At 37.7% G+C, this 72,089-nt stretch overlaps 1 protein-coding gene across 1 annotated transcript; it reads right to left on the reverse strand.

Moving 5' to 3' along the window:
• Positions 1-8,474: 8,474 nt before the first annotated feature.
• On the reverse strand, positions 8,475-36,699 carry LOC139463452 (homeobox protein MOX-2-like). The gene is made up of 3 exons (XM_071244718.1): positions 35,983-36,699; positions 14,220-14,389; positions 8,475-9,540 (listed from the first exon to the last, which is right to left on the reverse strand). Exons 1-3 carry the CDS (start codon positions 36,428-36,430, stop codon positions 9,361-9,363), a joined length of 798 nt encoding a protein of 265 aa, XP_071100819.1. The 5' UTR covers positions 36,431-36,699; the 3' UTR covers positions 8,475-9,360.
• Between the last annotated feature and the right edge of the window lie 35,390 nt (positions 36,700-72,089).

Consider the following 72,089-nt stretch of genomic DNA (forward strand, 5'->3'; position numbering starts at 1 on the left):
AAGTGAGGGTTAGATTAATTCATAACAAACGGTTTCAAAACAATATTCGTACATATTTAATAAAACTGTGATGACTGACGTGAATATTATATATGCGTACCCTAAAAAATGTTTGTTGGGAAGCCATTGATATTTTAATGTAACCTGATTTCTAAACACAGAAGTTGAATAAACATCAAACAAATCGTGGGATAGTGGGGTAGCCTTGTGGTTAAAACGTTCGCTCGTCACGCCGAAGACCCGGGTTCGAATCCCCACATGGACACTTTGTGTGAAGCCTATTTCTGGTGTCCCCCTCGTAATATTGCTGGAATATTGCAAAAAGCGGCGTAAAACCATACTCACTCACTCAAACGAATCGTATTTCTTCATTCCTCTTGCCAAAACGTATTTCTACAAGATTCTCCTTCGCAATGTCTCCTTAATGAAAAGTCCAAACTTTTGAGGAACGTAACTTGTCGTGTATCTTGTATTTGGATTTATTTAAATACCATTTCGATAAGGAAATTACTTCCAGGACATATTACAGGTATATATATATATATATATATATATATATATATATATATATATATATATATATATATATATATATATATATATATATATATATATATATACTTACTTAAGCACCTTGAAATACTATAGCATTGAGCCTGGTTAAGTTAGAATTACAATGCTAACAGGAATCATCTACATCAGACAGAAAAACTGAAAATCGATTATACGCTTGATTTCTGTTTACAATGAAACCACGTTAATCCGGACGGTGCCTAATATCGCCCAGATAATGACATTTTCAGATAAACGAAAGTCGAATTGTCGTGTGACTGTATGTGGACGTTTTAACCGTATTTGCTCTTTATAACAGATTTCACTGTATGTTTAGGTGACTTGAGGTGTAATTGGGTTTAACGTCGCGTACAAGATTATTGCACTTATATAGCGACGTGCATGCATGTGTGTGTGGATGCTTGTACAGAATGATGCCGATTTGTAGTCCTAGCTCACTGAGATAACATGCCGCAGATTAACATGAATACCCCACTCAGAGACAGTAAACTGACTCCAAGCCGACCAGTCCTTGTTTTATCCCCTTAATGCCGAGCGCAAGTTAGGGTAACAAGTACCATCTTTTGACATGACGCAGCCGGGGGTCGAACCCCGTGCCTTCCGCTCTCCGGGCGGACGCTCTACCACAAGACCTCGGAGGCGGACCACTATGTGATGAAGCGACTTGAGTGTCTACGCACATCAACATATAAACATCAACTAAGTCTTATATAATAACATAATGTAAATTTCTTTACGTTTCTTTACAAAGTGTTATATGAATCAACCATAGTCTTTTTCCCAGGCCTTAGAGAATAATGAACCCAACTCAAGTCAAGAATGTTTCTTCAGAACTTAAGCATTGTTTTAGGCTCATTTTGGATTTTATTCTGTTTTGTAGATATATATTTATAAATAAGATAACTATATATCTTACACTAAATGTTGTCACTGTGTATATATACATTTGGCCAAAGGTGATGCAACCCTCACGGTGTAATCTTTTCATGAAATTAAATATGAGTTATAATGACCTTATCATCAAATATAAGTGCACGCGAGGAGAGGAAAAGGGTTCATGCAATTTTGTCTTTTGACGTTTTTGAGTTAAATATATTAAAATAAGGAAACGGAAATTATTGCATGTTTCAAATAATTGTTGTTTCTTTTTTAATAAGATGAACACATGCATTGATGATAAACACTGGAATTCAACAAACAGCATACGCATTAATTGTCGTCTTTGTATCAGGTTAGTTGATACTACTATGTCATCTGAAAGTGATTAATTGTCTTTTTGATTTATTTATTTAACAATATTGTATTTTATGTTATCATTTATTGACATCTTCATTTTTCATTATAACAGTCAAACATGAGATATATATATATAGTACATGAAAACACAAGTGAAGTTTTACTTCACAATACACTACTTATCTTCTAATTCTTATCGTAAAATGATCTAAAAGAGAAAAAAGACAGCTTTAATCTAAACGTTATTAATATCCGTCATGAAATTGCTTATGGCGTAATATACTTACTGTGTCACAGCAAGAGGCAAATATATAACAGGGTATGAAAAAATATTAGATATTAACATTTTTTAAAACTATGTCTGGGAATTATTCTGACGTAAGGCGTCAACAAATGTGTAATAAATGACGCTTTAAAAAGGTATATTACCATGAGTATATTTCATGTGTTTGTTTTTTTAGACTTTGAGATTATTTACTATTGAGAGCCCTTCTCTGATTTTAACGGTTACAAACAAAATCGTTGGAGGTTCACGTTCTCGGAAGAGCGAATTTTGATAACGCTGCCGGCGAGTTACGCGAGTGCACGTGCTGCACGTTGAAACGTACATCCCAATCACTGCTATGACAATGATTCACGAGCTTTCTGTGAACGTATCGGTTCTGTGTGGTCCTCGTTTCTCGGTTTCATTCCGATTCTTCCCGATCTGCGGCTGTGATACCTCGACAGTGACGTATTTAGCCGCCACGGTGAGCGTACCCGCTGACACGGGTATAAGAATTTTACCAATGTAATACACATGGTAATTTGTACATTGCAAGAGAACCTAAATTGTTTTTCGATTGACAGCTGTGAAGTGGAAATCGACAAGTACTCACACAATGTCCCATGTTCATCTAATCACGGTTCTGACATGGCGCATCTGTCACAGTGCGAAATATATCTCAATTAACAAAACATACACACCTTGCTGTAAACGATTATCAGTCACGGTCCTTTCAGCTGCCATCATCATCATCATCATCATCATCATCATCATCATCATCAAGGCTATATCACAAGACAAGCAGTTGGAGGTCAGGCTAGTTATTATGATACTGTCCATCAGATGACTAGTGTAAGTCCTATGATAGCTTTCCGGTTTCATATTCTTGAAAGATACATTAGCCCTCCTGAAATTACTTTTTATAAATATGAGACAATGTTCCAGACTAAGTAAGTAACACTGGATTGTTTTGAGTTATGTATATGTCAAAACTCCTTTACCTATGTGGATAAAGGAGTTTTGGCAAACACGAACATCTTGTAATTTGTACATTTAATACTTAAACACCTGATGAAATCACTTGTTTATGTTTATATATATATATATATATATATGTATGTTTGTTTTACATTTGTTTGACATTCAACGTATGACAAACTTCTTATGGACAAATATTAACAACCTTAAATAATATTAATATTAATTAAATTCCCCGGTTTTCACAAGCTCCGTGTCGCTCCTAATTATATTCTTTTCTACAAGCTGCATATACGATCTACATTTCTGCGGATGAACACAATGTCTCTCTCTTTAATAAAGTCAGCCTGAACGTAAACCATGTTTATCAATAACACCATTCCCTAATACATATGTGGAGAAACATCTTGGGCCATCCATGTAAAACTTTCATGTAGGTACGCTTTAGTTTATTCCTCCATATTGAATTCATATTCTTTGTCTCCTGTCTCTCTAACGTATCATGAGTTGTGTTCAACAGTCTGTGAGATAAATCTAACAACAGGGTGGTTGTATTATCTTCAAGCGCGGAATAAACTATTTAGTAAATAACCAGTACCCATTTAAATTACTTATCCAGGCTGATAAAGGTCTAAATTATGCTTGAAATCCAAACAAACGCGTATTAAAGTAGGGCTTGTTAAATGGTGATTTACTCGGAGAACAGTCATCATCATCATCATCATCATCATCATCATCATCATCATCATCATCGTCATCATCATCACCTTGTTTGGATGTGTTCAAACGAGCGATGATTTAGTTATCAAATGGCTACTTTGTGTTGTATATTGTGGGAAATGCATTACATTGAATCACTGCGGGTATTTAGTGTTGGGGTATATTTTGAAGGGGAAAAAAATGCTGTTTCTTCATGAGCTGCCTCTTTATGGTGAAACCAACTCAGATAAGTAAACGTACATCAAGTTGTTGAAACTAAGTACGAAAACCCTGACTCCAAGAACATGACCCTTAATATATGGTGTTAACTGAATGGTAGTGAGAAACATACGAAAGATCGATATGTCGTTGTCTTTTAATCAAGGGGAGACAACTGTAGGGAGGACGTTACATATTGCCATAAATGGCACAAGTCGCCCTATCAATACTTCTTTTATCAATATTTACATATCTAAATCTATTAGCGACCAATTTTTATTCCTAAAGGTAGTATTGCATGGTTTCGTTAAAAAACCCATTCCGATAGTAGTGTAAACATTATATTTTAATCACAAAAATCAAAGGTAATATACCTTCGATCGCACAAATATATGAGTGAGTGAGTGAATATTGCTTAACGCCGCATCAGCAGTTTTGCAGCTTTTCGTGGCGAGCACAAGTATATTAGAGGCAGAAGCAGATTGTAAATGTAGAGCACTTATAAATATATATATATATTTTTTTATTTATTTTATTTTTTTCACCACACATACATATGTTTATGTGGTGAAAATACGTATTGTCACATTACCAAGTTCATTTGTTTTGTTTCGGGAATGTCGCAAATGTTTTATTTTTATGAAACGATTTCATCTATCAGTTTAAAAATGTTTTTAGACAAGAAAACAAAGAAACTAGAAAGGTTTCCGTTATTTTCAATACGGTTATAATAATATCCACACCAATATGGCGTTGGGGACAATTCGTAACTGTTTGTTTGGCTAAGTTGAAACAGAAAAATTCAAATACAACATCTGTCTGTTGCTCCACTAATTTCAATATTATTCCAAATATTTTCAGAGCAAAGCGATGCATAGGAAACAGTGTCTTTAGCGTGGAGTCTTTGAAAATCCGCTTTATGCACGTTAGACGAGGTAGTTATGGATGGGAGGTAATATCCAAAGAGTGTATAGATGCCATACCGCCAATGTCAGATCCTGGTGTTGCCTGCCTCAGTCTCCGTCAACATGAGTAGGCAAATATACTCATCCGTTCTCGTGAAGCTTTCTCTACACACCAGATGGTAAAAGTATGAAAGCGGGAGAAATATGGTGTTTTGAAGGGAAAATTTGATTTATTACCGGTATTGTGGAGTTTTGTGTATAGCTTTGCACAGTGAAGCGAGCAGGCCCACAAGTTTGGTGAGATCACCAAAGCAACTCCAAGCCATATCTGGAACTACCATTATCTTCAGTGAGACGATAGTCGTTCCCTAATGGCCAAAACATCTGTCCTTTTTTTGTCCGCCTCCAATTTTTACGGACCCGTTTTTCCAGCTGGGCCCCGTATGTAGACTTTTCTTTCCTTCATTACACGAGAGTTCTCTCCGAGAACTCTTCAGCTGGCGGAGGAATGTTTGTGATATCAAGTTGTTGTAGGGACGGTAGCATGCTACCTCGGTGTAAAAATAAACAGCGATTTCCCCTGGCGATGGATCGTGTACGGTTCCATCTCCCAGTCGATAGTTTTAGTGATATATTCACTTCTCACTTGCGAAATCTCAGTTTTAAACTAAGGTCATGGGGTTATTTTCATCTGAAAAACTTTCTCAACCATGGTTATTTTTTTCGATTATAAACGTGTTTACGCTGGATTTAACACCACTGAAACAAAACGTTTTTTGAGAAACTAATAAATGTGTCAATATATTCAGTTTTTGATACGCGTAACGTCATAGTTTTATGTGTTATAACAAATCTCCTGTAACATTTTGTGTATAAAGTCGTTCATTCAATGAATTTTCGTACACAAATAAACTGATTACCGCTTATTGTGCTTACCGTATTTCCTATAAAAGGAACGACTGGCTTGGAGCCGTGTTTCGGTAGGGCTAATAATCTCCCTCCACACTAAAAAAGATATTTGCTCTCCGTGTGCTTTCTCAAAATGTAAACTTTAATGCAATTAATGCATGGTGTATTTATTTTATGTTGCATTCTGCACCATACAGTCTATGGTAGACATCCAGCGATGTACATCGTATGCCTACACCCTGCATCGTGTACGCAACATCCTATGCCTACACCCTGCATCGTGTACGCAACATCCTATGCCTACACCCTGCATCGTGTACGCAACATCCTATGCCTACACCCTGCATCGTGTACGCAACATCCTATGCCTACACCCTGCATCGTGTACGCAACATTCTATGCCTACACCCTGCATCGTGTACGCAACATCCTATGCCAACATCCTTCATCACATACTCAACTTTCTATGCTTACACCTGCACCCAGCGATATACGTCCTGTGCCTACACGTAACATCGTATGCCTACACCCTAAATCCTGCACTTAACTTCGTTTACCAACACCTGTTTCCTGCACTTAACTTCGTTTACCTAAACCCTGCATCCTGCATTTAACTTCGTATGCCTACACCCTGCATCCTGCACTTAACTTCATATACCTGCACCCTGCGTCCAGCAATGTAAATTAGATACCTACATCCTACGCTGTATTATGTTAAGCGTCTTAGTAAGTCGGTGAAATCTGATACAGCCTTGGATGCAGTTAGGTTTCAGGCGTTGGAGTAGCCGATATGGTGCAGGTCGTCACGTCGGTGACCCGGGTTTGAATCCCAACCTAAGCAAAATGTGGTAAATCCATTCATGGTGTCCACCGCCGTGTTGTGTCGGGAATAAAGATAGAAGCGACCGCAAGCAACACTCACTCACCCAATCATAAGGTAGATCACCCCGTTGAACACCAGCTATGCATCCACTGAACGCCAAGTCTGGTATGGAATGAACATCTCTCAGATGTTCAACACACGTTCTAGCATATCGGGAAGTATTACATACTTTTTTAGGGACGGTTCCATTCTGACGAGCATGTAGGAACGTCCTACAACCTTTCCTCACATCCGTGTGTTACAGTTTGCACTTCTTTCCAATTGTTCGACAGATAGTATGCATGTGCAATCAAAGGCGCGTCCTTGCAGCAAAGCATCTGTTACCAAGTTTATTTGTGGAAGAAAGGATCTTCATGTCAGACAATTGCGTCCTTGATTGAAGACTTCTGAAGCTCCATTGCTTGAATTCGACCAGCACGTCACTGGTACCATCTTGGCCAATTAGACAATAACATAAGCGTTGTTAGCCGTATGTCGCCCAATACGCTGTCTTCAGATGTACTTCTTGATTAACTTATGATGAGATCCCAGGGATTAGGGATTGAAATCAATACGTTGCAACATCACACACGGCGTTCCGAAATATATATATATAGGATGTATGGAGTAGTTTTAAAGACAGTGATACACTTGATGGTAGCCATATTGACCACGAGTAAGAGGTGTGAAATAAATAATTTAGTGTGACAGACTTCAGATATGAAAATATCCTTGCTACTCGTATTCTTGGATGCCGTGTGTTTCAATAAATTCAATCAGTACTTGTTCAAAATATCAAAACCAAAATGACAAGCAGTCTGTGCATGTTAGAACTCATAGACGTAAACCAATTTCATATTTCTTATAAAATGGCCAGTTTCAATGAAAAGATGTACATGTCCTAAAGTTGTTTACATCAATTAAGTGCTATTCTCTGCAAACAAACGTGGCCTGTTTTAATAACCCGTTTAGCAGTTTAATATAAAGCTTCATCGTGAAAGAAAAAACAGTTTCGATTATACGGCCAAACGGATTACATTGGGGGTAAAACGGCACAATAACGATGGAAATGGACATAAATGGATCACTGAACATCAGTGATGACATAAGGCGTTTGGAATAAGGTCCAGCATGTGCTGCCCCCGCGGTAGCACCCACCACCCAATCACTCTCATACAGAACCGTGAACGAAAATATCCGAAAATCCCCCAAATAAGTCTACAATACTTTGGGGGATCTAAATTTCATCTGTTTCAGGTCTGAACATAAAAAAGATAATAGGCGCATTTTATTATATATCTAATGACAATTTCACAACATAATCTTAAATTATTCTCATTTCAGAGACTAAATGTAAGTCTACAAAGCCATCGTCTATTGCGTTCATGTATGGAATAGGAAAACAACTTACAATTTACGGTAATTGTTAGGCGTGATATCTAGACCACTTGTACGACGTATAGATACTTGTGTTACAAAAAGGCATTTCACATAATGAGCTTTGCAGTCACCTAACACTAGACGCTTGTGTAGGGCTGGTTACATCCTTTGATTTCCACAATTTTCATGGGAAAACGAAACTGACCCTCACGGTAAGTGGAAATACCAGGTTAGATGTCGAGATGATATGTTGGCACAAGTGTGGAGCTCTCATTAGGGGCAGGTCCCTACAATGAGGGTTGGGTACACCACTCGGTCTGATTTCCTGCACTCGCCAAATTCCTGGCATCAACTCAAACCTTTCCTCCCCTCGCCAGGTGTTGACACCTCTGTAAGTTTAATCGTGCAACAAAAAACAAAACATTTCGTCTTCTAAATATTTGTTTATTTACAGAGCATGTTTGTAAAATAAAACTTGGATTTACTTATCCTGATAAGTTTTCTCTGTCCACAAAACTTGAACGTCACTTGAGCAAATCGAAAGAAGAAGGCAGTGTCACCTGCCGACTTTTTTTCGCCACCAGATGGCGCATGTTTCTATGGAGGCACGTGCAAAACATTACTTTTCTCAAATGAACATCCAATCGGAGGTAATTGTGTTTACTTTCTTTCCCTCAGCAGTGAAATACCCAATCTTTCGAGGAATTCGGTAACACATTTTTTTGTTGCTACATGACCGGTGTAGTTTAAGCTGCTCGCTAATTATGTACCATGCACTTGTACCTGTGCACGATTACGGTCACAAATGGCAACCTATGAGTATTAAGACAGGTGTATAGTAAATCTGTTCTTTATCGTGGGGGATTGTCGTGGTCTTCGTTGGTCATCCAACACCCACATGCATTGAGAATCCTAAGGAAAGGTAAACATGAGATTTCTCCTTCTTACCGTACGTGCATTACAGGGAGGCTTATATATGATACAACATTTTGCCATCATAAGAGAACTTGTATATTAAAATTCTGTACAATTCAACAATGGTACATGTCATCCATTGTGTACACATAATGTTATACGTAATGGCACATCACCGTTCTGCACATTCTTCACCACATATTCATGAAGTTTGCAGCTGCATGGCAGTAATGTCAAGGCCATATGAAACCGGAAGTTCATGGAGGGCCGTCAACTGTTCTGACTTCCTGTGATTGTCGTAACAGGCGTGACTTGAGTCAAGCTCTGCTTCCATTGCGTCATGGGTAAAGAAAACAGACACGACCTATTCAGGATCATATTCCTCATGGTTATCACAGAAACTTCAATACAATCTTGTATCAGTGAGCAGGCGGCTCTTGTTCAGTCAAGCTTTCGTCCATATCTGCGTCAGTGACACTCGTAGAAGTCACATTAGGCGCCATAACTGGCTTGAGTTGCCCATCTACTTTGTCCTTTACGAGCTTAGTCCCCTTCACGCGTTTCCATTTCATTCTTCTGTTTTGGAACCAGACCTTCACCTAGAACAGAACATAACATAGGTCATTTTACATAGCAATGTCAGTATTCCAATAACACGACATTATTACAGCTTCAAAATCACATATTGTTCCGTCCTTTATCGTAAACCGTTGCAAACCGTTCGTACGAACTGTTACGCGAACAGCCTCTGGATAATGATTGTGTGAAAAGTCAAAAGAAAGATTAGGGGCATTGCTCCACACCGACATATTCGTTAATCCGGAAAATTGATCGAGACGCTTAAGTATGAAAGTAGATTAACATATAGTCTATGAAATCCTTTATTGAAAATGCATTTCCCAAATCTTTCTTTCTTGTGGGAAAGAACTAGTTAGACTGGCTTATGAATAAATCTAGACTGGTTTGGGTTTAATGAAATACATATGTACCCCAGTCATGGTGACTACTGGAAACGGTACTCAGGGGTTTTAATGTACAACATTGTCCAAGGTACCTCAGTTATTGGGAGAACGATATTTCGATATAGCCGACAACGTCACAACAAGAATATTCCCTCGTCGTCTATGTTCATGATAAAATGCATCCTTGCATGAAAACACATTTTGAGAAAGGCAATATATGGGCTCTCTGTATTACCATGTTGTATTCATCGAACTATTATTTTTCATTATCAGGAATGATGAAAAGTATTTAATTATCCTTAGGTATTTACTTATACTACCAATGTAAGTACAGTAAACTACGGTTGTAAGGAACTCAAAGGGACTACTCATTTTAGTTCGTTATAACCGTAGTTTGTTATAAGCATATATACAGCAAAGAGTCGGGACTAAAAAGTAACTTCGTTATATCCGTCAGTTCGTTATAAGCGTGTTCGTTATAACCGTAGTTCAGTGTATAGAGTATCGACAATTGAACACGACTAATAAACTTCGTTATTTGTCCTTGTAGTCAGTCAACAATGGTAAACAATATGTCATTTTAAATAATAAGAATAATAGTATGATAATAATGTTTGTTCAGTTGTGTTAGCTATTGCAGTTGGTTTTGCGTTTCCATAGTTATATCTCGTACAGTACAGCACGAATGATCACATATGTGTGTCACCTTGTAATTATGCTAAGCACATTCAGTATAAACACGTCAACTGATTTTGTCACTAGAGGGGGATAGAGGAAAAATATCATCATTTCGGAACATTTAGTCAATCTTAAAATACGTTTAAGAATTAAGTCTTATCTTGGTAGTATTTGCTGTATGTATGTGCCCTATTTCAATATGCAAGTCTTGGTATTTATTAAAATTTCAGCGGAAGAGACGGTCATTTAATAATGTATTATATTGCAAAGACATGCAAATAAGTCTCACTTAGAGGTATCCATCGAGTGCTCATTGAAAGCGCTGCTTATTATCACAACCAGCGACAAAAATGATGTCCGATGCAATTCCCAATTTTGACTTCAACCTTATGTTCCTGTTTTCTGTTTTAATAAACACGTGACTTGCCTTTGCATGTGTTTGTGGCCATTTCGCGAGCACCTGTTATCATCACTAATTGATAGATATTCATAAACACATGTTTGCAACATAGCTGAAATCGTACAATGGAGATTTCTCATGATTATGGAAATGGTTATATTGCTGTTATTTACCGAAACGATATTTTTGTACATGTTACTCACTGACGGGGTGATAATAAACAATACAAACGACTGGTGCTATGTGCAAAATGGGGATTATATTTAACTTATCTCGGTCACGTGTAACTTCGTGTCTTCGTGCCTTTGGGTATCGCTCGATGGCGTTCTCTGAAAAACCTTATGTAACTACCGGAGTTCATTTGGCCAGATGTAATGTGCGATCTGTCGTCAAATGGTAGTTATTTTTTAGCTGTTTGATAAGAAACGAAGTTTTTAGTTTTTTTCCGGTAGTTTGTTATTCTCGTCTACATATTGTCGGCCATATGTTGACTTTACCTGGGGTGTCAGATCGCAGCGATATATGACAATTACCTTTGCGCACAGAACAAACACAAAAAGTCACCCTCAATAGAAACAACAAAGTAGACGGTGGCTGGAAATTTACAAAACTCCGGGCAAAATCACGTGGGGTCTTGAAACTCAGTTTATCTGATACGCGTGAATAGATAATTACATGATTATTAATTACGTAAATGTTAAGGATTTGTAGTAACATATGTGATGTAACAAATTACAACCAAAAAAGAACAGATGAAACGAACGTTTGGAAAGAAGGAAATGTGATTAACTGAAGCATCGTATTATGGATTTTTTAACAAGATTTTTTGATAAAAAGGCAGGTAACGGAATACAACACATTGAGGCTATTTGCTATCAGTTATGAATCATAAAAGCTGCCATTGTGCAGTTCATATGTCTCAAACGCGAACACAAATAAATACCAAAGCTCAACGCAGGAACTTCCTCCTTCGCCGAATCAGATGAATCAACCGTGGTCCAAGTTCAGAATTATAGATCAGAAATTTATGCATCATATTTATCAATTGTCACTCAAAATAAATATAACTAATTTGATTATTTATTTTATCTGATTAATACTGACGGGTTTAATAAAACGCATAATTTTCATCAAATGCAATTTATATTTATATATGGCAAAAACGAGATGCTTAGTTTAATGAAGTTTCAGATCATCTGGAATTATTGACCAAAATAATCATCTCAATTTTGAATCTTTGATAGAATTCACAATTCACATAGAAAATATATCATAGTCCAAAATAACGAAGCTTTTAAGTCAGCATTCATAAAAAAAATAGGCATAAATACGTATTCTATTATTTGTTTGAACTAAGAAGCACAAGAACCTGCTTAACCCTTGAGATATGTACGGAAACGAGCTTGTCATTCCCACGTAGAAGCTTTCTTGGAATAAATAGACCATGCTATGCTATTTCACAAATCTTAATCAACAACAACGTCTGCAGACAGGAATGGCATATACATAATGTCTGCTGTTTTGAGTTTTAGTTCAAATCTATTTGTTACAATGGTAATGCTGTCAGGGCAATTGGGTTCTCAGTAAATCTATCATGCATGTAAATATGATATCTTCCACGTACTGATCCACCTGCAAAATATGGGGTATAAATCTTTGGATAAGAAATAACCTTAATGCAGTCACGAGACATCTGGGTTATTTCTTTGCTTTTGGAAAATGTACACCAGGAAAACCTTTAAAAATCCTCCTCCTAAAGGACGAACTCTGCATCTCGTGTGTGGCACAAGTACAAAGAAATATGGTGTAATCAGCCAATCTAACACTCGTTCTTTTGATACTATCAGTTCCGGAATGCAAAGACTTGGAGGTACGTTTATTTGTGTTGCCTGTTCGTTTTTACAGATCTTTTGATAACATGGGCTTCTCTCGGCAAAGCTCGGTACTTTCCGGTCTTCCCCGAAATAGTTTCATCCAGGCCTTCAAGTGATATTGTGAGCCTATCATCGTTTTAAATTAATTTCATCCTTGTTCCCATTTCGTTATCAATTGCAATGTCTTTTCAGTAGATACCACTATACCATTTTCGTAAGGTCATTACATGAAGGGTATTTAATGAATGAGTAAATATGGTATTATAACTTTCAGTTGAACATTAGACCTTCCTTTGCATGTGTTTATGACGGGTGCCACCTGTGAGGCAGGATGCGCTTACCTAGTAAGTGTCATCACTATTTGATAGTGATTCATAAACATATGTTTTTCATATAGTTGGAATCGTACAGTGGACTCTTCTGAGATGCCTTACACTTATGGAAAAGGTTTGTTGCTTTGATTATGTTTCAGATTCGCCTCCATGTGCCCCTTTGTATTTCTTATGATTATTTCTGTCTAATATATATCATATCGCGACAGGGGACACCAAGAATGGTTCTACACTTTGTACGTATGTGTAGAAAAAAAATCCGGATCTTTGGCAATAATGCACTCCATTGAGAATTCAGTAAAACACATATAAGAAATAAATAAGTTCATGTGGTATAAGCAGCAGCGCGTCTAATAATGTTCGACATGGTCGAACACCACGAAACAACTTGTCCTTCCTATACATATGTCCTTCCTATACAAAGATTCTCTTTATGTAATAAATATCAGGCATGCCCACAGGGAGTTTCCCCTTTAAATGTGTTATTGCAATCACATGGACGTCATAGGTATCTGTTAAACAACATTGTTGTCTGCAGGCAACTCACATTTAACCTTACGTTTTTTTCTCAGCTGTTGCATAAAGGTTTACAGGAATATTGAAACACACATGGTATTGAATGGAAAGGTGTTTAGATTGCCTAGACTAACATCTAGTCTCTGAAATGAACATATCGTACATAAAAAAAACAGTTGTTCATTTTTCTTAATAAAAATAAAATAAAAGGGAGCCCAGTGACTCTCTTCATTTTCAGATACTGCCTGATACTGCAGTGATCTAGACTTGCCAAACATTATAGACTTGCATGGGCTGTATTTGATATATATTTGTATCAGGGTCTGTAAGACAGACTATAGATTGCCCACCTCAGCCTTTTACCTTTCCATTTTCATGAATACATGACAAATTTTATGGATAATAACTTCTATTCTTTGTTGATATCCATAAAAAGTGTCATGTGTTCTAAATGCCTATGAAATACTTCATTCTATTTTCACGATCATCTGAATAGCACTAAAGAAGATGTGTTACCTGTCTTTCAGAAAGTTCCAGGGACACTGCAAGTTCATATCGTCGTAGCCGTGTCAGATAGTTGTGTACGTTGAACTCCTTCTCGAGTTCCTGGATCTGATGTTTGGTAAATGCTGTCCTCTCCTTCCTTGGTTTTACCGAAAGGTCCAATTTATAAGGATCGGGGGAATCTGGAATGAAATGAAAAATAATATACCAATTTGTTTGATGCATTACCATCATTCGATATATTTCAAAGGATTGTGAGACAATTCGTCACTTTCTCGACATGTGTCACATTTCAGATATAAATATACACACAGCATTATTCATATATGTAATTTCAGTTGTTGATTGTTGTATTGCTGTCTTTCTAATTGTGCTTCATGGCTATCCCAGTGGCCAGGACTCTGCTCAAAGGTGTATAGAATTACGCTCTTCAGGTGTCAAGTTCATGATCTTAGGCCTTAGTACAGCATTCAAAACGTTTTATGTGGAGAACATTTTCAAATTTGACACAACAATAATGTATATGAAATGATTGTATTGGCATTGCTTACTCACGGTGTTTCAGGAAATGATTAAATTTCAGATTAATGAACCCAGGTAACGGATAAATGTCCTTTGATTAGTTTTGACTGTCCGAATAACAAGGTTTCTGGAATAGAGAGGTTCGCCGAATGGAGGGATGTGTGTGTGTGTGTGTGTGTGTGTGTGTGTGTGTGTGTGTGTGTGTGTGTGTGTGTGTGTGTTCGTGTGTAACGAGGGTTTTTGGTAGTCATTTGGAGGACATTTCCAAATTTAACGCATCAGTGACAAAATTTATGTCCGATGAGATTCTCAATTTTGACTTCCCGTGTGTATTCAGGTGAACAATTGACTTACATGTGTCTGTGCGCGTGCCACTAGTGGGGCAGGATATCCTCATTTTTTCGCGAATATCTGGTTTTATCACTATTAGATAGTGATTCCTTACCACCTATGAATGATGTCGGATCGTATAATGGACTCTGCTTTCAGCTGAGAGTTTTTTTATGATAATGGATCAGGTTTTATCACTTTCATTTAGTTAAATTCATAATTCGCCTTAATTATCACCCACTGCATGTAAGCATCATGACCACCACATTCGTGGAGTAACCGTCTACGACCTGGAACTCTTTTTCTGCCAATTTTGGGATCACAATTATTTAAGGGATATTTTTATGAAATCGTGTGCCCAGTCTTCACTACAAAGAATATCCTAACACTATCCCTTACTGTTTTTGTCCAGTATACAATACAATCATAGGTCAAAATAAGAAGAGTTATTTTCACAATTCATTGATCAAATGTCAGGAAATACGCTTCTAAATCATTGTCAACCATCCGCCATAACATACCACATGTGCTCATCCCTTGATAAGTATAGTCAAATGGTTCACATCGTGACGTACACAGAACTTAAATAATTAGTCTGGTGCATCGGGGAATAAGACAAATACCCATATCATGTGAATAGTATACATGGTAGGCATGGCACTTTTAGCTGTGGTATCAGCCTTACAATGTGGTATGTTGTCGTTGTTGGGAGTTCCAGTGAGAAAGAGTTTTTGGAAGTGTTGAAAGGTACATCGCCAAGCCACGGTGCTATGTCTGTGAGGAATGAAGGTTGGTGAGGGTCGCGAAATGATGTACAAGGTCACACGAGGATATAGATAAAACATATTTTACAAGTGCTCATGCACAAAAAGTATTTTTTTAGGCCAGTGTGTGAAAAAATGTACTCTTTGATGATATTCTCGTTCGTCTCAGTCGCAATGTGCTGAAGTAAGGGTATTATTTTTTATGAATATCTTACAAAAAAATGGAATTGCGTTCTACTAGTGTGTGCCTGTGGAGTTTTCTCTGTTTTGTCTCTTTGGGAGCTCATGCTCGAATTATCGACATTGCTTGTGCAGGATGTTAAAAATTACACAATTTCTAATAAATACATAGAGAATGCTAGAGAATAAAACAATATCCAATATGTTTACAGTTTCATCAATATACATACTAGTATAAAATGTTAAAAAATTCAGTCCCAAATATTTTTGTACAAATTGTTTTCATATAAATTTATGTTATATTATATTTGTATGGCTTCGGTGATCATATCAACACATTAGATGGTGCTCTACTGTGATGACGACAGCATTGAACCCATCTTCACAATCAATCTACACCCAAAACAATTGACCGCCAGCGACTGGGTTCTTTGATAAAAGAGACACAAAGTGATCGTATGGTGTCTAACCCTCAACACACCTGAGAAATCTCCATGAACCGTTACCAACACAGACTTAATATACATTATAGGTCGGCCTCTCCCTTGATCCGGAGTCGCTTCACGTGCTGTAGTGTAGCGTTCCATCCACAGCAGATTCACATGATGTCTTGGGAAGTTTCAAATTTAATTAGTATGTGGTTCAACCCCACGTGTATTCTGTTATACAGGATTATAACGGTTTTTTTGCAATAGCTCGTTGCCCATGATCCCGTAGCAAGTAGTATTTCAGATGGTCTAAGAATCACCCATCTCCCAATCAGGTTTCGCGAACACCTTGTGTCATCACTGATTTTTGTTCATCCATACTTTTCGCCCAATAGAAAGTGTATCAGCGAATAATCGGAACCGTTTATTCACTGGTGTTGACGTTTTACATTTATCTGGATATTTCAAGCTACCAAAACTCCCAATACATTTAACATTAGAAGATGATTATATGAATATTTGAAAAGTTCTTTGAATGACACTTAGAAACTGCAGTGATGAACATGTACATGTACACTTGTTTGGTGTTAGAGTCTACACTCAATTGTCTTCTCAGTTATATTAAAGAAGTTGTTTATCAATGTCCTTGTTCCTTTGAAAGTTGTAACAATTTCATACACTGATAAAGAATGCAACGTCGGTTCGTTTCCTGTAACACATATCCCACACGAGGGAGTACCATACACATTGTATTTGAAAACTTTCTTCAAGAAGAGCATGTCTCTGAACCACTAGTTCCAAATACAACGTTGTGTTCTTATTTAATGTTTTCTCTACTTGATATATTTGATAACAGGCATATACACCAAACGCGGATACAATCTGTTAAATAGAAGATGGCAAAATGGTGGAAATTGAAGTGCCATGTCAGGAGAATGTCAATATGGCAGGAGACCAATATTGCCTTATGTTTATTAATATGACGTTCAAGGATACCCAAACGTTCATTTGCTTCGTTCGTATGTTTCTTTCATTATTTCCATCACTGTAATGTATATTGACAGCTTATAACATTGCAATTCTTTGAACAAAGTTAGGTACTACATTCCTAACCTTAGCCATGCCACACATTCAAATTTAACAATCTTTGTATTGTGTTTTGTATTTGTCCCATTTGTAATTTGTCTTAGAAAGTAAACGCATTTCAAGTGTAGATCTAATACACAAGTGTTCATAACTCGTTGCAATATTCTTCATTGTTCCCTCTATAAACCGCCTATGTATCAAGACGCATTTGTAACTCGCTTATTGTTGCAAGCCTCAAGCAAAATGAGAACCGTTCTTTGAAAGACAGAATGCAAACTTTGTACAGGGGGAGAAATAACAACCTAGTGTTGCTCTTTTAGGGTGTCGAAACGGTAGGACGCTGGGGGTAGCGATTTCAAACAAAATGCGTTCTGTTTGTGAAAATCTGATAGTGTTACTGAAAGGATGGCCCCTGCCCCTGAGAAAATAAGCCCAAGGGAAGCAGACAGTGCTATCAGAGGAATCAACCACCGTAGCCAGTGCGAAGGCAACACGGAGAACGCTGGAAGCCTGGATGCTTTTCTGGGATATTAGAACGTTAAGACGAGTAAATGAATTTATGCAGGTGCGCGTCGATGATATAGATCAAAGGAATAATTATACATCTATCAGAATATGCATTACATTTGATAAAGTTTCACTGATAAGTAAACGCTGGAGGGTTGTGTGGTTATGCTAGAGCCATTTGGCTTTGATGTAGTCATCAGTTGCATTGTGGAACAAGTCAGATGAAGACCTTTTTTACTGGTGAAAGGATTGTGACATGATTGGTATTTGAATACCAGTTTGTTGAATACAATACAAAGTTTTAGTATTTGTTTGCGGGTTTGAGTATATTGTTGTGGTATTTTGGTTTGGGAAATGTATGTCAGATTGGTGAAGCTCTGATTATGCCTTTTCGATCAAGGTCAATATCTGGCAGTATCTGGATTCAAATAGTTATACATCATATTTTTGTGAGTTTGTAGGTGTGTAGGGATGTAATAAATTGGTAAATTAAATTAAATTAATGTAAATTATTCAATATTTTTAAAATGAATAAGAATGAACGCACGATTAGTAATTTTGAATGGTTTTTTTCACTATATACAAAAAGGTTATTAGTGAGAGCCAATCAAAGATTAATCCCTGGACACTCGTGTTTCTAGAACCGTGAGTGCTTCAACTTCTTACTATACGAAAAAGATTAAAAACTATCGTATTACGAACATCTAGAATTGAATTGTATTCAAATGCATATGTATGATAACGGTAAATTATAGTCGCTTCCATTCAATCCGCGGTCTCTTTGAATAACTAAAACACTTTTGTATTGTTTATAACTTAAAATAACGCACCAAATGATTTAGGAAAATGAATTATATATCTGCGCAGTTAAATAATATATATATGTACAATTTGATTCATACGTATGTGCCTCTGATACAGGTAGAATTATTCAATAGACTCGACTTTTAGCAGACATTTCTTATGATTAGTGAAACATGTTCTTATGTGGCCTTTATTGACTTGGTAATGCGGATAATTAAGAAACATTATAAAATGAAACTTGCGAAATTGTCTAATATTATACAATCAAATATACCCAAGAAACTACAAAATCGCCTTTTCATTAGCGAGACAAGGTTTAAAACACATAATACTGAATGCTTACTGTTTTCAGCTCACAATAAGTATGTTGTCAGTTGTGCTAAATGGGCCTTATAACACTAACAAACAAAATAAGAATATATAGGCTGATGCCAGAACTAGACGCTGGATGGTAGAATATGTTTCTAGTATGCTTGTCGTAATGACCAAGAGAGAGAGAGAAAGAGAGAGAGAGAGAGAGAGAGAGAGGAGAGAGAGAGAGAGAGAGAGAGAGAGAGAGTAGGGGAGGGTGCAAATTAGTGCGTTTTAACTACCAATATCAAAGTATTTATTTGAAAAACGGCCCCCTTTCGTTCTTGTGCCAACATCAATATCTGATACTATCGCCGGAAACTTAAGCATTACATATTCCCATTTCTTTTAAAATTAATTTCTTTAAAAGACTGTATCGAATTCTATGACTGTATAATATTGGTTTAACGGTTCTTCAAACAACCATCATTTTCTCCATACTGTCATTTGACAGATGGCGCTTTTCAAATTCCAGCGGTGTCCACGTGACATCAGAGAGAGCAATCCGGCAATATAACAAATATCAAAGTGCGTTAAGAATTTTAGTATCAAGATAAATCTAGTCGATAAGAATGTTTGCGATTTTTCCACAGATTGGATGCCTTTTCCTGAAGCAATTTTCAAGTCCCACCATACCGCCCCCGCGGGGTCAAACTATGACCTACTTATGGGCTCACACAATGCTCTTTCAAAACAGGTGTTTTAAAGAAATAAGCAGTTAAAATTCACTAGAAGTCTTTGTGGCTTTCTTAAATATATATTTAGAATTTCAAAACTAATATCACAAAATTACTTGGACCCTATGTAATTACTTGATGTGGTAATACACGGGATAGAGAACAGGTATGATGATATCGGTCACAGATAAGCTATTGACAGGTGTACGTGTACTTGATATAGACAACATATATGCTATTGACACGTGTACGTATGCAAGACAGGTAACATATATGCTATTGACACGTGTACGTATGCAAGACAGGTAACATATATGATCTTGACACGTGTACGTATACATGATATAGGTAACATATATACTATTGACTCGTGTACGTATACATGATATAGACAACATATATGCTATTGACACGTGTACGTATGCAAGATATAGACAACATATATGCCATTAACACGTGTACGTATGCAAGACAGGTAACATATATGATCTTGACACGTGTACGTATACATGATATAGGTAACATATATACTATTGACTCGTGTACGTATACATGATATAGACAACATATATGCTATTGACACGTGTACGTATGCAAGACAGGTAACATATATGATCTTGACACGTGTACGTATACATGATATAGGTAACATATGCTATTGACACGTGTACGTGAACATGATATAGACAACATATATGCCATTGACACGTGTAAGTATACATGATATAGACAACATATATGCTATTGACACGTGTACGTATGCAAGACAGGTAACATATATGCTATTGACACATGTACGTATACATGATATAGGTAACATACATATGTATATGCTATTGACACGTGTACGTATACATGATATAGGTAACTAAATGCCATTGACACGTGTACATATACATGATATAGACAACATATATGCTATTGACACGTGTACGTATACAAGATATAGGTAACATATGCTATTGACACGTGTACGTATGCAAGATATAGACAACATATATGCTATTAACACGTGTACGTATACATGATATAGGTAACATATGCTATTGACACGTGTACGTGTACATGATATAGTTAGCCTATATGCCATTGACACGTGTACGTATGCATGATATAGACAACATATATGCTATTGACACGTCCAGTGATACATGATATAGATAGCATTCATGCAATTTACATGTGCACTTGGTGTAAGTACCCTACTACTATATACACGTACTACATGCATGATACTGCGTATACAGAATGTACATATCTACGCGGTGTACATATCATTCTATTACACGTGTACACATGTAGGTTGTTGAAAAAGACATATATACTTTAACCTAGTGCAGGTATACGGTATGTACATGACTGAGAAATAGGATTGGCAATAATAAGAACCTGCTATTTGGGATGTTTCCAGGAACAGTGTATTACAGAGGCAACAAGATCAACTCGCAGCACATGGGCTGCCAAAGCAGTGGTTTTGTTGTCATTAGCAGCTGCTACAGTGACAAATGTTGTGACAGTAGTATCAGCTGTAGATGCAGGATATCGTACATAGCAGTAACATTAGTAAAGTAGAAGTAACAGTAGTAGCAGCACTGTTTATAGTAGGCGTAGTTGTGGTCGGGGATATGGTTGCAGCGGCATATTATTGCTTAGACAACTATTACAGGGCTGACGTCAATAACGGTCATTGGGGACTGTTTGTACAATCGTGGAACTGGGAGAATGGTAGTTGTAGTAGTAGTAGTAGTAGTAGTAGTAGTAGTAGTAGTACTGGTAGTAGTAGCAGTAGTAGTAGTAGTAGTAGAAATAGTAGTAGTAGTAGTAGTCGTCGTCGTAGTAGTAGTAGTAGTCGTAGTAGAAATAGTAGCAGTGGTAGTAGTAGTAGTAGTAGCAGTTGTAAAATTAGAAGTAGCAGTAGTAGTAGTAGTAGTAGTACTGGTTGTAGCAGCAGTAGTAGTAGTAGTAGAAAAAGTAGCAGTGGTAGTAGTAGTAGCAGTTGTAAAAGTAGAAGTAGCAGTAGTCGTAGTAGAAATAGTAGTGGTAGTAGTAGTGGTAGTACTAGCCGTAGTAGCAGTCGTCGTCGTCGTCGTCGTCGTAGTAGTAGTAGTAGTAGCAACAGTGGCAGTAGAAGTTTCAGAAGTTGTAGCAATAGTAGCAGAAGTAGTAGTGACAATGTTAGCTGCAGCGGTAGAAGTAAAAGTAGCAGCAGAAGTACAAACAGTAGTAGTAGTAGAAGTTGTAGCAGTAGTAGTAGCAGCAGCAGCAGCAGAAGCAGCAATGGTAGTAGTAGCTGCAGAAGTAGTAGTGACAATGTTAGCTGTAGAGGTAGTAGTAAAAGTAGTAGCAGCAGAAGCAGCAGCGGTAGTAGTAGTAGCAATAGGAGTAGCAGCAGAAGCAGCAGTGGTAGTTGTAGCTGCAGAAGTAGTAACATATGGAGTAGCAATGATTGATAGATGCAGGGCCGCCAATCGTAACAGTTATCACGAATCGTAGATGTGGCAGTCGCTTCTATTGATCATAGTTCCTTTTATATAGCCGCGTGTAGTGTTAGTAGCAGCAGCGTCGTCTCAGCATAGGTTACAGTTACATAGGGGAGGGATAGTGTAAAAAGTACCCCACCTGAACGCTTCACTCTATCATCCATGGGTCGGTTGGCAACTCACAACGTTTGAGGTTTACCGACACACGATTTTGGAACTATTTTTTCTCAAAGGCCGTATCACTCCGCGAACAGAAAACACGAAGCACAGAGTTGAAGTGCGGAAGAGCGGAATTTGCCGGAGATATATTTACTAGAACGTGCCTTCCACCACGTGTGAAATCTTTGATGCTGACTGTGTTCTTCTTTGAAACTGTTTCCATTTGATAAATCATCTGATATATCGTCCTGCTTGGGAACAACTGCCGTGTCCTTCGTTGAATATATGGTGTGTGTTACCCTTGCGGTACGGAGAAACGGATCCGGCATTCCCGCAATTCTTCAATAATTGTTCGAATGCTCTAAACAAATAAAGCACGCTTATTGTTGCGGTGTAGGATTGCTAACAGTAGCAAAGGGTGATGTGTTTTTGTAAGACGTAACCGTCCACCATTCCATCATCTGTGTGCGAAACCATGCGTATTATTTTTTTGAATATATACGTCAGTACAAGTATTTTCTTTTGAGAATGACTTGCTAGATTAATAAAGATGTATTGGAACAATCAATCTGTTTGAAATGTCACGCATTGTAAATCAAATTATTATTTGTTTCTGCATAAGTTACATGCAATGAAAAGTCCATTAGTTCGAGTCTAGAAGTATGTCAATTTTCAGTTTTCAATGATGCCTCAATTTAGGGGACTGCATTCATTAAAGTTATTTCATTGATGTCACCGTTTAAGAAATTGGAGTCAATAAATTGTTTTTAATCATGTCACTATTTAAGGGATTGGATTTGAAAAAAATGGTTTTAATGATGACACGACCCGTGAAGATACGGGTAGACAATAGGTCTTCAGCAACCCATGCTTGCTGTAAAAGGCGACTATGCTTGTCGTAAGAAGCGGCTAACGGGATCGGATGGTCAGACTCGCTGACTTGGTTGATGCATGCCATCGTATCCCAATTGCGTGGATCGATGCCCACGATGTCCATCACTGGTCCAGACTCCAGACTCCAGACTGCCATCATATAGCACGAATACTGCTGAGAGCGGCGTTAAATGATAAACGAATGAATCAATGATGACACCGTTTAAGGGATGTTCAAAGACCAACCTTATAAAGATATATACCTCATAAAGATAACAAAGTTTGGAAAAGGCCTCATTACTCTGTTAGAGGGACCACATGTTGCAACCTGTTCAGTGGTAATGATGTAATTATAATTAAAACCGTCACATTTGGACCGAACGTGCACATTCGTTGACTCTTCAGAGAGACCAGCATCCTATGGCTGTTAGTCTTTCGGAGCAGCCATCATTGCATAGTTCCTGCGCCAAGCAGCGGAAATGTAAAATAAGTGTTCAGGATAAACTCTTTCCTACGTCTGCTGCTTTTGTAGGCCGTATACTTCCACTATAATGTTGTGTTGCCATCAAATGTACGAGAACAAACACTTTGTTTATGACCGCGCACTTGATGGATATACAGTTTCCAATTTCAAAAGCGGCCAAAAAAGGTGTCGTTTGGAAATTTACAACACAGCAGATGGCAAGAAACCGCGCAATTCACACTGCAGCCTCACGCAGGGACATTTCACACCTAATTAAAGCTAGGAACAAGAGAATATACTGGGTGGCTCCGCAACGAGAAATAGTTCTCACACATTTTTCTTTTCTGGGGGTTTGGCTTTTATGATTTTTGTTCCTTGTGAGAAAATTTGGGAGGCAAAGCAATTGTTGATCTGTGCATAGAGGGAAAAAAGTATATCCCAATTTCGGTGGTTATTAAATCCGCTGCTTTCTCTTAAAAACAATTTGGGAATTGTAATATTTTTGGGGTTGGAGTTGGTGAAATGTAAGTACACATGACCCGGAGGTCGTTCTGCTAGATGTCATTATGCGTGTTTGCAACAAAAATATGATATAGACAGCTCGCCAGCTGATGTCTTCAACAAAATATGCCTGTGTCCCATGTACAGTTTATACAAAGACCGAATAAGAAGAACAATGTTTAAAAGTAACGACAATCTTAAATGTACCTCACTACGTGAGTTATTTTCAAGATTCGTTGAATTTCTAAATACAATCACCAAAAGATTTAAGTTTGCTCTGAAATAAAACGAGCAGACAGTGCGAGAATGTCACACGAAGAATCATGGCAGATAATAGATCCCACCACCCTCGTTCTTCCCTCAATCACTTATATTTACCAATTATAATGGGAGGGCGTGGTTTGATTAACGTGGAGACTCTTCATGATAGAATTTATTGTGCACTTTTGCACAGAATTATTTGTCTGATGATCCTCTTGTGAAGCATGTCAAGAGTCATCATGAAAACAAGGCATTCCACAGTTTCCTTAAACGAGCCAAGTATGTGGGACATTATCCCAATGTCAGTGTTGATTCTGTTGATGGTTCTGTACTGCTGGACGGTACTGAAATGAGTGTCAACCAAGCGAAGTGCCATATCAAATCGGCCCAGACTCAGTTTTTCAAGGAGATGCTATCTGAACGACCACTGCATCGAGTTTATGTGAAGTGTGTTGAGAAGATCAGCAACCCTGCAGAGTCCTTCGCTTGGATGAAGTCGGCTGGAATGAACAGTGATACAGAAGGCTTTCTGTTTGCTGCTCAGGACCAGTCACTTCCCACTCCGTCAATGTGTGATTTTGCATCAAAATGTAAATATGAAATGTAGAATATACAGTGAATTTAATGAGACTGCCCAACACATAGTCAGGCCAACACTTGGCCAGCTTTGGCGCAAACACAGTGTCTTAAGCAAAATGATGTAGTGGCTCGATCATTATATTACCGTCTTCGTCATGCTTGTGGTTTTGACACAGAGGTCAATCCATGGTACGACCCAGAATATGTAGACGGCGTCATGGAAAATGACAAAGACAAAACACTTTGGAATAGGCCCGTAAACAGCCTCAGACCTATCAAAGCCAACCTCGCTTTCGAAATGCCACCCTTGCATCCCAAGTACCAAGTTGTCCAACTCCGACTTATTCTCGGTGCCTTAGGTTTGGTACCGCCCAATCTGTTGACTGACATTGGGAGAGTACCCGGATTTGTTGCCAGGAATACAGCCCTTCTGGCAATCTGGGTTATGCTGAAGGCTGCAGTGTTGGGGAGTTTTAACATTCTCCGAAAAGTTTTGTGTGGGTTCGACTAGACAGCGCTTCCCGGGAGAAGTCCCATTCGCTGTCTAGGCTGCGTGTAGAGGGGGTAAGGGCCCTGAGCTGATGATGAGCCTAACCAGCCAAACCCTCTTTGCGGCATTTTCTATTTTTATCTGTCAATAATAATAATAATCCCTTTCCATGATTGGAAGAAATCTCCCCTGACAGCAGAATCCATTTTATGATTCCGACTATATCATAAGCATTTTGTCTTTAGCTTCAAATTGGGCTTCGTATCTGAGTCCTGCAGTTAGTCGTTAACATTATTACAGGTAGACAACCAGTCAGTTACAAAATATAGACAGAACAAAGGCACTGACTGTGGAGCGTTGCACGTTCTTAAAGAGGGGCTGGGCTTTTTTTTTTGATGATGAAAACATTTGGACTGCAGCCCCCAAACACGTCTTGATCACACACAAGCACAATGTGCCTGAAGAACGATATGTACAAACAGACCCGGAGATAAGGTTGTCAATAGCCTTCTCAACACACACATGCCCACATGCGTTTATTTGTTTAGATATACATTCGAAACATTGTCTCCATGGAAACATGTGGAAGGCTAACGGATCTCTGCGTATGGGCGTCTTTGTTTATTTGGATTATCTCCCTTGCCCCAGAGTTATTACGAGTGTTACTGACAGATGAATGCTAATTGCTTCTTAATTAACGTGTCTATGGACGACTTACTAACAAACGCGACGTTACAGAGTGTCTGTGAAGTTTCATCAAAAAGTCGTTACGATTGGAACAGCCTTTGATCATGCAACTGACAGATGTAATGGAGTTACCTCCCTTTATCACCTTCACAACATTAGCGTCTGTCTTAGTTTACGTAAGGATAAAGCGATTATTCTATATGGTTTATATCAAATGTCTGCAGAGCATCGTACATCTGTTCATCAGGGGAAATCTATTTTTCCAGACATCTTTTATTTTGAAACCGAGAGATTGAATGAAACCGTCGGACCCTATACTGTTCATGAAGACAAAAAATGGTTTTCTTGCGAGCGACTCAGGATAGATTGCGCAAGTGTGATATATGTTATGTCAATTCTTAGTCATTTTTTCGGTTTTGAATACGAGTCTAGATATCGTTATACATTGGATTTGAGGCTTTCACGTATCATCGAATCTTATGTTTTCGGACATCATACGTTTTCGGACGACCATGTTTATCGCGATTACACGTTCTAAAGCGGGAAGTATAGCATCACACAGCTATTGTGACTACTCATATGATGGCTTGTTTTGGGGAGAAAGTTGTCTTTTTTAAAGTGAATTAGACGTGTTACACTTGTCCATGTGATTAGAGAAGAAACTATGAATTTCCTTAAGCGTCCGAAAACCATAACACGGGGATAGTATCGAGAAAATATTCACCTCTTTATTGAAAAAAAATATATATGTACTTTTAGCAATGGTTAGGTTGGTTTTTCTAAGCTTGAAGAAGGCGTACTTGAGAGCTCTTTATGCATGGCCTACATGGTCCAAATCTAGTATTCATCGTAACTCATTATTTCTCACAAGGTTTTAATCAGGATTAATACACATTCTACGTGTATACCCATCAATGTGGCGTTGTAGCTGTACAAATACCTCACGAGATCCGATCTCTACAGACAACCAAAATCACGGAAATTGATAAAAACAATACGTATTAAGTTTTTTTAGTTTATGGGAAGCTAACTTATTAAATATATAAACTGTATTTAAAATAATTGGGAAAAACATCATTACAGATCTTGAAAACAACATCTCACGGGAACTGATAATGTTTCTCTAATGGCAGGGCTAAATTTCCAAAAGCAATGTATGTAATCGTTTTGAAATTATTTGTTTTACATATTAGTCAACCATATCACAAAAAATGATTATATAATTATTTTTTATTGTTTTAATTAAGAGCTGAAATAAACACCATCGGTAAAAAACGATACACGTGACCAGGAAACCAACAGGGCGCAAAGGGAGGGGCAATTTGCATCCATGCAAACAGCTGCCACACCCAATACATGGCAACTCAGACAAGTATCCGTCACCACTAAGCACCAATACTCATTCAGCTGAGTGTTAATTGTACACTTAATCACCCCAACCCCATAAAAGAAATACAGACACATCAAAGATTTAAGACAGTTACCCTAATAATGCGTCTGACATCGAAGTAATAAAATTAAAAACACGCAATGATGCTGACCCTTTAACGAAACGTACACATGCACTTAATGATTATTGGCGGAATTAGTTCACGGTTGGCGCTTAATTGAATCGTTCATTTGCCTCTTCACACCTTGCATGCTGCGCGTCCGCCATGATAAATCGGTACAAATGTTCCGCAAGTCAGTGATGTAAAAACGCGCCAATAGTACCACTGGACTTGTCTAAGAAACGAGGTTTAATGAGATTCAAATTGACCGTTTAGACTTAATTGTTTCAGAAAGGCTTTGCCATGTTATTATTGGAATATATGAAAACATCATGAAAACAGTTCAGCTTAAATATACATCTCTGCAGTGGTGTTAATAGTTAATTCTGTTTTAATTGAGTTATAACATTTTAAAGTATATTGACATTTTTATGACGAAAGTTATTACAATTTCACCATCATAGCCCGAAGGGTAAATTATATTTCAAATTTGCATATAATCATTTAAACGAGTTCTTAAATCTGTTGATATGGCTACGATGCTTGACTGATTGCTAATGCAATCAAATGTTGTTACTTATGATATTTAATATTGATAGCTAGTGCTTTTAAGGACTAATTAAAAATGTTTAATGATCATTTTGCCACAGTTGAACGAACGCAAAATTCTTAAAGCGTGCAATAAAGATTAAATATAGTTATGAAACAAAAAGAAACAGATAAAATAGTTCAATATGAATAACTATTTTTGATATGCACTACTTAATACCAAATACAAAAGTATTTCGCTAAATTTCCCATATTAGGAGTGAGATCAAAGTTGTAAAAACGTATTTTCAGAGTTCCTGATTGTCATAATTTTTATTTTATTCATACATTCATATACTATTAACTATTAATATTCGTTAATTGTAATGTGGTATGCATGATGAGTTTTGAACAATGACACATTACTAAATGAATTACGAATCTATGATATAAATTACATCATCAAATTATTTTCATTTTATAGTGTATATTCAATATAACACAAAAGAAATACAATTCCATTAACGTTTCCTTAATTGATGACATGAATAAATACATTAATATTCTGTGTTTTATTTCATGAATGAATATGCACTTTTTCATTTCATATGTGATATTGTGATAATTTTATTTCTAAGTTTATGAATCTTATAAAATAAACAATATACATGCTTTAGACGAGATATGTGTTTACGTTGTGTTTATTTTCTCGCGCTATAACGAGGGGATACATTGTTTGCTTGGAAGCACGGGGTAGGGAAAATAAACACAGTCATGTTGAGAGATAAGACGCTGTTTACCAAACAGACAACACCGATACGCCGACAGAGCCTTAGACAAATTCAGGATACCTTAAGCTTCAGTTGGCTTTCATAATAACGCCTGACAGACTTATGAGAGACATTGGAAAATGTCCAGACATGCCCGCATAGACGTGACTGCAGAGAAAAACACGAATTCGGCATCATATGTTCCTCAGTTCTAGTTTAAACAAAAAGATACACAGTTTATACAATATTAAACTTTTTTTTCTGAATATCAGCAAAATATTATTTTCTTTTCGAGCGATGTTAATGTGTTACTATAAATCTATATTCACTTGAGATATAAGATATATCCAAGGTAATTCATATTTCATACAGCTGAAATAGGACAGAAGATGTGCCCATCTGACAAAGGCATATACTGACTTGGACAAGGCGATTGTACTGAACGGTACTGATATATACAGGCATGTGTAGTGATGTGCACTGATCGACCAAACGTTTGGAGTATGAATGACACACAGACTGTCTGTTTTATAATGCTGTATATTTCCTCGATTAATATCCCAAAATTATCTTTCTTAGTTATATATAGTTAAATTATTCGCTTTGCAAAAATAACCTAAAGAAATCAAAATGTGAAATAATATCATTTCACAAAGTATCTTGTTAAATATAAACTTTGTAATAATTGGTTTTAACAATACAGCTTCAGTCATAGAAAACAAGCATGTCGAATTATATTATGTGGAGTTGTTAAAAAAACAAAACAAAATTCCCTGAAGGCTTTAGCTGTTTCCTGCTTGTAGCAATTTGCATTCAATACAAAGAAATATTCTTGGTGCATTTTTAGATTAAAGGTTAAAACATTAACGCAGTAATAATACGGTTGATATGTTTAACTATTCAATCATCGTTAAAAGTTGTAACTTTAATCGAACCTTGATGGCTTAATGCATCGAATGCATGAATAAAGTGTATTTAGAATAATATGTAGAGGAATTGATTAAAATTCGACGTGTAGATTTCAAGAAATAGAAGGTATGAAACCTTTTTCATAATCGTAAGAACTGTCTGCAGAAAGCAGAGTCCCTTGTACGATTCCGACTGTATCATAAGCATGTGTTTATGAATCACTGTCAAATAGTGAACCTGAGTATAGTCATTATACCTTCTGTATACGTAACCTATCATAACATTCACAGATTTTTTTATTTTATACTATTTTTATGTGTTGCTCGATTATTTTATACATAACTGCCGTAGAAAATATATGTTACAAAATTAAGCGGTCGTCTTATCAGTTACATCGGACATTATTTTAATTTCAATTTTATTGACCGGTTTTATAAGAGTTTTAAGTAGATTATAAAACTTCTAGTCAAATGTCCTCTAGGTTTAATATCCACCTATATGTACGTCTTCATTTCAGTTCAATTACCATGCTTAATTCCCAGCTGATCCTGCCACAAATGCTGATGCCAATAAATCTAATTGGCTAGTGAATATTTGTTAATTATCTCTGCTAGATTTTCTACATATCTCCTTCATCTTGTTACAATTATAGGTATCCAGTAGCTATGCAGATCCCAGGAGAGCTTGAACGAATGTTCCGCCCAGCACTCTGGCACTATCAGGCTCTGATCTACATCTCCCCTGCTGATTGGCTGCTTGCTTCGGGGGTAACTGTCAATCATTCACGGTCAGCTGACAGTACTATGACGTAATGACACCTGACAAGGGGCGTTGCTGGGTTACGAAGCAGTTTTATCTATACGTCCTTAAAGTATGCAAATTCTAATCTAAGGTTATGATAATTTGCTATAAAAATTTCCATCTGCAATGAAAAAGATATTAACTCTCTCAATAACACGTGCACTATTTGGTAGGAAGTAATAGTCATATGTGTATTTCTCATTGCTTTCAATGCACAGGGAAAGTGTCAATGCATGTTATTGATATTCAAGTTTGTCATTGGAACATAAATGTCAGTGATTGTTGTTTGACGAGTTAGCATCACACACTGAAACATACGTTACTTTTGTTTTCCTATTGAAAAAGGTCATAGTAAACGGTCATTAAGTTTTGGTAACATTTCAACTCTAAAATGTTAGTTTCATAGCCAAAACACCTGTATCCATGCATCTTCTTGGTATGAAACTAAGCATGTGTGTGCTAAAGTCAAGCTAAGAGAGTTTTGATGCATGGAGCAGTCGCATTATCATTGTAAACATATTGAAGACTAAATTTAAAAAATAATAAAATTGTGATGTGATTTGAATTATGTCTTACAGCTGAAAGAAAAACGCGGCCACTAACGGTACAATCGTGTGTTTTAGCAGAACAAGTATATGTGGACTTTATTTGATGTTTTTTATTATGCAATTTTATTTTTTAAGCCAAAAAGCAATGTATTCCATCATCGATGCGTATGACACTTGACAACTTGACAACTAAAAAAACTATGTTCTACTCTTTCATACACACAAGATAAAACATTGCTTATAATCTCTTCTATACATTTAGTCCTAAAAAGTTCACATGTTGCATATTTATAAGTGCGGCGAGAATGACCATTATCTTGCATACTTTCAATTGAAGCTATAATTACCAGTATTTTACATACATATTTTCATAATGACATATTAATAGACATATCAAATACATGTAGTTTCATATAAAACTAGATGTACCAGTATGCATTGTTATTTGCAATAGTGTACATGTTATGTTTGATAAAGCGATGCTGTTCCTAGTCTTATAAAGAAAGGTCTTATATATTTCACATGTACCCAACAGACAACACAAGAAATTGGTCATATATTTCTTGAACTGGAAAGTGTATTTTGTTATATCTGAATGATTTTGGTCTTGAAACTTTTAAAGATCTCCTACTTATAACTTCTTATCAATTCACTTAAACTTACCCTAAGAACTTATGCACTAAAGACACTAGCCAGAGGCATGTACTATACACGTGTCTTATGTAGACTGTATATATGCAACGGCTATCAGACACATATGGATTTATTATTTCTATGTATGAATTCGTTTCCATTTGATGACATGGTTTATAAAAAAATATCTTACAATGACGTATTTATCTGTTTTTATTTTTGTGTTAGTTATCTTCTGTTAGACAGGATGTGCACTATTATACCTGCATCGGAAATACAGATCTCTCCATGGGTATTCAACTCTGCCTATACTGGTCGAAAGAGGCGACTAAATGGATTGGGTGGTCAGGTTAGTTGGTTGATTGCATGTCATCGTATATCGATAAGGGATGTTGCTCATACTATCAATCACTGGTTTGTTCGATCCCGACTAGAATTTTTATCTTTATTTGGTCGCCGTTTTATTAATATGAAATATTACGGCGTTAACTAACAAACAAACAACCACAAATTCAGTGCCTCTGGATGATGTACTTTGAACTAACATTTATAGTGTAGCAACACGTGGTTACTACCTTCAAGATATTATATAGATCCATTTGTACGAATTCTTACTAGATTTTAAACGACAGTTATATTAAGAACAGGATATAATCATTGATTAAACACTGGAAACTGCCCTTGTAGTACAAGGTGAAGATGACACAGGAAACTCGAAACTTCAAAGAGCAGCCTTGTGAATGCCAGAATCAAACAAAGGATTTTTTTTATATTAGCGTTTCCTTTCAATTAAAAAAGGAAACTTTTTATCACGCTGTATCATGCGTCAGTTATGTACTTTAACACATAATAATAAAAGCGACAAAACCCTTTCCATAGCCACAAGAAATCATAAGTAAAACTATTCATCCATTTCTGCATCACCGAAACGTGTGACTGTTCCATTCTGACAATTTGGTAATATGATTTCAATAATATTTACATGTTTATTCAAATTTATATTTATTGGTATATATGACTTGAATATCTTCCGCATACAACGCAAGATGACGAGCATATAAGAACTATATGCTGGAATCATAGTGGATTATTTTTCACTGAATTACATATAATTGAATTTAGGGCACTAGGTGCTTGTTGACATTGGACATATTGTCTTCACATTTACACGTCCGTCTAAGGTATACTGCGTCTTATCCATTCAAGTCTTCATATGTCCCCTTTGTATCAAACATGCTCTTAAAAACATATTTCAATTTGCACAAGTATGAAAATTGTTTACATTAATTTACATCAAATCAATATGTTTCCTACGTGATTTAAAGCATTATATTGATCGTCTTAATGTCATTTCGTATTCCGCATTGTTTATGCAGAATATGTATTTTAATATGTATTTTATATTCTGCCACCTGTGGGTCAGGATACGCTCACTTTTCGCAAATATCATCATCACTATTTGATAATGCTTATGCTATACTCGTACAACGAATTTCTTTTTATACAGATATGTCTTATGGTTATGGAAAGGGTTTTGCCGGGTTTTGTTTTATTCACAAAACATCCTAAAATTGTCAATAATATGGCATCAGTCTTGACAAATTGTGATGAATAGCGAAAACACGTGTGAACATATCAACCATAGGAATTTTCCTACTGTAACTATAGGTAAAATGGACACAAACCTGCTCCCAGTGCAAGACTTGTTCAAACACTTGACATCAGACCAAAGGCCATACTCCACGTTTAAAGATGCCTTTTCCAGTTAGTGGATTTGTAACCACGATAATCTGCTGTATCAAATGGTTTAACATAAATAAATGTCTCTTAAACCATTACATTTACTGTGGGTCTCCTCAACGTTCTCGCAACGGTAGGCGTGTTTCACTGCCCAGTATTTACGGGGGAATCTTTATTAACGAGTTGGATGATGAAATATGGCTTCCTACAACAAAATATTTGCGATAAGTAACACACCGACTTTGAAACTTATCTTGCTTATCTGAGAAATCTTGACACTATGGTAATATATTTCCTATAATATAACGAAAACTATGTATATTCACTATGTTACATCTTCATTTTAAATGGGAACGGACGAGGGTGTTTAGTGCGAATTAAATTAAACGAACTGCATGTCTTATTTGGTGAATATACTTGAATACGAGATATTTTAGATGTAAACTGAAATGTTATATATTGCAAAGAAGGCGGGAAATGTCGACACTGATTGTAACCGAATAGGTACATAATTCGAAAACACCGCCTCCTTTTTTTTTGTACTTGCTATAAATCTAATTTAAAATGTAATTTTCTTAATTGTAAAACTAGTTTTCATGTTGAGAAAAAGTGGTGTAATGAAATCATTACATTAGCATACTATCTTATACCATTGTGCTGGGTTATGTCTCTAGCGCTCGGTTATGTCTGTATTAGACGATTAGAATGAGTTATTGTTTTTAAAAAACGAACAGAAATGCTTTCCTATCAACTATTTCTATGAGCGTTGTCAAAATGCGACTTTTACATTTCTTTGAGAGTGCATTGGGGTTTATTTTGGGTTCATTCGTTCAAAATACTTTATGCTTACTCAGAGCGGGAATATTTTCTTTGGACATTTCAAAAAGTAGAATTGTGTATCAAAGGTTTCAGTTGAGGAATATCATTTGTTTAAAACTCCCAAGGTTCTCAAAAATGAAAAATGTACACAATTTGTTACGTCCTTCTTTAAAAACATTTACATGTGTCTTGGTCCGTGCAATCGAAATGCTCATACGTTAACTGCTTGAGATAGGTTCATTATTGTATTCCCAATAAAACACCTGTACACTTTCTACATGGAATGGTTACCGCTGCAGATGACCTGACTGTTTGACATGACAAAAACAAAACTTAAAAGATCAGCTAATTTCAAAGATACTTATCTTAACGTTTCTTCCATGATGTTCATATGGTATTGCATCCTTCATGCCTATTATATCCATAACGTACTGTTTTTATAAACGTAATATTTACATTTAATTTCTTAAAAATGCAACTCACACGTGTGGACGCGATATGTATATCGGCACTTGTCGATGTATAAAGTGTGGTCGGTGAAATCAGCACCTCAATAAAGATATGTAGATCAACGCGCACCTGCTCAATTGCAATAAAACTGATAGAACGGGCAATCCCGCACCTCGTCGGAATGCAATATCTGGACGAGTCGTGATACGGGTACACATAAGATTTTTTACGTTTTTTGTTACTCAGACATGAAAGCAAGGGTGTCTGTCTATTTTGAAAATATATGAAATGCGAACCCCGAAAACAAATTAATCCACTTAAGATTATGCCTCTTGGAATACTTGCTTCTTGTGTGTAATTACATTGAAAGTAGGTGGTTGCCATGGCGACATCTGATCACGTTTTGCAGGCTTACTTGAAACAGGATACCAAAACATACACTTGTTGAAAACTAGCCTATAAAAGTTAACTTAAAACACTGAACATTATTTCTTTTCTCTATACATCTGTTTACATTAAATTATTTCACTGAAACTGACTCGCCTGTTGACATGAGAATAAGTTCCTGACAACACCAGTCGATAGAAGCCATATCCTTTTGATTCTCAAATTCGGTCAGTGTCGAAGTAGAATTCATTAAAAGTTTGCTCTGTTAATATATTCATTCATATAAAAGGTAACAAAATCCAAAAGGGTTATTTTCCTGCAATCTTTCTCACAACATAATGAAGCAAACGTATGTCCATTGCTTTAAAATTGAAATTATTATGATAGCATATGCTGCATTAATCCTATTTGATACAGCAAATGTACTTCGAAAGATCAACGCTGAAAGTAATATAGCATCTGAATAATTTAATGTATTTCAATACATCTAACTTTCTCTAAACAGCTCTCCTAATTGGTTGATTGGTAGAACTGGTATTTTGTTTATCAATTACGTACCTTTTGGTTTGTTTTCTTTCTTGTCTAGTTCCGGTGTTATACATGTTGTGACTTGCGTCGAGGGGTTACACATAGAGTTATATGAGTCCGTTCCCCCTGTCGTGTCGAACGCGCCCCTCCCCGATTGAGGGGGAGAAGGGTAAGAGGGTGATAATGTAGAGGTATTGATTGAATAGTCTTTTGAAGAGGACATAGAAAGGTAAGACCCTTGTGATCTGTTCAGCTGCCGGTCTGTGTTGACACTATGGGGTGAATAGGTACCGTGTACCAATCCCCAGTCATTGGAATATGACCCATACCCAAGATTACCAGAGTTCAGTCCTACACCACTGTGCATGCAGTCAAACGGACTTGGCCTCTGTAGATACCGTCCCATGCTATAGTTGCAGGACGCGGTGGCCATCCCGGGAACACTTGTCCTTGCTCCTATCCGCTCCGGACCTTCCATCGGGTGCTCTGGTTGAGGAATTAACCCTGCCTCAAGCACAATTCCAAAATGCGATTGATCCCTTTTGCAATGGTTGTCAACGTGGGCTAGTAGCAATACCCTGCTATATTCCACAAGTGAAGTAACGTCGGTGGAGAGACGGAATCTCGCGTTAGGAAGAAAAACACTGCTCCAGCTGTGAGCTGAGTCGTGATACACACTAGCACTGACAAGCCATCGTAGTGCGGAAGAATATCTCTTACAGAGGTTGTGAGGCGTCCCGTCAGCGCCTCTAGGACACGGAAGTGAAGAAGGCTAATCCTTGCGTCCCGTACTCCCCCTCCTCGGTGCCCCCTCCACGTGCATCTCAGATGGCTGGCCCCTCCTCCAATTTCTAGTCATTAAAAGTGTCAAGTAACGCTCTAATGTCATTACCAGATTTCTTTCCCTTCCCTTCGACCACCATAAAATCACGACCTATTGTTTTCTCAGCACAATCTTTAGCTCACGTTTGTATCTTCACAAAATCTAACTCACGTTTGCGTGTTTCCACATGTCAAATGTTTACTAAAATAGGTCACTGTTTTGTTATTGAATCATGTATTATATATGATATATATTTCAGACAAGACTGTGTTTAAGAATAAACGTGAAATAAACATAATTTATATATTGACGTCAACAGAAGAATTAAATTTGAGTATGCTAGTGAGCACAAGGGTAAGCAAGAAGAAAAAATAGGAGTACCATGTAACTTCCTTGTCAGTAGGAAAGGAGAAGAAGAAGAAGAAGAAGAACTAAACACACATTCGTGTCAGGAGAAGTACAACTAAACACAACAAACCATGCTTGCTGTGAGAGGCGACTAACGGGATCGGGTGGTCAGGCTCGCTGACTTGGTTGATCCATGTCATCGTTTCCCATTTGCGTCGATAGATGCTCATGATGTCAATCACTCGAGTATTTGCAGACCGCTGTCACATAGCTGGAATACTGCTGAGTGCGGCGTTAAACAACAAACAAACAAGTTAACACACCATGTTCAGTTGAAGTTTATGAAGAAATTAATAAAACTAAACCATATGTACAACTAAGTGTATTATATATGTATATGACGTCAACACAGAGCATAACATGTCTCGATTATCCGACGAAACAGATTCCATTGGGGAAAAAGGCAAACTGGCGGTGAAAGTTATATGAATGGATTATTGAAAATCAGTGATGACACCAGCTGCTCGCGAAAAGGGTAAGCATGTCCTGCCCTGGCCGTACCAACCGCCACTCACACAATTTGCATATAAAAGTATGTTGTAAAATACTATTTCTGCAACCAACTCCTTGTCAGTAGAAATACTAGATAATGTCACATCACATACTTGATAGAACATGTAGAAATAGCTACGTCGTCAGTAGAAATATACTTACTTGTTGAAATACACATTATTGTCAATAGTAGAAGTGCAAATAACTCCCCTCCATTTTAGTAGAAGTACCAATATAAATATAACCACATCCTCGTCAGTAAAGGTATAATGATAAGTAGAAATATTACCACATTCTCGTGAAGACAATTATAAATCATTGGTTGTGCAGGTTCAAGCGAAATTAAAACTACATTTTTGTCAATAGAAGGACGAGTAGAAACTAAACCAAATAAAAGTTTGTGTAAAAAACATGTTAACATGTCACTGCATACACTTATACTTAGTAGGCAAAGCAGATGTATAATGGCATACTAGAAAAGTAGAAGAAACTATCAGAAGGTGCTATGCTATGTACAGCTCATTATTAGGTGCTACTTTATGTACAACTCATCATTATTACATGCACTGTTGTGTACAAGGTATCATTATGTGATAGGTTATGTACAACTCACCATTATGTACTACTTTATATACAACTTATCATTATTATATGCAATGTTGTGTACAATTTTTATCATTATGTGATAGGTTATGTACAACTCACCATTCTGTACAACGTTATGTACAACCCACCATTATTTGCTATGTTCTGTACAACTCATCATTATTTGCTTTGTTATGTGCAACCCATCATTATGTGCTATGTTATGTACAGCCCATCATTATGTGCTATGTTATGTACAACCCATCATTATGTGCTATGTTCTGTACAAATCATCATTATGTGCTATGCTATGTACAACCCATCATTATGTCCTATGTTCTGTACAACTCATCATTATGTGCTATGTTCTGTACAACTCATCATTATGTGCTATGCTATGTACAACCCATCATTTTGTGCTATGTTCTGTACACCTCATCATTATGTGCAATGTTCTGTACAACTCAATATTGCAATGGTTTGTACAACCCATTATCATGTGCTATGTTATGTACAACTAGTTGTACAATCGTTTAGAAATATAGTAGGCATTTTGATTTAAGTACGTCCTTAAAAACTATCGATGCACGCAATGAGCATTAAGGCTATGAGCCGTACAACTAGAGTACAATCTTGACTAGACAACCTCAACAATGAGCTTGCCTTGTGCGATAAAACTACATTGCATCTCCTTTGTGAAAATACATGTCATTAGGCACTAAATGAGACAATTTTCCTGAACAAAAAAATTCGTCATATATAAACCAAAACAACAGATGCTCAAATAGGTCAGACTAATTATACTATTGCTTTATGACTTGTGTGCATGTAGCGCTTCATCAGTCTCTGCCCTGGCTCCTGAAACAAAGCAGCAGCGAAAGATGCAAGTCTTTGTGTCTGACGCCTTCACGTATCATCATAGACACATACAAATTCTGGGAAATCCAAAATCTCGAACCGTGACAAATCTGGAACGGGATCAAATACCACAACCCCATTTATCTCCCCATCTATTGGTCAACAGCACAAGTTGGATCATAGCGCCCCCTGTTGACTGTCAGTGTCAATTAGAAATGGTTGAAACAATTTTGGTAAGCGCCCCCAGGCTCACCATATCTTTGTCTGTCAAGAAGCCTCATCAGGAAGAAACCCGAGAGGTATAATGATCACGTGGAGCCCTCTCCTACATGCTCTGGTCATGTTCAATAAAGGTTTCAACACATTTCAGAAACTCGTACTGGGTAAAGACTACATTAACGTTGAGGCAACGCTTGGTTCCAGCGCTTAGGAAACCGACAATAATCCCCCCCAAAAGCACACGACATATCTGAATAGATTCTTCAAATTGCCAGGCCTTTCAAAAAATTCCTTTTTGACTTCTTTCTAAGCCTAACTTTTGATTTTGACATTATCACAATGTGATTGGTGTGAAAAAAACAAACAAATTATGTGGTAGAGCGTCCGCCCGGATCCCTCTCCGGTGTATGAAGGTCCGGGGTACCATCCCCGGCTGCGTCATACCAAAAGACGTTAAAAGATGGTACTTGTTGTTACCCTGTCTGGCGCTCGACATTAAGGGGCTAAAACAAGGAGTGGTCAGCTCGGAGTCAGTATACTGTGTCTGAGTGGGATATTCATGTTAAACTGCGGCATGGTATCTTAGTGGACTAGCACCATAAATCGCCATCAGTCTAGACTAGTACAAGCAGCCACACACACACACACACACACACACACACACACACACACACACACACACACACACACACACACACACACGCATGCACGTCGCTATATAAGTGAAATAATCTTGGACCCGACGTTAAGCCCCATTTCGCTTCACCTTTTACTGTGTTTGGTAAGAGCCATGATGTCGGGTGAGTGAGTGAGTGAGTGAGTGAGTGAGTGAGTTGTTTATCGCGGAGTTAAGCATGAAAGCAGTTCTATTACGCTGTTCTCCGTAATGTCACAAGAACTTTAGGACGCTACAAATACAAGTTTATAGTGCTACAGTGAGTTTCAATTTCTACATTTCGCAATTGCTAAGATACTTATTCCAATTTCAGACACATGTTGGTTACAACTAAGATTTTCAAGTAAGGTTTCGCCCAAAAGGCCTGGTTTAGTAATTTCAGACATCTTATGGAAAGCAATCAATGGAATTTACTGAATATGACACCTTGCTTGTCAATATGATGCGTGATGCTATCCCATACTATGACCTAAAAATGGAATTTTGACACCTTACTCACGGGCACTTACGTTTTAAATGAAACTTGTTTGAGTGACGGTACAGAAGTACATGCTTAGCCTTTTCGAAAACACTTTGTGTCATCCCTGATTTTCAACGATTCATTCATATAATTTCATCACTATTGAACCTTTTCCGCCCAATGGAACCTGTTTCGCCAGATATTCGAGACTGGTTACTTTCTGGTGTTGACGTTTTGAATGTACGAGCTCGTTCACAGATGAAAGTCACAATTCCTTGCACAAATAGAGCAGCCATTTTGTCAATCCGATCATCAGTTCAGAGTTGGGAGCGTCATTGAGATGGTTTTAGCGCCGCTTTTAACAGTATTCCAAGTATAGTACGGCGTGTCGGCTTAATGTGAGAGGAAAGCCCGCGGTAAAAGCAACAAACACAGTTATAGTGCTTACAAACCTAGGAACATAATCTGGGCGAACCGGGATACGAACCTGCAATCATAGGTTTCTGGCGTGCCCAAGGGCCGCAACTCTGCACAGCCACTGTGCAACCCGTGCACCCATGAGTTCAGAAGCATCAACAAGCAGCGAGTACGTGATATCCTACACCTGCTGGAATCCCCACCTGAAGGTATACAAAACATACAGACGTGCCCTCGGTTCAATTGTGATTACATTATCATATCTCACATCTGTCAGAGACCCGTCAAGATCCGGGTAGAGAACAGGTCTTCAGCAACCCATGCTTGCCGTGAGGTGACTATGCTTGTCGTTAGAAATGACTAACGGGATCGGGTGGTCAGACTCGCTGACTTGGTTGACGCATGTCATCGTATTCCAATTGCGTAAATAGGTGGTCATGATATCAATCACTGGATTGTCGGGTCCAAAGGCGACCCAAACTAATTATTTGTACATTAAATAATAAGATAATTAGATTCTTTTCGGGCCTTTCCACAACTCGCCCGTTCCATAGCCTGGTTCAACGGCACTTTGACCTCGTGTAACGCCGACTGGTGTCTGTGTGGAGACGCTAGAGAATATAGTACAAAACGAATCCAACTCAAGTCTAGACTAATTTGGCAATTAATTACGCATTGTTCTTGGCTACATTTATATCTGATTATATATTTTGTAGATACATACTTTTTAAATACGATAACTATATTTCTGGCACTAAATGTCAGTCTTGGAGAAAGAAACGTAGGACGAACACAGGAGTTTTTGAGTAACGTGCATGGTATGGTGTAGACCAACGGTCATAATTTGGTAAGTCCTGGCATTCGAACCCGTCACAGCGGTTTCGGAAAATAAAATAGTGTTTTCATTCATTACTTATTATCGTTGTGGTCCGCATAAATGAATGAATCGATGAACGTACAAACAAACAAACAAACGAACGAACACAAACAAACAAACAAAAATATTCGAGAGGCCTCTTTATATGACAGTTGGCCAATTATGAAACTGAGAAAGTGAGACAAACTGATTGGTATTAAGTACACGCTGATTGGCCTCACCCCGCGAGTATGTGTTGCCCCAATTAACACTACCATGCCGCTTTTAAGTTTTCTTATAAGACGGTCGACACATCATCCTTCGCCACACGTAAGCTTTGTTTCCTCAGCTGGAGTTTAATTGGACCTAAAGGAAATATTGGTTCCAAAACCCCGACACGTTTGTGACACATTTCCCGTAAGCTAATAAAGCAATGGTGCCAAGTTTTTATCGCCCCAACTCCTCTTTCGGTACTTTTTCCAATCCGATCTTTCTGTTTTCCTTTCAGTAAGGAGATCTCGTGTGATGTGAACTTACGTAAGCCAATATGGAGTGTCAGCGCCTGATTTACAAATCCTTACTTCCGTACTGCTAACCTTAAGACTTGTTACAAGTGGATTATGAGAATCGCAATTGGCCCCCTACTGGTTATACTGCTGTCCAACCACTGCTCGTAATTAATGATGGGCGTTAAACGTGCAGGGGATTACGAATAGGTGTTTATTGCCGTCATTTGTAACATTGGCGTGGATCCTCCAAATGGCAGGTGTTTCAATGGTCAGTGTGGAGATTACGTCCTGGAATTGAATTATTTTGCTCGAATTTGGTTCAGTTATTTCACTGTCACACGACAATGTTTTAGAGTAACTTGCGCCTAGCGTGTAAGAGACAGTTAGTGCGCTGCCATACGTCGAGCTTTCATCGAAAAACCATGAGTTTGGCGTATCCGTAGCGTATACATGACGAGAGTTTATATGTAACGCATGTATAACGTATAAGTAGAGTGTCACTGACTTATACATAACTTATGACAGCGTATAAAAGCGTATATTGCCAGCGTGTGTTGGCTTGTTGACGTATGACTAGCGCGCTCAGCGTTGGGGAAAAGTGCCTAAAACGGGCGTTACGTATATCTGGCGTATGTAAATGTATGTAGTGCGTACCTCCAACGTATACCTAACGTATAATTCATACCTTCATATGTTCCCATGCGCCGAAAATTTTGTGCATGCACAAAACTGTTTTTAAGCCTCGGCGTACTACAACGTAAACCAGCGTGCCTTTAACGTATACCTAACTTATCCATAGCGTGTTTCAGCGTTGCCGGCGTTTTGGCCAAAATTCTGATACGTCGCCATACGTTACTGCTATACTTTGTCGCGTGACTCGGCCATTAGCACTTGCAGAAGCACACGCCAATGCCTTGTTTTGATGGTTGTAAAGTTTTCAATCCCGAGTGTTACTGGAGTTATTTTATCCTGTTGTAACGGTATATGTAAGATGGCAGCGATGTAGGCACGCTGGTTGTTGTGATGGACGAAGCATGTTAACACAAAGGCGGACACTGAACCCAGGTATGGTTGGAGGAATGAACTTAGGGATTGCTTAGACACGTCACAAGTCACATCTTATATGAGTACAAAATTTTGTCGAACACGACAGTTTGAGGTAGCTTCAAGGATCGGTTATATATTATTTTACAAGGAGTGGATGATGTTATCAGAAAGCCTATCTAGAGATATGTGACCATCCTAAAATGGCTTTTTTTGCGACTCTTGTCAGTTGTGTGTTTCCTTGTTTTGAAGACTCCTCAAAACCCGACAGCAACAATTGTACAAGATCTATATATAATTATAAATATATAATTTAATGCTCCCCAACCCAAATTGTTTCAACTGTGGTTATATATTTTAAATGAAATCCCAATGCGTGTAGCCAAGGTCGACAATTACGAATATGAAGAAATATTAACCGTACAAGAACTGTGCATGATGTCATGATCGTCCCAAAGGGATACTTCATCAACGACTCTCCGCCTGTCTGAACCTGCCGTGCATCATGGGAATTTTTGCATCTTCCCTGTTGCTCTCAGCATCTTAAGAAAGAAACTCTACACCCATGTATGATGATGGCTAAAAATGAAACAAACTAGAAATGGTAATTCAATGATGATGTCTTTGATACGGGCATGCATGTCTGTGTTCTGGACATTAAATTTGCAGTGTTTCGGCAACTGTTTCGATTACGATTGTAATTTTGGTTAAAATCCTATTTTCAAATGTTGACATTCTTTCCCCGCAAGTTTAGTGTTTGGTCTAATTAGGATTGGCAAAAAACTTGGTTGAATTCGTCTGGTTTGAGACTGATACTGGCAGCTGAGCGGGATATGATTTAATTTAGCGAATGGTATTTCAGGCCTACGAATGAAAGTTGTGTCCCAAAAGATGAAATGTGTATGCTATTTGGTCCCAATTTGCACATCAAAGGATCAATTAGGTGAAGCATACGTCATGTCCGTACACTATACAAAACACTGCATCCGCTATGAGGCGTTTGGACGTGGCTTTCAGGTGTGGGTTTTGTTTCGTTGAGGTCAGACAGGAAGGATGAGGTTTTGTTTTGTTGAGGTCAGAAAGGACGGATGAGGTTTTGTCTTGTCGGAGTTAGACCGGACGGATGAGGTTTTGTTTTGTTGCGGTCCTACAGGACGGATGAGGTTTGGTCTTGTCGGAGTCAGACCGGACGGATGAGGTTTTGTTTTGTTGCGGTCCTACAGGACGGATGAGGTTTGGTCTTGTCGGAGTTAGACCGGACGGATGAGGTTTTGTTTTGTTGCGGTCCTACGGGACGGACGAGGTTTGGTCTTGTCGGAGTTAGACAGGATGGATGAGGTTTTGTTTTGTTGTGACGAAAATGTCTTAGTTGATAAGTAGTGTCCTCAATGTTCGCACCTGTTCTAATATGTTCACAAAGTGTAAAATTCAAAACGTCAATATATTCACAACAAAACCAACCGAAATAATACAAAATATATCAATACACTAAATAAAGGAAGACTTGAAATGGGTGACACCTTAGACTTACATTTAATCTCTGAAATCTTATATAACACAATTTCCTTCTTGACTCTAAAAATAAATAAAATATTCCCTTTGCTGTGGAATAGAGCTAGCTAGACCTTGCTAGACTTGCTTTTGTATGCGTTTCTAGAATTCCTTTTTTTTTCATAAAATAAATATATTCCACGGTCATGGTGCAGGACTAGGGACACCAAAACAACATAAAGATAAAGAAATAACTAGGCCTGGAGAACGGGACACGACCGTTGCCTCCGATTCATGTCTTCTTCATTTATCGGTTTCTTACCTGATACTATTGGTAACATGTTCGTATAGCTAGATGCTTTCTACCAAATCCATTGAGTCACATAAGTCGAAACTAATAGATCTCCTCGGTTGATTTGTTTGTTTGTTTGTTGTTTAACGCCGCACTCAGCAATATTCCAGCTATATGACGGCGGTCTGTAAATAATCGAGTCTGGACCAGACAATCCAGTGATTGATATGCGCATCGATTGGGATACGGTGACATGCATCAACCAAGTCAGCGAGCCTGACCACCCGATCACGTTAGACGCCTCTTACGACAAGCATGGGCTGCTGAAGACCTATTCTATCCCGGTTCTTCACAGGTTCATTCATTGGTGGGAATATTACTGCATTCTTCTAATACATCTCGACAACCTCTCCCCAAGAGTAGTCACTTGATTTGTAGAAATAATAGTACACATTGCAAATCATTCAAATTTCTTTGGCAAAGGTTATTTAAGGAATGACAAAGTCCCTCACATACCTGCAAATATACCTAGTTCGTGTATGCCAATGACATATATGCACGTGTGACATGCCCAGCCATGCGACAAGGACAATGCAAGTGTATCTCGCTCTATTTACATCCCCAACAAACTCATATTTACATAAAGAATTTATTTCACATGTACATGTCGTTGTATGTCTGTTTCCTCTACATAAACATGTATAAATAAACACCTTCTCTCTATTTGCAAACAACACAGTGTTCGCCTCGGCGCCGTCCGTGCATACGTTTAACAAGGACTGGAATAATGCAACAACGATGCACGTCTTCCGGAGCACGACTTACAATGCCTCGTGTAACGCTGACATAGGCCTAAATAGAGGGGTTTGTAGAAGCAGGTGACATGTGGCTCGCACATGTGTCATAGCCATGTATGATTGAATGAAAAATAAGACAGAACCCTTGAGAAGGGCAGAAAGTTCGTTGGAGTGAAATAACCTTCGTATTGTGTTGAGGACCACCATGGCGAATGGGCCTGTCATTCACCATTCTGATAGAGTATGAAAAAAGTGGAATTATTGTTTCAACGAAATATGTAATCATCCTTAATAAAGATTTGTATATTAGGGTGTGTTCAGTGTGATTTTAAAGTATGTAATGCATTAAAGTTGATATGACATTTGGTTTAGATTGATAATACATAGGTATCATTATCATCTAGAATTGATAAAGCGCAAATTGATATGAATTATGTAGTAATAAATAGATTTAATTTAAACTCTAAATACTTAACCATTATACTGAAAAGTCAAAATAACACGTGATCACCAATAAAACAACCCTATATCGTGCAGCTCAGGGTCATTACTTAAGACATATACTTCTATGATTATACTGTTGTTTGATGCTAGGCCATGCTTGAAGTTGTTTACTTTATTACCAAACTAAACTGTAGGGAAAACGGAAGTATACACTTGAAAATTGGATTTGACAAAAAAATAGAAACGTAATCAAAACGTTACTAGGATGAAAACAGCCGCCAAAACACTGCAAACTTAAGGTCCAAAACACAACCATGATACCGGTATCAAACACATCAGCGTCGAATAACCATTTCTTGTTTGTTTCATTTTTAGCCACCAACAAACATGGATGTATACTTTCTTTTGCCTGGCAGTTGATGAATACTTTCCACAATAGTCGACATACATAGATATACACATAGAATAGCATACATGCGAAAATGAATATACCGTTTGTTTTAGGTTGGTAATAAGATAATCATTGTACCGTGTCTTGCCATACACACACGTAACGGGGTTTTAGGGAACACTTGACTTGCCTGTGCATGTGTTTGTGACGGTGCCATCAATGGGGCACGGTACACTCACTTTTTCGGGAAGACCTAGTGTCATCCCTATTTGATAATGACTCGTAAACACATGTTAATGACATAGTCGGAATCGTACAATGGATTATCTTTATTAATCGGTTCCTTCCTTATCAGGCTGACCAATGAACAGGCAGCTGTAAACTCGACACTAAAACTTATAATTACGATAAACTATCAATTTAATTTAAAAATCTCGTATTAAGGTCAATAAAATATAATTATCACCACACAGGAACCTAATATCAACATCTGCCGTAAAGGGCGTTGAAGGAAGCTATCACGTGACGTCACCTGAGTCGGTATCGTATGACGTCACACTATCACTCCACATCTCTCACGTTCCTCTTTATATCTGAAAGTTTCACGGTTCAAAGGCGGAGTTCCCCATCCCGGGGAAGCAGAGAGACTATAGCGCTGCTTTGGGGGGATCTTTTTACCCATCTCCATCTCATGTTGCCTTTTTGAGCTGTTTTGCAGTTATTGGCAAAACAATGAATCTGTTTATCACCCAGAGGATCTTAGTATGAAGCTTCAGCAATTGTTATTGGTTCGGAGGAACAATATCAAATACCATGTAGTAAACCTAACTACTATTTCCCAAGGATTGTCGTCCCCAAGGACTGCATTTAAAACCATGTTTCTTCTCCTTGTTCATATGGAAATGTTTTAATGAAGTTAAATAAGAGTTAAAAGCATTTTATGTGCCAACCTTGCTTGCTAACTTGATGACTAAGTGCTGTTTTGAACAACGATGGACTGTAAAACAAATTTCCTTTGTTTTGAAACAGTGAAAGCTCCAATGTCAGGACACTTCTAGAACGGTTACAGTGATATTGATTTTTTTTGCATGTGTTTGTGACGGGTACCACCAGAGGGCGAACACGTTTTATAATCACTATTTGATAGTAATTCATAAACACGTGTTTAACGTATAGTCTGATTCGTACAATGGGCTCTGCTTTTAGCACCAATTTCTTATGATTATGGATGAAGTTCGTCACCTCTATTTACTGCAATCCACCCATATTAATCTGGTTGCTAGTTATTCCGGAAGATTTGGTTGGCGACGTTTTATATCAGGATCAGCTCAACTATACATGACGCCATTTCCAATTGTCAACCATCGCTCATTAATCCGGTCCTTAGTTATTGTGGACGATTTAGATGGTTCCGTTTCTTGTTAATGAGGTTCCACAATAAATGACGTGATTTGGGAGTTGAACATTTTTTTCAAATGGACAACTTTTGAAACCATGTGAATGTGTGTTAATGTCGGGTCGAATGACAACTATAAATAATTTTAAAGACCAAGGATCTATTTTGCTTTATTATCCCCCTTGCTGTCTGAGGAAGAATACTGAGAATGTATACCAGAATCTATACCAAGATTTGAGGTCATTATATTGTTCACTGCCACAATAGAAAATAATACAAAAGTATCACAGAAATATCTGGCATTTATTATTTTCCTCCCTGTCATGGTCTCGGTCCCAGACACCAAGCTCTTTCACTGCATGCAAACTTACGAAACCAAATGCTGGCATTGTATGACGATCCGTAAAGGGAAAGTTTTCAACGATTCAAATGCTGCAAGTAAGACTGCCTCAGCATACAGTCTTGAAGCGGGACATATTGTCTGAAGTGAAACCTGTCAGTTTCCTGTAGAACGCCCCAACTCACCAGCCACGTCTACAACGACTATGTAGGTCTATTAAACTTGTTCTGTGTGGCGGAGAAGAAAATGTGCTAAATTCCTTCATGGCCCATTTCCACCTGCGAGCGTTAGTGGGCCCGGAGATCAAACAAAACTTCTCCTTCCCGAAAAATACCCCCCTTTCCAAATCATAGGTCATCTAGCCTTATCCGTGTAAATCACGCCTCACTTTGAAGAAGTGATAATAAAATGATCTTCGAAACTTAAAACTGGGGAACAGGCTTCAAGCTCGAAACAGAACCATTCCTTGGAACTACTGCTTTGAGATCCTGAAAGAGCACAAAACTCTGAAAATATCGTGGGTCATTGAAAGAAGGGTGTGTTTTAGAAAGGTTTCCAACCACGCGTTAATATTTGGAAATGTGGGTTTCCTTGTTCGCTGTTATCTCTGTGGAAATATGTTTGAAATAGGTGTGTGATGCAACTACAATGAAAATGCTTTAGCTGAAATGGTATTTTTAAATATCATTTTAGTAGCTGAAATATCAATGACTTATGGATTTCAGCCCTTTGTTCACTCAATGCATTGAATAAAGAAGTTGAACTATGTCTTCTTACTTGAAATGGTTCAACATAGGAAATCCATTGACTTGTCTTGCAGGATTTAGGTCAGTTCAAAATGCAAGGTTAAATTACTACTGTTTTTAAAAAAAATGCTAAAACAGTTTATCGCATGAAATAGTCTTTAGCAAAATGGTGTCTTACCTTCATGAAATATACGAACTATACATCGGAACATCCTGTTTTTAGTTGACAAACAATGAAACAGTAAATACAAATGTATAATATTAATGACACAAATCTATTAATATCAATCATAAAAAATCATCTTCTTTTCCGATAGCTTTATATAGTCCAAGGAAAACTATTAATCGTTAAAATTGTCGCAAATAATAAATATATGTTACCACTACGATAATGATTTGAAACTAATGCATTATATTAAATCTTCAGATGAGCAAAAATTAAAACCCGTTTTGCCATTACCATTAAAAAAATCCGCTTTAAAAAACATCTCTGTAAACCCATCTTGAAAATGTGTTACTGCATGCATGATGTAATAAATCAATATACCCAGTGTTCGCGAACATTTTCTTTAACTATACCTAAATGTGCCAACAAATATACCACTCGTGTATGTGCTGCTACGCTGGATACAATGATTGACATACCTCTGTTGTCAATTACTTTTCTATTGCCAACAGACGGGAATTACATCAACCGATGTCCGCTGAAATAATTACATACAAAAATTAGCAGGAAGGAATTTCTATCGTAAAACAGAAGATCGTAAAGTCACTGATGCATGATTCAGTATTTTTGTGTTAGATAGAAGAATTAGTATTCATTGGTAAAGTGAGAATCCTTACATTTGAATACATTTTGATTCTGATGTAATTCTCAGAAACGCAGTTTAAATACATCTGTCAATAAAACTAATTTGACTTAAATGATAAGTAAAATGAAATGGGGTATATGATTTCGGAAACATGGTTTAAATGCACGTGATGTTTCACACCAATGTGAAAATAGTTTTACAAAGCTATCTCACATACATGTCACAAAAAGCTTACTCTAAGGATTTTGATAGGAAACCTGACTCAAAACACATAATCATTTGACAAAGTTTCATCTATGATGTGGCTAACGAATTATTGATTTAAATGACAACGGTTTACAAAGTTGCGTGGTTCAGGAATTTCATAAAATAGAAAAACGTCTCAAAAGTTCTAATGTATAAGAAAATTCTCATGTTTGCAAATTAAAGATCAGTCGTGTCACGTATACTCTGAACTGAACTTGACATCATGAAGGGCGCATATTCCATTTTTTAAAAAGAAAATCTTTGATTAAATTTGATTCCAAACAAAGGTTATTATGCCATTAGATGCAATCTACGAATTGTCAACCATGAAACACGTACATATATTTTAAACGCCGTTTAAGCAACTGATACATAAAGAAACATACTTTGTTATGTTCTTACAATATGTGCCAGTTCCGGAACATTCCTCAAAAACGCTATGCATTCCCACATGCAACAGCTGCAAATAAACATATTTTCATGGATATTGTGTGTGTGTCTTTTCATTCTGGTTTCGAATCTCCAAATTGTGTTAACGTTGTATTGTTACTGATATATCATAAATATTTTTATCGCATTAAACTGGATGAATGGCGGTCTTCTTCGTTGTGTTTACGTTACCAAATACAATAACAGAAAGTTATTACGAATACCAAGTAAGGGTGCTTTAGCTCGTTGTATATGCAGTTACCTACTCGTGAAGTCATTAACTCATGTTTGGAAATGTTATTCTTTTTAGTTAACGTTGGACAAACTAATGCTGGTACAAGCGTAATGACGTTAGTAATTGTGCATGAAACCGTTGCTTGCGATTATTGATAATAAAACAGTCGAGACTTCTCAAATAGGACATTCAAATTCGTCAGTACCCAATATCCACGTTCGTTATAACCATGTTCTACTGTAGTTTACTCGTACCTACAATCATTATGACGTTCCATCGTGGTGACCCATAGAGGCACACATTTTCCAATACAACAGTGCTGGAGCGTGACTTGAAATGGTAATGTTTTAAACATATTCTAGTGATACACATGCCATTTCGTTTTAGCTCAACAATGTGAAGAGGCATTTAGCAAAAAACATAACTCACAGACAAATAATATATTCCCGACAATCCCTGCTTATTGTTGAAAATAATTTTCAAAGGATTGTAAACAGATCATCGCAAATATTGACATGAACATGTGAACTGATTCTGCTTATACTATAATTTTATTGTCCTAAGACATTTTTGGATGTGTTTATAGGAGATGAAAGACAAAAGTATTAGTCCCGCTTAATGATGTGACAGATGTATCTTTCATATTCATGTACATAACATAATGTTTGATCGTTTCACTGAATTTGGTTATGTGGTAGTTATAAATACTAAATTTGAAAATACACAATAATTGAGATTGAAGCACCATCAAATATGAAATATGTAACAAATTTTAATTTACACATCTAATTGTTATGAGTATTAAAAAGGCTAGGGAAACTCATTTTGCAATTTAATGCTGGTATTGGTGGAATTAGGTGAACTAAACAAAGAGCTATAAATACCTTCAGAAGAGGAAGTTAAGTGAAGTTAATGTTGTTTAACGCCGTCAGTGATCGATTCTGGACCAGACAAACCAGTTGTTGATAGTATGAACAAAATCCCCTGCCTTCGGGGTAACACAGTACAGAACTTTATTTATTTTTGTATTTACAGGAGATCAGAATTATAATGGCTACCAAAATGTTTTCTTGAGCGTATACATTACTATTTTACAGTATGTGGTGAGTTTCTTCCTTAAGCTATGATTTTTACACTGAAAAAGCTGCATAAGTTTATACATTGATGATGGATTGGTGGTGAAGTTTAATGCTATGTACATCTGTCTGATAACAAGAAAATATTTACATTTAAATATACAATTGCTGATTGTTATATAAAGTGTTTTTCCTACCCACTAAAAATGTATATCCGTCTTCCAAGTTCGATGGGTAAATATAAAAGATATGTACCATTTTTTAGCTAAGTAAACTAAAGATGTAATGTTTATGACTTCATAGAATCTCGCTTTGCTTGAATTTGAAATATCAGAATTCCATTTCGACGGCACGAAATCAACCAGGTGACATAGCCCGACCACCATATCGTTTTTACTCGCATCATACTACAAGCAGATTTAACCAATTCCCTAGGGTAGAGTTGTATGAGTTGGCGTAAATATTCCCTCCTATACTCATTTTAGTAAAAACAAAAACTGGACTCAATCCTTATAAAAATATGACATCAGTGACAAAGAACTTTCAAAATGTCAACACCAGATTATTAATATATTATCTTAATTAAAGTTTTGACGGAAGTGTTTATACTACATACGACAACATATGAAGGAGTTGAAAAACGTCTGAAATTAATATACAAAACAATAACATTTAAAGGGGACAACTCCAATACATCATACCATAAAGTAGAATACATGTCAGTATTTTGTAGACTATCACATTATAGTCTAGGGTAGTAAAACGTCAAATGATAAAACATAAGCGACAAAAAACATTTTCATAAACATAAGAAATCTCTACTGAAAGCAGAGCCCTTTGTACGATTCCGACTATATCGTAAACATGTGTAGATGAATCACGATAACATAGTGATGAAGAAATGTTAATATACAGAATTGTTATGATTGTAGATACAATGAGTTTTTGTTAACCCGAAATGAAGTATTGCTAATCCGGACCTGGTTAATCTTGAAACGATTACTGTCCCGGATGAGTACTGTTTCAGTACTATTCCACACCTATAATTCTTTGTTAATCCGGCGTTTCAACTTCAAACGGTACCGTCCAGATTAACAGGATTTTGACTTTTACATACTAACATTATATCAATCAAAAGCGGCAAAAACCATTTTGATAAACATAAGAAATCCCAACCAGAGAAAAATGAAAATATTTGAATGTCAAAATTCTTAGTCTTCATTCCAAGGTATCAAAAGAACGCAAAAAACATACCCACACAAGCGTATTTCGGAGTATATTCAAATTAAAAAAACACACAGACACATATACATAAGCATTTTTCGGGGTACATTCAAATTATTAAAATATACACATAAGCGAATATCCGGGTATATTTAAAATGATAAACACTCACATACACATATAAGCGTATTTCGGTGTATATTCAAATTAACAAAACAAACACACACATACATATTTGCATGTTTCCGAGTATATCCAAAATAACAGAATATATTCAAATTGACAAAACATACACATACATATAAGCGTATTTCGGGGTATATTCAAATTATCAAAATCTACACATAAGCGTATTTCGGGGTTTATATCAAAATGACAAAACAGACACATGCACAAATACATACGCATAAGCGAAAATCGGGGCATGTTCAAATTGACAAACATACACATATACACATCAGCGTATTTCGGGGTATATTCAAAATGATAAACATTCACATACACATATAAGCGTATTTCGGAGTATATTCAAATTAACAAAACAAACACACACATACATATTTGCATGTTTCCGAGTATATCCAAATTAACAAAACATACACTTACATATATTCCGGGCTATAGTCAAATTGATAAAACATACACATACACATATCTCGGGGTATATTCAAATTGACAAACCATAACTGCCCTCATATCGTTTTGGTATGGACGGCATTGTTTTAAGTTTTCACGTAGACCTTCTCTTTATCACATGTGCTTCTACTGTACAACAATGTAAATCGAAAAAGCACACCTGCTAATTTGTGGTCGGAACATGTCCTTTACATGGTAAAACAATCTGAGAAGTCTGTGTAATGTGTTAAAAGATATGCGTCAAATTAAACAATAACACACCTCGGGTGGTACTTCTATTATGGCCTATTGTCTAATGTGTAAAGTGCTAATAAATATTTACACAAACCAAAATAAGCTATAACATTGATCCATTAAGACATTGTTAGTGGCTCCTGATATTACTTTTCCACAATATCATTAGCATGCTTGGTGTGCATATAATTAACCAGCGGAATGTTCCAAGGTGCATGTGTCGCTATTTTGGATTATGATTATAGACTTCTTAAAAAAAAAAAACAGACAGAAAGATATTTATCCAGTATTTAGGTATTGGTCCATAATACACCCACCGTGCAGGTACAACAACAGTACATGTTAACAGCGCTACAGAAGTCAGAGCTTCTGTCTCGGGAGGTTTCTGGATGTTGAAGAAAAAAATAGCTTTATTAGTACAATAAACTACGGTTATTACGAACTCAAAGGGACCACTATAAGTTCGTTATAACCGTAGGTCGTTATAAGCATATATACAGCATATATACAACACATGGACGGGACTACAAAATAAGTTCGTTATATCGGCCAGTTCGTTATGAGCGTGTTCGTTATAACCGTAGTTTACTGTACATTAATGTTGTCACACGTTTAGTTTGTTTTCATTTGTTTAATGCCTCACTCAGCAATATTCCCTCTATAATACGATTTACTGTAAATAATTGAGTCTGAATCATACTAACTAGTGATTGATATTATGAGCGGGGAAACACGCCCTGGGTACGATGAAATACATTTAACTGCGCCTGACTGTCTGATCAAAGTAAGTGAGTTTTCCGGGAACTAATTCAAACCCGGATTCCCCAAGGCGTTTCTCACACCAGAAAAGCATTTCACAAAAGGTTGAGATATTTGTTCAAGTAGAACTTTCTAAGATCAATACATCATTCTCATTTTAGTTGGACATGTGTTTTATCCTCCATGAATATAAAACGTCAACACAAGAGAATAAGCCGTGAAGATTCCGGTGAAAATAGGTTTTCAGCAACCCATGCATGCCGCAAAAGGCTACTCAACTTGTCGTAAAAGGCGACTAACGGGATCGGTGGTCAGGCTCGCTGACTTGGTTAATGCATGTCTTCGATCCCAATTGCGTGGATCGATGCTCATGAAGTCAATTACTGGATTGTCTGGTCCAGACTCGATTATTTACAGGCCGCCGTCATATAGCTTGAATATTGACGAGTGCGGGTTAAACAACAAACAAACAAACAAAAAACAGAGAAAAACCAGACCCGATTAACCAGTTCCAACAGATTCCATTGGGCGTACAAGGCAAAATAGCGCTGAAAATAATATGAATGGATCACTGAAAATCGTATCAACAGATTGCTTAATTTACTGCATCGAAACTGGCATACATCACTTTTAAATATACTGGAGTTATCAGAGAAAGATACCGTTCCTCATTTAAAGGTAACGCGAGTTTTACAAAGAGTGAACTTAGCTGAAATACATCTGCTGGAGTAACTTAATTTAATCAAAAGAAAGTCAATGACAAGTATGCCATTGCATGATTGTTAAACCGGACAGTGAGTTATAAAGAAAGTCGTAATTATCCACTGATAACCAGAAAAACAAAACATCGATCATAACCGAATGAATGATATATTTATATAACCTATAAGAAGGGTTTCCGTATTATCGGTGGCCGGAGTAGCAAGGTGGGGAATAACAAGGTTTTAAATGATGGGTACACAGTTATTACACATGTAATACACACAAGTTATTTGAGGGAAAATATCCCCCCAAAAGATAACATTTCAGTACTAAACACGAATATCATAGATAACCTAAATATTTTTTAAATAAAAAGATTAACTTTGTATCAAATTAAAGGAAAACATGTCGGCCCCTTGAAGTATTCTAATAACATCTCATATCTGCTGTGCAGAATCTGTGTGTAACCAGTATCTTGGCTTTTCATATTTTCTTATTTATATGTTTGCGGTTAAAACGTAATACGTCACTGTCTTGACGAGCGAGATAAACTTCCTAATCATCTCTGTACAAACAAACACGTTTTACAAACACTGTGTATCAATTTTGGACAAATGATGCGAGGAGGGATAGAAATTGAACACAAACAAATTAGGATATTAAGTTACCTCTGCATCTTAAGATACAGACTCTGAGCTCAAGTTGTGTTTGTCTTGTAAGGAGTCCAACCTCTTTGAGTCTGTGATTATGGTCCGTGCCATATGCGAATGCAAACGTATTATTTTGACCAATAAATGGAATTGTTTTGCTAGGTACAATCCTATTTTTATGTGGTAACTGTTGTGATTCGTCACGACATTAACCTGGTTCGATTCTATAACAGCGGACTACAAAGACCCGCCTTGCTGTCCCCGCCGGTATTTTTGTTCGATAAGAGATAAGATGAGATGTTTTGATCGTTCCGTTTTGGAACTCAGTAGAAATACATTGCTATGTTTCTTAGGTTTTTCGATGCTGTCAATCAAATACAAATAAATGTCAAAAACATTTGTTTGTACACAGAAGCTGTAGAAACATAACAGTCTTTTAGGTTGCACATATTCATCCTGTGTGGTATAAACAACATGTCGTATCAGGTAACTGCTCTCTTGTGGTAACAGGAAATTGTTCACGTGTGGAATCGGGTGATTGTTCACTTTTGGAATCAGGTAATTGCTCTCTTGTGGCATTCTATAATTGTTCACTTTTTTAATCAGGTAACTGCTCTCTTATGGTATCCTATAATCGTTCACTTGTAAAATCAGGTAATTGATCTCTTGTGGAATCAGATATTTGCACATTTGTTGTATCAGGTAATTGTTGAAATGTGGAATCAGGTAATTGTTCACTTGTGGTATCAGTTCATTGCTCAATCGTAAAATCAGGACATATTCACAATATGAGGTGAATATTTGTGTCGGGTAATTATTCACTTGGGATGCTGGGCAAATATTCAATTGTAGGAAGGGACACGGGTGGCCCAGTCGTCTAAGGCGAAGCAATTTGCCGTGTAGAGTTGCGTCAACTGGGCGTGCCCAAAACCTCTGCTTGTGGGTTCGAATCCCAGATTCCCAGTCAGATTGAGTATAGTTCTTGGTTTGTCAGCACTATACCAGTGCTCGTTGGTTTAACAAAAACGTCGTCGACTTGAGTGAGCTTTCCTTCCCCATTCCTTGGTCAATGGTCAAAGGTCTTTAACTCCACGTTGCTGTAAAGATGGGTACCAGTCAGGATGAATTTGTGACGTGATTGAAACCCAAGTTGCAGTTGGTGTAGACTATTCACCGGTTGCTTGGAGAAGTAGTATTAAATGTTTTGTTAACTGGGGTATTTTGGTGAATATCTACTCAAACTAAATGTCTGCTCAAAACATGTTCATCCCACAAACTTGAAATTTCATTCAGTAAACACTGTATCAACACTATAACAAGATATTACATATGTCATCTATGAAGGTGTTAACAAAGTTTAATTATTAACGATGAAAACATTGAGTATATCTAATTTTGTTTGACCATAAATCGAGAAAAGGAAGGAGTATTGCCATAAAATATACACCCGTGCAAGCCTACCACTTTGAGATGAGGTGAGGTAAAATGAGGTTTACCGTCGCGTTCAAAATTATTGCATTTATATAGCGTCTGTTTCTGAGTGTGAGTGTGTGTGGCTGCTTGCACTAGTCCGGACTAATGCCGATTTAATAGTGGTAACCCACTGAGATACCATTCCGCAGTTTAACTCGAATATCTAAGTCAGAAACAGTATACTGACAACGAGCCGACTAGTCCTTGTTTTAGCGCCTTAATACCAAGCGCCAGACAGGGTATCAATAAGTACCATCCTCTAACATCTTTGGGTATGACGCGGGCGGGGATCGAACGCCCGACCTCCCGCTCTCCGGACAGACGCTCTATCACAAGACCACGGAGGCGGTCTCCTACCACTTTGAGTAGGAGGTTGGACGTCATATATATTTGCCGAAGTAGCTATTAGTCAATAGAATGAGTATAGATCATCTTTACGCCGCAATAGCAAAACAACAACAACATCGTAACAACAGAACACGATTAACACCAGGGCAATTATTGTAAATTATTTTCGTAAAAGTTTCCAAGACAAGGTTCGAACAAGGACCAGCTCCAAAGACCGCTGAGGTGCAGTAATGTTCAAGACTAACGTAGATCTCTTTCACACATCGATTATAAGTATCACAAGTGATGATGTATGTAAGTGAACCACAACATACTACCACGCGATGCGGATCTTTTTTTGTTAATTAACGCCGCACAATATTTCAGCTAGATGATGGCGGTTTGTAAATAATCGAGTCTGGACCCAATAATCCAGTGATTGACATCATGAGCATCGATCTACTCAATTGGGATACGATGACATGCATCAACCAAATAAGCGAGCCTGACAATCCGATCCCGTTAGTCGCCTCTTACAACAAGCATAGGGATGCTGAAGACCAATACCAACCCGGATCTTCACGGTCCAAGTCAAGTCAGTTATGATACACACCATGATTAGGGCAAACATAGTCACCTCTTACGGCAAGCATGGGTTGCTGAAGACATGGGCTACAATTCAATAGGAGCAACACGCATCATTTTCATCCCGCCCCTCCCAACATCTACTCAGATATGAGAAAGTGCTTTATGCATTTGATATTCACCTTTTTAAACGACGAAAAATACTTCAAGGGTGTAAATAAGTTTGACACTTCTAGCAATACTCCCTCAATTTCAGGTCTCTCAGCATCTTACAACAAACAACTCCTAATGTTGAAATCTGTCAGGGCTACAGAATCCAATACACAAAACACAAAACATTTCTTCTTATAATGCCTTTATTCTAACATCTACAAATGTATGAAATGATATATATACCAGGTATAAATATAGCATTAAATGTACATAAATGTTTCCTTACCTGGCTCTTGCATTTCAGCAGTTATCAACTATTCGAAAATGAGGTCATTCTTTTAAAAATGGGATGAGACATTGAAATATCACAAGAATAGTCTTTATTGTTTGGCTACTTGCACAAGCCATGAAAGCGAAACATGACACATAAACTAACTCATCCACTGCATGGAAGGAACACAGCCGACAATGAAAATATGGATGCTTGTTTAAAGGGAGAATGGGTGTCAATTCAATGTTTTAGTAAATAATAGTACCACAATGAACATGTCATGGGGTGCTGAAGACCCCTTCTACCCCGGATCTCAACGGGTCGAATCGGAACATGACCTGTGTCATTGTATGAGTGAGTGAGTTTTCCAATATTCCAGTTATAACTCGGCCTATCAGCTTAATGTGGGGGGAAAACCCGAAATGATGCAGGTCTCAGACGTTTACTACTTCGGTGAAACCCACGACCATGGGTATGGTGCTGACAGATCTAGAAACAAAATCGGGACGAACCTGGATGATTATTATAGAAGAGGGAGGTTTTGTTTGTGCTGCTTTCAGAAATGCTCTGTATAACTAACTACACGATACATAAACTACTGGACAAAAACAATATGCCCTTGAAAATATGATATCACCAAAAAACTACAAACGTAATCAAAACGTTACTAGGCTAGCCTGTTGTGAGATACTCATTGCTATGAGTCATGTAATCTCGCCTATGATACCCGTGTCAAATACATCACCATAGAAATAGCATTTTATGGGTTGTTTTTTGACACCATCAACCATGAGTGAATAGTTTCTCTTGCCCGGAAGTATGCCGTCTCTAGATACTATAAGAAACAAAAGTATATCTAAAGAATCTAAATTAATCTAAATAAATAATGATGTTAATTAAGAGCACAAAACATGGACTGGTCGGCATGGTATCTCAGTGGGATAGCACTATAAAACTAGCATTAGTCCGGGCTAGTACAAGCAGAACATATACACAGACACAGAGACACAGACACACAGACACACACAGAGACACACACACACACACACACACACACACACACACACACACACACACACACACACACACACACACACACACACGTGCATGAACGTTGCGATATTAGAGCAAAAATCTTGGACGCAACGTTAAACCCCATTTCACCTCACCGGTTGCTTTCAATAGTCGTAGAATAAAGATCATTTTGCGGAACATGGCCTTAGGGGATATTGGGTGACTATTTTCCAGAAATCATCACATTGGTCATTCACAAACGAATTCTTAAGCTTTCCTTTCTAATAGTAGCATAGCCATTTTGCCACCTTTGAAATAACTGACTCAAATAAGCGTCGAGTTTCTTCGCGAAATTTGACTATTTTATTGCAAGGTGTTCAATAGACTATAATACTCGATGTCTGTACCTTACACGTTCCAATCTGGTTTGACACCTACCTATCGGTTTACTCTGATACCACTACAGTTCATTACCATGCGTTCAATAACCATCACTACCAGACACTTTCCCATACAGTGTACAGGTCACGTTACTGGGAAACACCTGCCAATAAATCCCGGCGATGTCCCTGTACATAGAGGTGACGCGGGGTTCAACGTCAGGTCCAAGATTATTGCATTATATAGCGACGTGCATGCACGTGTGGGTGTGTGTGGCTGCTTGTACTAGTCCGGACTGATGCCGATTAAAAGTGCAAGCCCACTGGGATACCATGCCGCAGTTTAAGATGAATACCCCGCTCAGACAAAGTATATTGACTACGAGCCGATCAGTCCTTGTTTTAGCCCCTTAATGCCGAGCGACAGACAGGGTAACAACAAGTACCATATTTTAACGTCTTTTGGTATGACGCGGCCGGGGATTAAACCCCGGACCTTCCGCTCTCCGGGCGGACGCTATACCACTAGACACCCTGTACATAGAAGAAATTAGACTAACATATAGTATATAATTTTTTTATTACTAAATAAATTTCTCTCCTAATTAAAAAAAATCCTGATGCTGATTTCACAATGTTGAATAGAGCTAGCTAGAGCGGGTTAGACTTGCTTTTGTATAAATCTAGATTGGTTTTGTTTCACAAAATACATATATTCCACGTGTTTCAGCGGTGAATGATGAAGAGGATGAAGTGTTCACCAAGTTCAGTTCCAAATAAATATATAGGGTCACGGGTGGCCCAGTCGTCTAAGGCGCCGCAATTCGCTATGCAGAGTTGCGTCCCTTGGGCACACCAGAAACCTATGATTGTGGGTTCGAATCCCGGTTCGCCCCAATTATGTTTCTAGGTTTGTCAGCACCATGCCCGTGCTCGTAGGTTTCACCGAAGTGGTAAACGTCTGAGACCTGCATCACTTCGGGCTTTCCTCCCACATTAAGCTGACACGCCGTGATAACTGGAATACTGTTAAAAGCGGCGTTAAACCCAACTCACTCACTCACTCCAAATAAACATATGAAGCTTGACACCCACCCTAACATTGGTTCTGGAATAATGTGAGCTGAAATGGGGTTTAACGTAGCGTTCAAAATTATTGCACTTATATAGCGACGTGCATGCACGTGTGTGTCTAGCTGCTGGTACTAGTCCGGACTTACGCCAGCTTTATAACGACCACTGAGATACCATGCCGCAATTTAACATGGATACCCCTCTCAGACACAACATACTGACTCCGAGCCGACCAGTCCGTGTTGCATCTCCTTAATGCCGAGCACCAGACAGGGTAACTCGTACATGTACCATCTTTTAGCATCATTTGGTCTGTCTCTGCCAGGGGATCGAACCACCGGCCTTCCGTTCTCTGAGCAGATGCTCTACCACAACGCCACGGGGCCAGTCCCCGTTATAAAGTTAATATGAGGGTGATGTGTATTTCCTTGAGTCAATATTTATTTCTGCTTTACTATGATTTATTCCTTTATTCACTTTACGGGGTGTTAACTATGTACAATAAAAGATAATATCAATAGTGAGTGAGTGAGTATGGTTTAACGCCGCTTTTAGCAATATTCCAGCAATATCACGGCGGGGGACACCAGAAATGGGCTTCACACATTGTACCCATGTCGGGAATCGAACCCGGGTCTTTGGCGTGACGAGCGAACGCTTTAACAACTAGGCTACCCGACCTCCCCGATAATATTCATAAGAATACATAACAAAATGAATTAGTAAATCCATACATTTATTAATGAGAAATGGTATCTACAATATATAGATTTTGCAAATGTCTACATTAGCTGACCAATATTAGTGCTGGATGGACAGCATCGGCGCTGGTGGGGGAGTCCAGTGGTTAAAGTGTTCGCCCTTCATGCTGGAGGCCCGGGTTCGATTCCCTATATGGGTACAATGTGTTAAGCCCATTTCTGGTGTCCCCCACCGTTATATTGCTGGACTATTGCTAAAAGCGACGTAAAACTAGACTCACTCACTAACTCACCGAGAGCATCATTTCCGAGAGCATGGTTGCAGGGATACCTTCCGACTTCGAGTTTCTCATGTCTTCACGTGGAGGTTGCTAATCGTTTGTTTTTTTGTTCGTTTGTTGTTTAATCCAGCACTCAGCAATATTCCAGCTGTTTGACGGCGGTTTGTAAATAATCGAGTCTGGACCAGACAATCCAGTAATTGATACCATGAGCATCGATCCACGCACTTGGGATACGATGACATGCATCAACCAATAGAGCATAAACAATCACCCGATGCTGCTCAGAAGTGAATAATGATTCGATACCAAAAAGTAAATGATTACCCAATTCCACAAGTAAACAATTACCAGATTCCAACACGTGAACAATCACCAGATTCCAACTGTGAACAATCACCAGGCTCCAACTGTGAACAATTACCCAATTCCACAAGTGAACAATTACCAGATTCCAACTCTGAACAATCACCAGGCTCCAACTGTGAACAATCACCAGATTCCAACTATGAACAATTACCAGATTCCAACTGTGAACAATTACCAGATTCCAACTCTGAACAATCACCAGATTCCAACTGTGAACAATCACCAGATTCCAACTGTGAACAATCACCAGATTCCAACTCTGAACAATTACCCAATTCCACAAGTGAACAATTACCAGATTCCAACTCTGAACAATCACCAGGCTCCAACTGTGAACAATCACCAGATTCCAACTATGAACAATTACCAGATTCCAACTGTGAACAATTACCAGATTCCAACTCTGAACAATCACCAGATTCCAACTGTGAACAATCACCAGATTCCAACTGTGAACAATCACCAGATTCCAACTCTGAACAATTACCAGATTCCAACACGTGAACAAGATTCCAACACATGAACAATCACCAGATTCCAACACGTGAACAATCAGCAGGCTCCAACTCTGAACAATTACCAGATTCCAACACGTGAACAATTACCAGTCAATAATCACTCGATATTAACAAGTAAACAAATTGCTAATACCCCAGAAGAGCAACAGCCCGATAAGTGAACAATTAACTCATACGGTGGACAATATTACTCAATATCTCAAGTGAATAACTCATACAACAGGCGAAGAGACAATATACACGACATGTTTCGACTTTTGCATGTGTTTGTGATGGGTACCACCGGTGTGGCAGGATACGCTACCTTTTCGTAAACACCTGGTATCCTCACTAGTTCATTGTGATTCGTGAACACACGCTCATGATACAGTCGGAATCATACAATGGAGTCTGCTTTAAGCATAGATTTCGTATCATTATGGAAATGTTTGTTTTTTTTGTCGCTTTTATCTAGTGATAGAAAAACCGTAAAAACTCTTCAACACAATAATATTGATGATACATCATTATGTTAATTTTAGAGAAACTGTAAAGAAAATCCAATAAATATACTTTGGAAAATATTTACTTCGAGATATAAGTAAAAATGTTGAAAACATATATTAAAAAACTTTAAATGGAGAAGTTACAATTCATCAGGAGATGTTTTCAAATGGTCGAAAGAGCTAAACCCAACGTTGCTGAATGAACACGATGGTTTATAGTAGATGTGTGATCAACAACTGTTGTAGCAGTTTTTATCAGGAGAACTTTACGACCAAGAGCGGTGGGAGTACTAACGCAGAGCTGTCGACGATGTCATGTGTTGGACAAAAACTACCTCGTTCTGTATCAATCTCGGGATGGGAGAGCAGCTGAGAATATTTCTGAAATCACAAAACAAATGATTTTAATTTTTTTCCCAGTTGTTTAAGACTTGATAATTATCAAACATGTAAATGTAGAGTTCCAAGTTCGACCTTGGGCCCGATTTTATTGTTCCTTGGCGGTGATTTTGATCTTAAATGAAAAGGACTGATTTGTTTTTCCCACAACACCATCAGTCGACGTATTCTTGCATGAAACCAGCCGACAGGTTATGGGGGGTTGACAATGAATGTATCATGCGTTTCTTTTGTCTCTAAATTCATACAGAAAATTGAAACATTGTTAAGATATGAAGATAGTGTTACTTTATTAGCTAGTTCATGTGGCTTACAAATTAAGTAGGTTACACCTTTGTCTGAATACATACCATATAAGCTGAGAAAAATTGCTAAAGGGTTCTGTATTGGAGCCCACTGAAAAACGTACAAGTCTGTCGACCATGTTACTATCGCCAAGCTGATATAATCTTATGAGCGTAAAGAAAATCTTTAAGTTTCAGTCCGGCATTTTAGGATTTTGTCAATTTCATTTTAATCGCATTTTGGTGCATGTGGTTGAAATATGAATCGGGTACTGACATTTTAAACATACTCCCAGACGTAAATAAAATGATGAGCAGGTGCTTTTTTCTGTAAGTTGTATTGTTGTTAGACAATTGATAGAGAATTTGCGTATTCTTGAAATGCTATCGGTTGTGATTATTTAACTCTAACCTTTTAAAATTGTTGTGATGCTCAGTCGATGACGTATCAATATCAGTATATATAGACAAATGTCAGTTGAAGAGGAAACAATTATATTTCACTCAAAAGCACCACGGCGTATGACTATGAGAATTGCTACGAGTATTATTAATTCCGTTCAAATAAAAAAATATATGTGTGTGTGTGTGTGTGTGTGTGTGTGTGTGTGTGTGTGTGTGTGTGTGTGTGTGTGTGTGTGTGTGTGTGTGTGTGTGTGTGTGATAACTCCTCGTTATTCGATGAAGTACATATACTTTTTATTCGTATTTTATTTCAGATCGAATAACGAGTTGTTGTTACTTGCTTGATGGCGGTATAAGGATCAAAACCGAAACGTCGTCTTTACATTATTAAAGAAGTTTATATCCATAAATTGTGTCTACTTTGAGATGTTCCTATATTTAAAATATGTGTAAACTGTGTGATTAATAGTCCATGGTACCCAGTTCCAATGCCGTAAAGTTCGTGATCGGTGTTTCTCACAGATGTTATTGAACTATTATCAATTAAATGAATTTGTCAGATTGATTGTAAAAAGTTTCTTCAGTAAATATTTTTGTTTACTCTTTCTGATATTGGACATACAATAGTGATAGAATAGGTGATGTAAAATGTTGCGTTCAAGATTAGTGTGTGTGTGTGTGTGTGTGTGTGTGTGTGTGTGTGTGTGTGTGTGTGTGTGTGCCTGTACCAGTCCAGACGGATGCCGATTTATAGTGCCAGCTCACTGAGATACCATGCCGCAGTTTAACATGAATACCCCACTCAGACACAGTATACTGACTCCGAGTTGACCAGTCCTTGTTTGAGCCCTTTTATGCCGAGCACCAGACAGGGTAACAACAAGTACCATCTTTAACGTCTTTTGGTATGACGCGGCCGGGATCGAACACACGACCTTCCGCTTTCCGGGCAGACGCCCTATCCACAAGACGGTAATACTTGTTACTTACTGAATTACAGATCACTCAAATAATTAATTTATTCAGACGAAATCAGACATGTTAATGGAAATATATGATCTATAAAGCAAAATTACGACAATATGCAACATCGTAGTAAAAATATCTTTTACGAATCTACCATCAGATGGATCCACCGGGAACTGTTTATTTTCGTGATAAGGCTAAGTTTCATATATACTACACGGAGGCCAAATTTATCTTTGAAATATGTTTGCATTTTGTCATTGTTGAAGCGCGTTGAGTGGAAGATTTTGTTGATAAATGAGGAACATGAGTTATTTATTCTTGTTTTTCATATGTTATTAGTATAATAAATCTAAATGGAAGTGAGTCACGCACTGAGGCGTCCACCTGCCAAGCCGTGTCACTTGGACATTTTTATGAAACACACGTTTCTGCAACATCCAGACCTACCTGAATAGAGTATCATTACTTTCCTCCGGCCTCACGAGTGGTCCCTGCTAGTAAATCTCGCCCCTTACTCTACTACGATCATTCTCGCGTCTTACTCTACATCCATGACGAAAAGTGGGAGCGGGGTCTCTGAAACGAGCGATGAATATTTATTTGATGATTTTAGCAGGAAAACCTCACGGAATAAGATGGAGGAGAATTGGACTTTACCAGATGTCGCCCCAAGACCTCCAGAACGTACTTCAAGCTTCCAGAAGAGCCCAGAAGAATCGCGCTGTCTTTTAACAGCAGACCTCGAGCTACAGATGGTTAATACTTTAAATACAGGACTAATTCGAGAATAAAACCTTCAAAAAACTGGCGTGGGAAAGGTACGTCCGTCCAACCCCCCGCGGAGTTTGAAAGCAACTCTCTCCGCATGAACTAAAGTGAAATATTACTAATGTTTTATACCTACCCTGTTTTAAATATATTTTGCCACATGGAAACATTATAATTCAACAATACTTGGGGGCTGGTTCATATTGCCTGGCTGTTCATGCCGGCTTCAATATGGACAGCCAGATGAAATGACTAAGTAGAGGGGCTTATTGTTATTTGAGCGCCAAGCATTAAGCTATCACGTGGCTACTCCGGTATCATTTAGTTGCCCTTCATCAGTGTGAATGTTAAAGGATCTTAAAGCGGAAGGTTTATTAATTTTTACTTGTATTGCTTTGGGTTACTGAGTTACAGAAAATGAAAGTGAATACAAAACCGAAGGAAACTCATCATGTTCATCTCAGGTAACTAGAACGTTAGACTGTAGTGAAGTCATACCGGCTACACTCAATATAGCTGCTGCTTCTTCTACTACTACTACTACTACTACTACTACTACTACTACTACTACTACTACTGCTACTACTGGAATATTGCTAAATTATTAATTACTACTACTACTACTACTACTACTTTTACTACTACTACTACTTTTACTTCTACTACTACTACTAGTACTACTACTTATACGACTATTCTACTACTTTTACTACTACTACTACTACCTCCACTACTATTACTATTACTATAATTCAGTGAGTGAGTTTGGTTTTACGCCAGATATGGGCTCCACACATTGTACCCATGTCGGGATTCGAACCCGGGTCTTCGGCGTGACGAGCGAACGCTTTAACCACTAGGCTACCCGACCGCCCTCTATTACTATAAGCACCAATGACACAGCTGTTTACTGATATCACTGCTTGCAATAAGCACCAATGACAGTTGTTTACTGATATCACTGCTTGCAATAAGCACCAATGACACAGATGTTTACTGATATCACTGCTTGCTATAAGCAACAATGACAGTTGTTCACTGATATCCCTGTTTGCGATATGCACCAATGACACAGCTGTTTACTGATATCACTGCATGCAATATGCACCAATGACACAGCTGTTTACTGATATCACTGCTTGCAATAAGCACCAATGACACAGCTGTTCACTGACATCACTGCTTGCAAAAAGCACCAATGACACAGCTGTTTACTGATATCACTGCTTGCAAAAAGCAACAATGACACAGCTGTTTACTGATATCACTGTTTTCAATAAGCACCAATGACACAGCTGTTTACTGATATCACTGCTTCCAGTGCGCGCCCGGGCACTGCGTTTAGTTTGTTTGGCATCACTGCTTGCAATAAGCACCAATGACACAGCTGTTTACTGATATCACTGCTTCCAGTGCGCGCCCAGGCACTGCGTTTAGTTTGTTTGGCATCACTGCTTGCAATAAGCACCAATGACACAGCTGTTTACTGATATCACTGCTTCCAATGCGCGCCCGGGCACTGCGTTTAGTTTGTTTGCCATCACTGCTTGCAGTAAGCACGACAGGATATGACAAACAGGTACCAGTGATCGAACAAGGCTCTGTAGCATACTGATGCCCCTCCGAACAGCCGTTTACTTCTACCAGTGCAAGTACCACCACTGTTTCTCCATCTATCACTCCTTTCCGGGGAAATTAACGCCGTTCTCATCAATATTCCAGTCATTAGACGGCGGTCTTGTGAACAACACACCACGCCATCGAGTCACCGACCATGACCATCTTGTCCATTAAGTCGCATCGTACGACCAGCGTAACCCGGAATCACCACGGGGGCACATAAATGTAGTGAGATGAAGATAAACTGGGGAGAGGACACTCAGCTTTGGCCTCGCTGGTTGTACGACATCGTACCCCGAGAGAGTCATTATCATATCATTACACCTTTGTTATCTTAATACTTTTGTTGTCCTTACATGTACATATATTTGCTCTCTGCCTCATGGCATTCATTCACCTGATGAAGGAGTAAGCATATATTCCGAAACGTTTGTTTCCTCGTAATAAAGATGTTGACATCCATATATTCTCTTCCTTATTTGTATCACTTCTAAGTGCCATTCAAAGACCAAGACTAAAGCAAGGCTGGGTTTAACGCCGCTTTGATCAGTATTTCTGTGATATCACGCCGATTTGGGATGAAGTGATGCGGGTCTTAAACATTTACCGTTTAGGTGAAAACCAAGAGCACAGGTGTGATGCGTACAAAATTAGAAACTTGATCAGGGAGAATCTAGGATTGGAACCCACAAGGATAGGTTTCTGATACGCCTAAGGGGCGTAACTCTGCATGGCGAATTGTGGCGCCTTAGCGACTGGGACACACTGGATATTTATTACCGGTACTGTGGACTTTCGTAAGGTTCTCTCAGCACGCCGTAGTCTGTTTTACAGACCCTGATACAAATATATATCAAATACAGCCCATGGAAGTCTATAATGTTTGGCAAGTCTAGATTACAGTAGAGAGTATCTGGGCTCCCTTTTATGATATTTTTATTAAGATATTTGAACAACAGGGTTTTTTTTCAGTACGACATATCCATTTCAGAGACTAAGCACGCCGGGGAGCCAGGTTCTGTGAAACCCAATTTACTTGCCCCGTCGTGTTATTGATAGAGTATTTTAATAGTGGTGTACGATCACACACACCACATTAAGTAAACGTCTAACGTTTTTAAAAATTACCATGGGTTAGCTTAAAGGGTATAAAGCGTTTGCTCGTTATACCTAAATATCTCGTCGATACCCACATTGATGAATTTGTTGAAGCTTTTATAGTTTTCCCAAACGTGATATTGCTAATAGTGTAATATTAGGTGTAAAAAACCATTCCCACTTCATGTCAGAGGTGCTACAGAATTTATGACCCAAATATTATATGACATGTTTCAGTGGCCTGAAAGTACAAACATGTCACGCTATATATGCTGAGTCATCAATTAAACCACAAATCATGTCCCACAAACTTCGTGAAATCCAATTAGGATTATTTAAACAACTATTACATATTTCATCATGCATAGCCCTATATGTCGTTAACGATTTATAAAGAGTTCAGATGTATGGGACTTCAACAATATAAAGACAGAATCACTTCGCACCTCTAGCCCTTGACAAGTTACTCAAATATCCATGTGCAAATTTTCAAAATTCTGTTTGAAGTCAGCATCCTAATGACCACGACGCATGTGAAAGTCATCAACAACTGTTTTATTTATACAAACATACCTTCTGTCGAGAGAGTCAGCTTCGTTAACATAGAAAACAGACCCATAGAACATTACGTAAGTTTAACTGATGTGCGTGAAAATAGAAGACGTAGCCTATTGGCAGTATTTTGACGTTAGGGAATGATCTTACATGTTTTTTGTGTTTTGGGGGAATTCGGATACCATTGGGGCTGTATTAAACAGCAAACGAGAGAGAATGATGAATGCCTATTGGACGTTTGTGGAGTTGTTCGGTGCAGTTGCAGTCAGCTTTTTGCATCATTCTCGATGAAAAACTAAACATCGGGGTTATTATCTTTGATATTTTTTGTTGAATTACATTTGCACTCATTAACGACGCACCATCACATTGTGTCAACGTTAACGAAGTTCTTTTAAGTAACAGTGGGAAAACAATCGAATTATTAATTAAGATTACATAATAAATTGTACAATAAGAGTTATTAAATAGGAAAAATATATTTCTACAAATTCGAAATAAATTTAAAAAAATAATATAACTACAAAACGTTTTGGAATAAAATCCTTTATCGAAAAAAAACAAACTTTTTTTTTAAAGAAACGGCAACTTTTTTTGGTCGTACTTGAATCTTTTCCTAAAGAAATATGTTCTCTGGAAAATCATTTAAAAACAACTGGAGCAAGACCGAGCATCTGTTGTTATCACTGTGGGTTACTGACACAGCGGTCATACGGTCAGATTGTGATTTACGGGAGTCGAACTCTGTTTGTTTAATATTGGGAAGCAGAGCGGGGCGTTTCTAGAGCTGGTTGATCAATTATCTGAGAGAAGATATGGAAGTCAGCCACAGTCAACACAATTTGACAACGTGGTTGATTTTGGTTCTTTTATATCAAGAATTTCCTCTTACTGGTGTATATAGTCTGAATCAAATTCGATATGTAGCCTGATAAAGGCATATTATTACGTTTTGTTTATTAAAACAATATGGGAAAGACGGAGACAAGCGAACCATTAATAAAAACGCGGTGTTTATAGTATTAAACATAATTTGTTTTAACTTAACGATTTCATACTTGAGAATTTTCTAGGATAGTTAATTTCACTTACGTAAAATTGCTTTAGGTGTGTTTAGTTATTCAAATCAAACAACGCCGAAAAACAAATGATGCTGAAAAAACCCAAAGTAACGAAACCAAGAATTCAGTCATGTAGCATAAATACTTTCAATGATCACATTGTTCAAAAATAACCAACGAGAAATAACGAGCTTTATTTAGAGGTCTCGGTTTTGTTAATAAAAGAATAAATCGTATTCTCTTAAAAAGAGTAGCATTCGCCTATTCTGTAAAGGGGAAAAACACAACAATAACTACAATATAATATTAAACAAACACGTAGTTTTCTTCTCATTTTTGTCCGATTACTGAGTTCTATCTCAGATTTTTATTTCAGCTGGAACTGATGTGGCACATAATGATTAAAACAAACCCTTCCTTGGAGAGACTTTAACAGCTGACGAGGACGTGAACGAACAAAGGGGAACAACTCTTTCTGAGATAGAGGCACTGAACACCACACTCGTCACCACTCGCCTCTTTCCGCGACCCCCGGCTTGTCTTGTAGGACACGAGTGGGCACTTACGCAAACAGTCTTTGCTGATTGACATTTGGACATGGATTGATTATTAAAAAGTTTTAAAACACGACAAACGATGCCATAATGTATTTCTTCTTAAAGCAGTTTTAAGTTGCTGTTTTAATGCATCCTATACGTGTACAAATGTTAGTGTCTTTTAAGCCAATTGATGACTGGATACAGTGTATGCGTGACGCTTTAATAAACAATATTCTACTACTACTACTACTACTACTACTACTACTACTACTACTCCTGCTGATGCTGCTACTGCTACTGCTACTGCTACTACTACTACTACTACCCGAATATATGGGTTGTGTAATTCTTTTCTGTATCGATGAGGAAGATGATAGTACGTCACAACATAAAACGATGAGCTGTATAGTGAGTGAGTTGTGTTTAACGCTGCTTTTAACAGTGTTCCAGTTATATCACGAAGTGATGCAGGTCTCAGACGTTTAACACTTTGGTGCTGACAAACCCAGAAACATAATAGGGGCGAACCGGGATTCGAACCCACAATCATAACTTTCTGGC

This window comes from Haliotis cracherodii, unplaced genomic scaffold (assembly GCF_022045235.1).
Source record: "Haliotis cracherodii isolate W230 unplaced genomic scaffold, xgHalCrac1.p SCAF_16, whole genome shotgun sequence".
Lineage (NCBI taxonomy): Eukaryota > Metazoa > Mollusca > Gastropoda > Lepetellida > Haliotidae > Haliotis > Haliotis cracherodii.

Coding starts and splice junctions, on each gene's coding strand:
- LOC139463452 (XM_071244718.1), bottom strand. CDS start 36,430: ATGGAAGGTCCGGAGCGGATAGGAGCAAGGACAAGTGTTCCCGGGATG. Junction 14,390..35,982: donor GAAAGAAAACAAACCAAAAG/GTACGTAATTGA, acceptor ATTTCATTCCAG/ATTCCCCCGATCCTTATAAA. Junction 9,541..14,219: donor TGGAACTTTCTGAAAGACAG/GTAACACATCTT, acceptor GTTCTGTTCTAG/GTGAAGGTCTGGTTCCAAAA.